This window comes from Nicotiana tomentosiformis, chromosome 12 (assembly GCF_000390325.3).
Source record: "Nicotiana tomentosiformis chromosome 12, ASM39032v3, whole genome shotgun sequence".
NCBI lineage: Eukaryota > Viridiplantae > Streptophyta > Magnoliopsida > Solanales > Solanaceae > Nicotiana > Nicotiana tomentosiformis.
In genome coordinates, this window is record NC_090823.1 from 41,087,282 (window position 1) to 41,159,370 (window position 72,089).

A 72,089-nucleotide genomic window follows, 5' to 3' on the forward strand; every position below is an offset into this window, starting at 1 on the left:
CCAATCCTCTCAAGAATCTTAAAAGGCTCGATATACCTAGGGCTCAACTTACCCTTCTTTCCGAACCTCATAACACCTTTCATAGGCGAAACCCAGAGTAAGACCCACTCCCCAACCATGAATGCAATGTCACGAACCTTCCGATCCATATAACTTTTCTGTCTTGATTGGGTTGTACGAAGTCGATCCTGAATCAATTTAACCCTTTCCAAAGCGTCCTGAACCAAATCTGTACCCAATAGCCTAGCCTTACCCGACTCGAACCAACCCACTGGAGACGGACATATTCTACCATACAAAGCCTCATACGGGGCCATCTGAATGCTCAACTAATAGCTGTTGTTATAGGCAAACTCCGCAAGAGGAAGAAACTGATCCCAAGAACCCCCAAAATCCATCACACACGCACAAAGCATATCCTCCAATATTTGAATAGTGCGCTCGGACAGTCCATCCATCTGAGGGTGAAATATTATACTCAACACCACCCACATGCCCAACTCATGTTGTATGGCTCTCTAGAACCGTGATGTAAAATGCATACCCCGGTCATAGATGATAGATACCGACATGCAATGAAACCTGACAGTCTCGCGAATGTAAACTTGAGCCAGCTGCTCCGAAGAGTAAATAGTAATCACATGAATGAAATAAGCTGACTTGGTCAATCTATCCACAATCATCCAAAACTGCATTGAACTTCCTCTGAGTTCGTAGGAGCCCTAAAACAAAATCCATAGTGATCCGCTCCCATTTCCACTCAGGAATCTCTAGCTTCTGAAGCAATTCCCCAGGCCACTGATGCTCATACTTCACCTGCTGACAGTTTAGGCACCGAGCTACATATTCCACTATGTCCTTCTTCATCCGCCTCCACCAATAGTGTTGCCTCAAGTCTTGATACATCTTCATGGCACCTGGATGAATGGAGTACCGCAAACTTTGAGCCTTCTAGATAATCAACTCACGCAAGCCATCTACATTGGGAACACATAACATGCCCTGCATCCATAATACACCATCCTCTCCAATAGTGACCTCCTTGGCATCGTCGTGCTGAACCGTGTCCTTAAGGACAAGTAGATGGGGGTCATAATATTGACGCTCTCTGATACAATCATAAATAGAAAACTGAGAAACCACACAAGCTAAAACTCGGCTCGGCTCGGAAACATCCAATCTAACATACTAGTTGGCCAAGGCCTGAACATCCAAGGCTAAAGGCTTCTCTTCTACCGATAGATATGCTAAGCTGCCAAACTCTCCGCCTTGCGACTCAAGGCATCAGCCACCACATTGGCCTTTTCGAGATGATATAAAATGGTGATATCAAAGTCCTTAAGCACTTCAACTATCTCCACTGCTGCAAGTTAAGATCCTTCTATTTAAACATATGTTGTAGACTCTGGTGATCGGTGTAGACCTCATAAGGAACACCATACTAATAGTGCCGCCAGATATTTAAGTCATGAACAATAGCTGCTAACTCAAGGTCGTGGATATGATACTTCTTCTCATGCACCTTCAGCTGTCTAGACATATAGGCAATCACCCTACCATCCTACATCAACACCGCACCGAGCACAATGCGCAACGCATGACAATAAACTATATTGGACCCTGAACCAGTAGGCAATACCAACACTGGGGCAGTAGTCAAAGCAGTCTTGAGCTTTTGGAAGCTCTCCTCACACTCCTTGGTCCACCTGAACGGAGCACCCTTCTGGGTCAGCCTAGTCATATGTGCTGCAATAGACGAGAAACCCTCTACAAATCGATGGTAATACCCCACCAAGCCAAGAAAACTCCGGATCTCCAAAGCTGAGGATGGTCTAGGCCAACTCTACACTGCTTCAATATTCTTCAGATCTACCTTGATCTCCTCACTCGATACTACGTGACCCAAAAATGCCACTGAATCTAGCAAGAATTCACACTTCGAAAATTTTGCATATAACTTCTTTTCTCTCAAGGTCTGAAGCAGAGTCCTCAGGTGCTGCTCATGATCCTCCCAGCTCTGGGAGTACACTAGAATGTCATCAATAAACACAATGACAAACGAGTCAAGATATGGTTGAAATACATTGTTCATCAAGTGCATGAAGGCTACCGGGGCATTAGTTATCCCAAAAGACATCACAAGGAACTCGTAATGACCATACCGAGTCCTAAAGGCAGTCTTCGGGATATCTTTGTTACACCCTATATTTTCGTACGTAAAAATGCATCGTAAGCAAACTAATGTGGGACCAAAAATGAGATAATATTTAAAAGTATATAAACTAATTTAATCATGTTACCTCTGAGGTTACAAATATTGAAGATCATGAACAACAAGTACAAAGAGGGTTGGACGGTTCAGAAGCTAAAGCAATTGAAGAAAATAATATTTCGTCGAAAGTCGACAAGTTGAGAATGTTATAACATGTACCTTTGGGGTGAGACTAGGGTGCTTAACATGATAAAGAGATTATGTTATGATTTATATTAGTCGTATGACATCCGTGTGTTATGTTTTGAAGTCAAGCGAGTTGTGGAACAAAAGTCGATGAAAGTCATCACAAGTTACATTCATAAGTTTTACTGAAACTTTGGGTCAAATTTAACTGCGATTTTCTCCCAATATACTTAGAGTTATGGGATGTTCCACCCATCAAATTAAAGATCTATAAGTTTATTTTCTAACGCATTAAACCGTTTGTCAATACGACATTGGAGTGGAAAGATATGGGCATTTGTGCGATACTGCGCAAGCTACTAGGTGACAAGTAGGTGTTTCACCTACTTGCTTAAATGAGAGCCCAAAAAATGGGCCATTTCGGGTCGTCCAAAGAGGCCTTTTAAAGGCCTATTTTCTTCATATATTAGACTTAAAATAGAGCATAATAACCAGACATAAGCTCTGCAAAGAATCCTCCCAAAAATTTCCCACAAACCCTAATTGATTTTCTCTCCCTTTCAAGTTCTAATTGGAGGTAAAACCTAGAGTTTGAAGAACCAAGATAAGAGCTGAGTTATCCAACAAATAAGGTGAGTTTACTGCTCTCTTTCATCCAATTTTTCTTCTGTAAATTCATGGTAAGTCGTTCTATACTTGTAAGAACTCACGGGACGGTGATCGGAAGCCGTGAGTTCGAGTTATTCACTTGTAGCGGACTGTTTTGTGGACTGTTTTGTGTTGTTGTTGGGCTGCGTGTTTTACTACTATTTTGTGGAGTTTTGGAGGAGGAAGGGGGTTTATAAACACCATATAAATGTAGGGTGGTTGGCTGGTCGTTCGTCATAACATTTCCGGGTCGTTTAACACTACTACGGTCGTTTTGTGTATGAATAGATTGGGGTATGTTGGGCTGTTTTGTAGTATTTGATGGTGTATATAGGGCTGGAAAATGATGTATATATGTTGTTATTGTTCTGTTCTTGTATTTTTGGTGTTATCTTGAATTTGGAGGAAGTAAGGATTATAGGGGAGATGCTGCCCGTTTTAATATAAAATAAGTTTGTCGTTCGTTGTGCGATAGTTGTACCTTTCGTAACTTAACGATAGTATTATTATCATTCTTGTAGATTAAGGTGAGAAGAGGTGAGTTCAACTTGGTGATTGGAAAGATTGTGATAAGGTATGTTAAGGCTAAGCCCTTCCTTCATTTTGGCATGATCTTGTAGCTACATGTGTTAATAATGAGACATAAAGAGAAGTTCATATTCATGAATTTATTCACATTAGTCTAGTCTCATAAGTTACAATATTATTCCTTATCGGGACTTCATATTCAGTTTAGTTTTGTCTTTATTCAGTCAAGAGAGCAGAGGGTCTATATATATATATATATATATATATATATATATATATATATATATATATATATATACAGTATTACACTATTTTCACCACCATCGAGCTATAATCGGTGGGCAGGCCCCTATTGGGCAACCTCTGATCAGATGGTAAGTTATATATACCGAGCCTACTGTGGCTGAGCGCCTATGAGCGAGCCCAGGATGGCCGAGATACAGAGCCCAGTATGGCCGAGTGCCTATGAGCGAGCCTACTACGGCCGAGCATTTACACGTACCGAGCCTTATAGGGCCGAACATTTATTTTACTTACTATATTGAAGGAGTTTAGTCACTATCAGCAGGTAAGTATATCTCCAGATCATCTTTGACTCCCTGTTACTTCCAGTTATTATATTATCAATTCAGTTTCGATTTTTAGTTATGTTATTGCCTTACATACTCGATACATTATTTCGTACTGACGTCCCTTTTCCGGGGACGCTGCATTTCATGCATGCAGGTTCAGATAGACAGACGAGTAGACCTCCTCAGTAGGTGTTTCTAGAGTTTAGCCTGATCGGTAAGCTCCACATCCTTCGGAGTTATCGGGTCTAGGTTTTTGTGTGCATCTTATATATGTATTTGTATATATAATATGGGTAGGTCGGGGCCCTGTTCCGATCACAATATATCTATCAGTAGAGGCTTGTAGATATATCATGTTGGTTAGTGCAGTATGTTGGGTTTGTAGGCCTGGTATGTATAATTTGGTGGTTTGTCAACTGTAGTAGCTATGACGGCCTTTTCGGCCTAGCTTTATATTGATGTTTAGTTAGTGCTAGTTTCCATTCAGTTTTATATTTTGCTTCGCAAATTGTCTTGCAAGGTGGCCCCATGGCCAAAGCATGACATTATATGTTCAGAGTCCCTTAGTCGCAATTTGGTACGCCAGGTTAGGCGAGGCACCGGGTGCTGGTCTCGCTCCTAGGTTCGGGGCGTGACAAACTTGGTATCAGAGCAGTTCTGTCCTAGGGAGTCTACAAGCCGTGTCTAGTATGGTCTTGTTTATAGATGTGTTGTGCACCACATTATATAGCAGGGAACTACAGGGCATTTAGGAGTTGGTTACCCTTCTTTGAAATCTAAATCGTGCCATAGAATTGAGTTATAGGAAATTTGAATTAAACTTATGTGTTGGTATTTGCATGCACAGATGACGGTGACTAGGAAGACTACGGCTAGTCAGAGGAGAGATACAGCAGCAGGTGAGGGGACCAGCAGGGTACCCCCAGTAGATGGGGCCCAGTCTGAGGCTCAAGCCGAGACCCCTACTCAGCCATTACCGACTCCTCCACCAACTACGGAGATTCCTAGAGAAATCGCACATCCAGTTCCCCCTCCACTTCCATCAAATCAGAACTTGAGAAGTGCGGTGCATTTATTGACACAGTTGGTAGCTACCCAGCAACAGGCTAGGGCATCAGCTAGTGAAAGAACTTCTGAGGGGTCTGGGAGTTCAAGGGTCCGAGAGTTTATTGCTTTGAGTCCCCCAGAGTTCACGGGGATAGATCAGAGGGAGGACCCGTAGGATTTCATAGATCAACTTCACAGGATCTTTTGTGTTATGCATGCCACGGAGAAAGAGGCAGTTGAGCTAGCAGCTTTTCGACTCCGAGATATAGCCATCCTTTGGTACGAGGGATGGGAGAGGTCCAGGGGACGTGATGCACCTCCAGCTATTTGGGAGAATTTTTCAGATGCCTTCCTTGACCAGTACTTACCACGGGAGATCCGACAGGCTCGAGTCGATCAGTTTCTAGCCCTCAAGCAGGGTAATATGAGTGTTCGAGAGTATAGTCTCCGTTTTGACTCATTGGCCAGATATGCACCATCCATAGTTGCTACTATGCGGGACAGGATTCACAGGTTTATAGCAGGGTTAGCCCCAGAGTTAACCGAGGCATGTGCCACCGCTGCATTGCAGGATAGTATGGATATCTCCCGGATTCAGGCATTCGCCCAGAATATAGAAAGGGGTAGGCGTCGGCAGCAGGGTACAGAGAGGGCTGAGCAAGGGCAACGTAAGAGGATGAGATTTCCCAGGTCTCAGGAGCAATCTCAGGGTAGTTATAGGACCCACTACTTCGGACGGCCACCTAGGCCTCCGCTACCTTAGTTACAGGGTTACAAGTATGAACGCTATACTCAGTCAGTACCAGGTGAGAGCTCACGGGCGTCGGGTTTGCAGCGACAGCGAGGTTCTGCGCAGACATGGTCATTTCCTCCACGGTGTGACATCTATAGTAGAGGACACTTGGGCCAATGCCGAGCAGGTTTTGATGCTTGTTATACATGTGGGCGCTCGGGGCATATGATGCGAGATTGCCCAAATAGAGATACTGGGGGAATGGCACAACCAGCGAGTTTAGCAACAGGATCATCTATGTTCGTGCATCCTTTAGGGCGCGAGTCTCAGTCTTCGGCTGGTAGAGGTCGAGGCAGAGCTAGAGGTTCCAGTTCAGGTGGTAATCAGAATCGTATCTATGCTTTAGCGGGTCGACAGGACCAGGAGTCTTCACCAGACGTTGTGACAGGTATATTAACCATTTGCTCTCACGATGCTTATGCTTTGATAGACCCAGGATCTACTTTATCGTATATTACCCCATTTGTCGTGAGGAAGTTTGGTATAGTGCCTGAAATACTAAGTGATCCTTTTGCGGTATCTACACCGGTCGGAGAATTGATTATTGCTAGACGGGTTTACCGAGGTTGTACGGTGACAATTTGTAGTCGTCAGACCTCAGCTGACCTAGTTGAGCTAGAGATGATGGATTTTGATGCTATCATGGGCATGGACTGGTTGGAAGCTTGCTATGCCATAGTTGATTGCCGAGCAAAGGCAGCCAAATTTCATTTTTCGGGTGAGCCAGTCCTTGAATGGGTAGGTAATACAGCAACACCCATAGGTAGGTTTATTTCCTATCTGAAGGCGAGGAAAATGATCGCAAAAGGGTGCATTTATCATATTGTGCGAGTTAGAGATGCAGATGCTGAGATACCTACACTTCAGTCTCTTCCCGTAGTCAAAGAGTATGCAGATGTGTTTCCAGATGAGCTTCCAGGTATTCCTCTAGAGCGAGAGATTGATTTTAGCATCGATTTGCTTCCAGGAACTCAACCAATATCCGTCCCTCCGTATAAAATGGCACCTGCCGAATTGAAGGAGTTGAAAGAGCAGTTAAAAGATTTGCTGGAGAAAGGTTACATCAGGCCCAGTACCTCACCTTGGGGTGCACCGGTACTATTTGTGCGAAAGAAAGACGGCTCGCTGAGGATGTGTATCGATTATAGACAGCTGAACAAGGTAACTATTAAGAATAAGTATCCACTTCCAAGGATCGATGACTTGTTTGATCAGTTGCAGGGGGCTAGATGCTTTTCAAAGATAGATTTGAGGTCGGGGTACCACCAGGTCAGAGTTCGGGAAAAAGATATTCCGAAGACAGCCTTCAGGACCCGATATGGCCACTTCGAGTTCCTTGTCATGTCCTTCGGGTTGACTAATGCACCCGCTGTATTTATGGACTTGATGAATAGCCTATTCCGGCCATTTTTAGATCTGTTCGTGATAGTATTTATTGATGATATTCTGGTTTATTCCCGTTCAGAGGATGAGCATGCGGACCACCTGCGAGCGGTACTCCAAACCCTCTGTGATCGTAAGTTGTATGCTAAGTTTTCTAAATGTGAGTTCTGGTTGAAGTCTGTAGCATTCTTGGGGCATATTATATCAGATAAAGGTATAAAGGTGGACACTCAAAAGATTGAGGCGGTGAAATCTTGGCCTAGACCTACCACTCCGACAGAGGTTCGTAGCTTTATAGGCTTAGCAGGATACTATCGGAGGTTCGTAGAGGGTTTTTCTTCCCTTTCGGCACCATTGACGAAGTTGACACAGAAAGAAACTAAGTTTCAATGGACAGAGGCTTGTGAGCGGAGTTTCCAAGAGCTTAAGAACAGGTTGACCTCAGCTCCAGTTCTAACACTTCCAGAGGGTCTAGAGGGTTATGCCGTGTATTGTGATGCATCAGGTGTCGGGTTAGGATGTGTCCTGATGCAACATGGGAAGGTAATTGCGTATGCTTCAAGGCAGTTGAGGAAGCACGAGAGGAATTATCCGACCCACGACCTCGAGTTAGCTGCGGTTGTCCATGCACTTAAGATATGGCGGCATTATTTATATGGTGTTCATGTTGATGTATTTACTGATCATAAAAGCCTACAATATATCTTCAAGCAGAAAGAGTTGAATTTGCGACAGAGGCGATGGCTTGAGTTATTGAAAGATTACGATGTTAACATTCTCTACCATCCAGGGAAAGCTAATGTTGTAGCAGATGCCTTAAGTCGCCGATCTATGGGTAGCTTAGCACATGTAGAGCCCGAGAAAAGACAATTAGCTAGAGAGATTCATCAATTGGCTTCGTTGGGGGTTCGGTTAGTAGATTCTGAGGATGGTGGAGTTGTAATCCAAAACACTGCAAAATCATCCCTCATAGCTGAAGTCAAGGAAAGGCAGTACGAGGACCCAGAGTTGGTCGAGTTGAGAGAGCGAGTTCCGCAGCAGAAGAAGCCATTGTTAGAGCTCAAGGGAGATGGGGTTCTCAGATACAAGGGTCGTTTGTGTGTTCCAGATGTAGCAGGGCTACGAGACAGGATTATGTCAGAGGCACATTATTCATGGTATTCCATCCATCCTGGATCGACGAAGATGTATCATGACATTAAGGATATGTACTGGTGGAATGATATGAAGAAGAACATTGCTGAGTTTGTTTCCCAATGTACTAGTTGCCAGCAAGTGAAGGTAGAGCACCAGAAGCCCGGAGGGCTAATGCAGACTATAGAGATCCCGACATGGAAATGGGAGGCGATAAACATGGACTTTATCACGGGTTTCCCTCGTTTTAATCATAAGTTCGATTCCATATGGGTGATAGTCGATAGGCTCACGAAATCAGCTTACTTCTTACCGGTCAGATCTACATATACAGTAGAAGATTATGCAAAGTTATAAATTAAGGAGATAGTGCGGCTACATGGAGTATCGATTTCTATTATATCTGACCGTAGGGCTCAGTTTACAGCACATTTTTGGAGGTCATTTCAGAGAGGTCTAGGGACTCAGGTGAATCTCAGCACAGCTTTTCATCCACAGACTGATGGACAAGCCAAGCGCACAATTCAGACGCTCGAGGATATGTTACGAGTATGTGTGTTGGATTTTAAAAGAAGTTGGGATGAACATCTACCTCTTATCACGTTTGCATATAATAACAGTTACCACTCCAGTATCCAGATGGCTCCGTACGAGGCTTTGTATGGGCGTAAGTGCAGATCTCCTATAGGGTGGTTTGATGTTGGAGAATCTAGGTTACATGGGCCAGACCTGGTTCAGCAGGCCATAGAGAAAGTAAAGCTTATCCGGGAGCGACTGTTGACAGCTCAGAGTCGTCAGAAGTCATATTCTGACGTGCGGCGACGAGACTTAGAGTTCAGGATTAATGACTGGGTATTCTTAAAGGTATCACCTATGAAGGGCGTGATGAGGTTTGGCAAGAAAGGCAAGCTTAGCCCACGGTATATTGGGCCTTATAGGATCATTCGGAGAGTGGGCCAAGTAGCTTATGAGTTAGAGTTGCCCTCAGAATTGGAGTCTGTCCATCCGGTTTTTCATGTATCTATGCTACGGAAGTGCATTGGTGATCCTACCCGAGTGGTGCCCACGGATGATGTACAGATTACAGAGGACTTATCATACGAGAAAATTCTAGTTGCCATCCTAGACCGACAAATCCGCAATCTACGAAATAAGGAGGTAGCTTCCGTAAAGGTTTTATGGAGGAGCAAGAATGTAGAAGAGATGACGTGGGAATCGGAGGAAGAAATGAAGTCTAAATACCCCCACCTATTTCAAACTGAAGATATGGCTCGAGATGGGATGCTACAACACAGCTTTATTCAGGCTAGCAGGTCATCAGGTAAGCTTTTATTTTTCACTTTTAGTATTTATGATTTACGGTCGGTGAGGCAAAGTGTTGCTATTTATAAACATTGGCCATGTGTGGCATGCATAGTATGTTTTCTGGCTACGTGCAGATTGGTTTTAACCTAGTGTACGAAGGATACTCTGGCAAAATTTTCCAAAGTCTCTAAGAGTAAACATTCGAGGACGAATGTTCCCAAGGGGGAATGATGTTACACCCTATATTTTCGTACGTAAAAATGCATCGTAAGCAAACTAATGTAGGACCAAAAATGAGATAATATTTAAAAGTATATAAAGTAATTTAATCATGTTACCTCTGAGGTTACAAATATTGAAGATCATGAACAACAAGTACAAAGAGGGTTGGACGGTTCAGAAGCTAAAGCAATTGAAGAAAATAATGTTTCGTCGAAAGTCGACAAGTTGGGAATGTTATAACATGTACCTTTGGGGTGAGACTAGGGTGCTTAACATAATAAGGAGATTATGTTATGATTTATATTAGTTGTATGACATCCGTGTGTTATGTTTTGAAGTCAAGCGAGTTGTGGAACAAAAGTCGATGAAAGTCATCACAAGTTATATTCATAAGTTTTACTGAAACTTTGGGTCAAACGTAACTGCGATTTTCTCCCAATATACTTAGAGTTATGGGGTGTTCTACCCATCAAATTAAAGATCTATGCGTCTATTTTCCAACGCATTAAACCATTTGTCAATACGACATTGGAGTAAAAAGATATGGGCATTTGTGCGATACTGCGCAAGCTGCTAGGTGACAAGTAGGTGTGTCACCTACTTGCTTAAATGAGAGCCCAAAAAATGGGCCATTTCGGGTCGTCCAGAAAGGCCTTTTAAAGGCCTATTTTCTTCATATATTAGACTTAAAATAGATTATAATAACCAGACATAAGCTCTGCAAAAAAAAATCCTCCCAAAAATTTCCCACAAACCCTAATTGATTTTCTCTCCCTTTCAGGTTCCAATTGGAGGTAAAACCTAGAGTTTGAAGAACCAAGATAAGGGCTGAGTTATACAACAAATAAGGTGAGTTTACTTCTCTCTTTCATCCAATTTTTCTTCTGTAAATTCATGGTAAGTCGTTCTATACTTGTAAGAACTCACGGGACGGTGATCGGAAGCCGTGAGTTCGAGTTATTCACTTGTAGCGGACTGTTTTGTGGACTGTTTTGTGTTGCTGTTGGGCTGCGTGTTTTACTACTATTTTGTGGAGTTTTGGAGGAGGAAGGGGGTTTATAAACACCATATAAATGTAGGGTGGTTGGCTGGTCGTTCGTCATAACATTTTCGGGTCGTTTGACACTACTACGGTGGTCGTTTTGTGTACGAAGAGATTGGGGTGTGTTGGGCTGTTTTGTAGTATTTGATGGTGTATATAGGGCTGGAAAATGATGTATATATGTTGTTATTGTTCTGTTCTTGTATTGTTGGTGTTATCTTGAATTTGGAGGAAGTAAGGATTATAGGGGAGATGCTGCCCATTTTAATACAAAATAAGTTTGTCGTTCGTTGTGCGATAGTTGTACCTTTCGTAACTTAACGATAGTATTATTATCATTCTTGTAGATTAAGGTGCGAAGAGGTGAGTTCAACATGGTGATTGGAAAGATTGTGATAAGGTATGTTAAGGCTAAGCCCTTCCTTCATTTTGGCATGATCTTGTAGCTACATGTGTTAATAATGAGACATAAAGATAAGTTCGTATTCATGAATTTATTCACATTAGTCTAGTCTCATAAGTTACAATATTATTCCTTATCGGGACTTCATATTCAGTTTAGTTTTGTCTTTATTCAGTCAAGAGAGCAGAGGGTCTATATATATATACAGTATTACACTATTTTCACCATCATCGAGCTATAATCGGTAGGCAAGCCCCTATTGGGCAACCTCTGATCAGATGGTAAGTTATATATACCGAGCCTACTGTGGCCGAGCGCCTATGAGCGAGCCCAGGATGGCCGAGATACAGAGCCCAGTATGGCCGAGCGCCTATGAGCGAGCCTACTACGACCGAGCATTTACACGTACCGAGCCTTATAGGGCCGGACATTTATTTTACTTACTATATTGAAGGAGTTTAGTCACTATCAGCAGGTAAGTATATCTCCAGATCATCTTTGACTCCCAGTTACTTCTAGTTATTATATTATCAGTTCAGTTTCAATTTTCAGTTATGTTATTGCCTTACATACTCGGTACATTATTTCGTACTGACGTCCCTTTTCCGGGGACGCTGCATTTCATGCATGCAGGTTCAGATAGACAGACGAGTAGACCTCCTCAGTAAGTGTTTCCAGAGTTTAGCCTGATCGGTAAGCTCCACATCCTTCGGAGTTATCGGGTCTAGGTTTTTGTGTGCATCTTATGTATGTATTTGTATATATAATATGGGTAGGTCGGGGCCCTGTTCCGATCACAATATATCTATCAGTAGAGGTTTGTAGACATATCCTGTTGGTTAGTGCAGTATGTTGGGTTTGTAGGCCTGGTATGTATAATTTGGTGGTTTGTCAGCTGTAGTAGCTATGACGGCCTTTTCGGCCTAGCTTTATATTGATGTTTAGTTAGCGCTAGTTTCCATTCAGATTTATATTTTGCTTCGCAAATTGTCTTGCAAGGTGGCCCCATGGCCAAAGTATGACATTATATGTTCAGAATCCCTTAGTCGCAATTTGGTACGCCAGGTTAGGTGAGGCACCGGGTGCTTGTCTCGCTCCTAGGTTCGGGGCATGAAAATCTTGCTCCCAAATCTTCAACTGATAATAGCCTGAACGCAAGTCGATCTTAGAGAACACTCTGGCACCCTGAAGCTGATCAAATAGGTCATCAATACATAACAATGGATACCTGTTCTTCACTATAACCTTGTTCAACTGGCAATAATCAATACATATCTGCATAGAACTATCCTTCTTCTTTACAAATAAGACTGGGGCACCCCAAGGCGACACACTGGGCCGAATGAAACCCTTATCAAGCAACTCTTGTAACAGTTCCTTTGACTGTTTCAACTCTGTTGGGGCCATATGATAGGGTGGAATAGAAATGGGCTGAATGCCCGGTAATAAATCAATACCAAAGTCGATATCCTTGTCGGGCGGCATGCCCGAAAGATCTGCCAGAAATACATCTAGATAATCCCTCATTACCGGAACTAACTCAATGGTAGGAGTATCAACACTAACATCCCTCACATATGCCTGATATGCATCACACCCATTCTCAACCATTCGTTGAACCTTTAGAAATGAAACAACCCTGCTAGGAACATAATCTAAAGTACCTCTCCACTCTAACCGCAGTAGACCTGGCATAGCCAATATCACCTTCTTGGTGTGACAATCAAGGATAGCATGATAGGGCGACAACCCGTCCATGCCCAAAATAACATCAAATTCCACTATACTAAGCAACAATAAATAGGCTCTGGTCTCAAAACCACTAAGAATAACCAAACACTATCGATATACATGGTCAACAATAATAGAATCTTCCACGGGTGTAGACACATAGACAAGAGAACTCAAAGAATCACAGGATACACCCAAATATGGAGCAAAATAAGATGACACATAGGAATAAGTGGAACCTGGGTCAAATAAGACAGATGCATCTATATGACAGATCGAAACAATACCTGTGATAATAGAGTCGAATGCAACTACCTCCGTCCTAGCAGGAATGGCATAATATCTGGCCTGGCCTCCCCCTCTAGAGTGACCTCTACCTCGAGCAGGTTGTGAATGTGGAGTGGTAGCTGGTGTTGTAACCATGGCCTGAGGACCCAGTGGAGCACACGATGCTTGAGTGGTCTGTGGAGGTGCACCCCTCCCGAGTCTGGGAAATCCCTCACCATATGATGAGTATCACCACACTAAAAATAAGCTCTCGGAGGACGTGACTATTGTGGTTGGCTCGAGCCTGATCGATGGACTGACTGTTGAAAGCACCCCATGTAGGAGGTGCACTAGACAATGGCGGTGCATAATAGGGAGCTTGGGGCCTAGGAGTGGCCGAAATACCGCTGGTAGCTGGAAGTGCTAAATGAACAGGGCGACTCACATAGCCCCTACCCTGATGACTTGTAGCTGGGGCACGAGTACCACTATAAGTGTCAGACTCTCGAGACCTCTTGGCCTCTCTCTCCCGAGTCAGCATACCCTCGAATCTCCTAGCAATCCCCACTACCTGCTGGTATGCGATATCTATCTCCAACTCTCGGGCCATGCTAAATTTGATACTGGGGTTGAGCCCCTCGATAAATTGATGAACCCGTTCTCGAACAGTAGCAACCAAGGCTAGTGCATGCCTAGCCAAATCACTAAACAAGACCACATAATCCGACATGGTCATAGAACCCTAGCGCAACTTCTCAAACTCTGTGCGCCATGCATCTTTGAGACTCTGGGGAACATAGTCCCTCAAGAACATATCTGAGAACTAAGTCCAAGTGAGTGAAGCTGCCTCAGTCAGACTACCCAACTCGTATGCTCGCCGCCACTGAAAAGCCGCCCCCTAAGCTGGAACGTAGTGAAAGCAACCCCACTAGACTCCGTAACACCCATAGTACGGAAGATACAGTGGCACTCCTCAAGAAAGCGCAACGCATCTCTGACGCCAAGCCACTGAAAGTAGGAGGGTGGTACTTCTTGTACATTTCGAGTTTGAGCTCCTCCTCCTCAGAAACTGCTGCCCTAACCTCGGGCTAAATTGGGGTTACCGGCTGCACTGGTATGACCTCTAGAACCTGGTCGACCTGGACCCACTGCTCTGGGGTATGGGCGGTGGGAGTCTGTGCTCCTCCCCCAGCCTGAGATATGGCAGGAGCAAGTGGTATCAACCCTGCCTAAGCCAAAGTGCTGAACATGCTCAGAAACTGGGCGAGAGTCTCCTGGAGTGATGTTGCAGAACAGGCATCTCAGGTGCCTGCCCTCCAACTGGAGCTACTGGTGTCTCCTCTATAGCAGCTCGTGCAGGTGCTTTAGCTGCACCATGTGGACGTCCTCGGCCTCTACCCCGGCCACGGCCTCTCGCAGCTCTAGCAGGGGGCGTGGGTGTCTTGTCATCCGATCCAGCTGTGTGTGTCCTCACCATCTATAAGAGAATAGAAAGACAGAAATATAGAATCCGAAGACAAATATTTCCCACGATAAGGAATCAAAGAAGTAAAGCTCCTCCTAACAGTTCCACAGCCTCCCGAAGATAAGTATAGATGTCTCCGTACCGATCCGTGATACTCTACTAAACCTGCTTGTCACGACCCCAATTTCTCTCCATAGGATATCGTGATGACACCTAGCCTCTAGGACTAGGTATGCCTAAGAAGCATGCAAAATAATTGAAATAATAATCTAAAAGCTCAAAATGTCAGTAACTGTATAAAGTAAAAACTGTAACTCAAAGTGTATACACTCCCAAAACCCGATAGATATAAGTCACAAGCTCTAGATACAATGTTACAAATATCCTAAACATCACACTCTATCAAAGCATAAAGAAACAAGGAAAAGACGGGATAGAAGGGGCTCCGAGGCCTACGGATGCGGGCAGGTGTACTTTGAAGTCTCCAAGCAGCAGCACAACACTCTAATATCGAGGCTGATGGGATGTACCTGGATCTGCACAAAAATATATGTAGAAGTATAGTATGAGTACACCACAACGGTACCCAATAAGTGCCAAACCTAACTTCGATAGCATGGTGACGAGATCAGGTCGAGGTCCTACTAGGAATAATAAGAAAACAAGGCAGAAGATATATTGATATAATAAAATGACAGGTAAGTGTAACAATATAAATTTACGGAAAATAACAACACGAAATCAAGAACGCAAATACAACATGTAAGGAAGCAAGAGGTTTACAATTTAAGGAACAACAACTATAACAAACAATACAACAAATAGAGGAAATCAACAGGGGCACTCCCGGTGTAACGACCCGACCGGTCGTTTTGAGTATTTGCACTTCGCTTGATAGTTTACGGGCATGAGTAGCTCCGTATGATATATTTTGACTTGTGTGAATCGTCAATTTTGGTTTTCAAGTTATCCGGGACTGATTTGGAAGAATAATTCTCAACTAGTAAGCTTTAAATTTGAAAGAGTTGACCAAGTTTGACTTTTTAGCATTTGACCTCGGATTGGAATTTTGATGGTTCCGTTAGGTCCGTTGTGTGATTTTGGACTTAGGAGCGCGTTCGGATTGTGATTAGGAGGTCCGTAGTAGAATTTGGCTTGAAATGGCGAAAGTTGGATTTTTAAAAAGTTTGACTGGGAGTGGACTTTTTGATATCGAATTCGGATTGTGATTCCAGGAATTGGAATAGCTTCGTTATGTCATTTGGGACTTGTGTGCAAAGTTTGACGTCAATCGGATGTGATTTGATAGGTTTCGGCATCGGTTGTGGAAGTTTGAAGTTCAAAGTTCATAGATTTAGATTTGAGGTGTGATTCATCGTTTTGATGTTGTTATGTGTGTTTTGAGGCCTCGAGTAGGTCCGTATTGTATTATGGAACTTGTTGGTATGTTTGGATAGGGTCCCGAGGGGCTCGGGTGTGTTTCGGATTGATTTCGGATCATTTTCTTCAATGTTGCTATTGCTGGTTCTGGTGTGACCGCACCTGCGGCTGGTTTGCGCAGGTGCGATGGTCGCAGAAGAGACGAAGGGGTCACAGGAGCAAAAATATTTCTGGGATCAGGGTTCCGCAGAAGCGGAGATTTCTTCGGTTAATGTGTCGCAAGTGCGAAAGTGCTGGGCAGAATGATAAATATAAGGGTTCGCGATTTTGGCATCATTTTAATATTTCCAAGCTCAAATTAAGGCGATTTTGAAGCAACTGTTACCATATGAATTGGGGTAAGTGTTCTCTACTCGATTTTGGTTATATTTTATGAATCTACCTTCATTTTGGTAATTGGATTGTGAATTTAAAGATGAAATTGGGGGTTTTGGCCTAAAGTTTCATAATATGAATTTTTGAGTTTTGAACATTGAATTAGAGTCGGATTTGAGTGAAACTAGAATGGTTGGACTCGTAATTGAATGGGTTGTTGGATTTGGTAAATTTTGTTGGGTTCTGAAGTGCGGTCCCGGGTTGGGCTTTTGGCCGGTTTTGGGCTTTTGATTCAAGATTTGATCTTTTTCGATCAAGATTGGTTCCTTTAGCATTGTTTGATGTACTTGAGTTGTTTTGGTTAGTTTCGGGACGTTCAGAGGTCGGAACGTGCGGGATGGCATATTAGAAGCATCGTTTGGCTTGTTCAGCATTGGTATTGGCTTGTTCGAGGTAAGTAACTCTTCTAAACTTAGTGCTGAGGGTACGAAACTCCAAATTACTTGTTATGTGATTGGTATTGAGGTGACACACATGCTAGGTGACGGGTGTCTGGGCGTGCACCCTGTGAATTGTGACTCCGTTGTTTCCATGGCACTGTATAGTGGCCCTATTTTTGTTGATATTTGTGTTATCACCATGTGATAAAGTAACTGAGCTGTCAATCAAACTAAATATCATGTTTAGGCTTTATGCTGACATTGTTAGGATCCATAGTGGTCGTTTCTTGCTGTCATCTCACTGATTTCATTGATATATCATACTCAGTCATATTCATGCGTTCATATCATATCTCAGTCTCAGTTGTTGTTTATTGATACATCATATCATTGTTGTCAGACTAGTTTCATGACATTATGAGCCCGTGAGTGAGACTGGAGAGATTGATGACTGAGTGAGGCCGGGGTCCTGTTTGTGAGGATATTGATACTGTAGCACGTGAGTTGTCCATGCAGCACGTGAGTTGTTCGTGCGGATCCAGATATTGATACAATAGCACGTGAGTTGTCTGTGCGGATCCAGATATTAATATTATGACACGTGAGTTGTCCGTGCAGCACGTGAGTTGTCCGTGCGGATTATAGCGCTTGTGCTGAAAGGAGCCCCTCCAGAGTCTGCACACGCCTAGTGAGCGCAATCGACTATAAATATATGGATCGGGCTGCACGCTGCAGTGGGTATTATACAGCACTAAGTGATTGAGTGTGCTGAGTATTGAGCATAGTGAGAGAGGATGTGAGACAGTGAGATTGAGTACTATGAGAGTGTGAGTATACGAGCTCATCATCGAGTTGCATTACATTTGATATGCGTACTTGAGATACATGCATAGAGAATTTCTTTCAGCTACCCAGTTTTGGGACATTTATGATTTTACTTGTATCTTGACATGTAGGCATAGAGACGTACTTTCCTCATGCTATCTGAAAATGAAACATCTTACTTATTGTTGAAAGGATTTTTGGTAAAAATTATAATTTTCAAACTTACTCGTATTTTGGTATATTCGGTAAAAGATTTGAGTTTCACTGAGATACCTCTTTTATTACCTGTGTTATGCTGTTATTAACTGTTGTGGAATATTGGTATTGTACCCGATCTTGTGTTAGCTCGTCACTACTTTCAACCTAAGGTTAGGTTTATTACTTACTGAGTACATGAGGTCAGTTGTACTCATACTACACTTCTGCACCTTGTGTGCAGATGTTGGCTGCTGATATTGCTGTATTCGATGGGAGCTGGATTGAAGATATACTTGCGTCCCGATTGTAGTTGCCTCTTGTTCGTGGTAGCCTTAGATCTATAATACCATGTTTATATACTTTTCAAATAGACTATGTATTTATTTTATTTCAGCTTTGTAAACTCTATTCTTAGAAGCTTATGATTTGTACTACCAGTCCTTGGGAAATGTATAAAATTCAGTAAATTACTATCGTTTATTTGTCCTGTTAATATCATTGGAATTGGATAGTTGCTAGTTGGCTTACCTAGCGGGTTGGGTTAGGTGCCATCACGAGTAGTGGATTTGGGATCGTGACACCCGGGGTATCGCCTCGTAGTCCCAAAAGTAAATATCTCACAATCTTTCCTCACAATAACAATCCATACGACAGAAACCTCGTGCCACAATAATAATGCGCACGACAAAAACCTCATGCCACAACCAAACAATCACCTCAACAATAATCACGAAAACCAAAGCATAACAATGAAACATTAATATTTCAAGCAAAGAACCCCACGGTTAAATAATGAATACGGAATCAAGGAAGCAGACAACTCAACTAAGCATGTTGTATAAATTGCAAATAAGAGATAAGACACATATACATATGAAATTAGGCTAAATATGATGACTACACATGTTAGAGTAATTCAATTAAGGATAAAAAGGAAACTACTTAGCAAAAACCAGATTTTCAATATTTAGCCCGAGTACGCACTCATCACCTCGCGTACACGACCTTCATATATTGTAAATTTTCATAAAAGTACCAAATTCTAAAGGGGATTTTCCCCGCATAAGGTTAGACAAGTCACTTACATCAAATCACGCTCAATCAATCAATTAGAAGACCTTTCCCTCGATTTTCCGACTCCAAACGACTCAAATATAGCCCAAAATAATTACATACTATAAATATAACTATAGGAAACTAATCTAAATAATGAATTATGATTTTAGCAAGAATTGAAAAAATCACCCCAAAAAGTCAACACAGGCCCGCGCCTCGAAACCTGACCAAAATTACAAAAACCGAACACCCATTCGATATCGAGTCCAACCATACAAGAATTATCCAAATCAGACCTCATTTAGCCTTTCAAAATCTAAAATTTTTGTCTAAGAACTTTTACAATTTTTTCCCAATTTGAACACCCCAAATCTCTAATTAGATGAAGAAATCGAAGATAGATTAGTGAAAATTAATCAAAAACGAGTTAGAAACTCTTACCCCAACAACCCCTCTGAAAATCTCCCAAAATATCGCATAAATCCGAGCTCTCAAGTCCAAATGGAGAAAAATGACATAAACCATACGGAGCTATTGGAACCGACGAAACTCCATTCCGGAGTCGTCTTCAGACAAGTCAAACTACGGATAACTCATACGACTTAGACTTCCAATTTAGGGACTATGTATCCCATTTCACTTCGAAACTCTCCCGAACCCAACACCAAGCACCCCGATAAGTCAAGTAACCACAAAATGAAACAATGGGAGCAATAAATAAGGGATCGGGTTTCATACTCTCAAAAGGACCCGTCGGGTCGTTACAAAACTGGTCGGCGACCCCCACTTCTTAGCAACTTTCTATGGAAACAATGGTGAAAAATTCAGATCTAAAAGATCTGACTTGAAAGGTTCATATTTGGTCGAACTCCGGCGACTTCTCCTCGTTCGACGCCACTGCCGCCTTGTTTATTCGAGCCGCTACTTTGGGGCTCATCACCGTGGAAGTAGTTGCATTTGTTCGATTTACTGAATTTTGTTGAAATTGCAGATCTTGCCGGATAATGTTATCGCCATCGACCTTCTATCCTTGGCTGATCAGTTATTAATGAATTGACTTTGTTGGCTCATTTCTATGTGTGGAACTTTTGTACCTGCTGTTTACCATTGGACTTCTTCTTGTGATTTGGGCTAACTAGTCATATATGGTCCCATATCGTTATATCTGGTTGTTCTTTTCCACTGATTTGCATTCTTTTCATGATAAATTTGGGGTTGTCCGATGACCTCGCTATAGCCCTGTTACTGCTGTCCCGCTACCTACTGTTTGTGCGGAAACGTTTCTAATCTCTAAGTTAATTGGACTTTTGATATTATGGTTTTGTGGTTAAACTATTGCTTTGTTTCCGAATTGCATTATTCCCTCGCTTAGTTTTGACTGCACATTTGATGATGTTTGTTGGATTCTTTCACTACAGGACGCTACAAATTTTGGATAATGTCACAATTGTTGGACAGTGCTACATTTGGACCTAGGCCGATGAGAAAATGTTTTTGAGGCCACCACACCTCGAATAACCCTCGGATTGGGCCCGCAGTAACAAGACGATGATGATAAACATCGTAAAGAAAAACAAAGATGAGAACGCGAACCAACCTAGGGAGGCGACACGGTTGGCCACCGGAGTTGCTACCGAGGCGGTTCGCATTCTCATGTCTAGATGGATATCGAATATTACATATATCTGAGCCTCCTATATTATTTTTAAATCATTTTTCAAAACTATATTACAAAACTATTTTTCAAAAATAATTTCCCAAAAAATATTTTTTAAACTATTATAAAACAATCTTTCAAAAAATAAAAAAACATTTTAAAATTGTTTTCAAGAATAATTTTCCAAAAATATATTTATAAACAAAAACCATTTCAAAAATATATCATTTAAATAATTTTTACTTTATGTTATTTTATTAATAATTTTACTTTTTTGTCTTGCGAGGTACTACCATACGGAGATACTTTCGGAAGATGACACTCGAAGATAGAAGACATATCCCGTCAAACTCCCCACTTCGCTCTTCCTATTTTAGGATGTATCCAAAATTGCGAGTATAGTGAAATCGTAGATAGATATCGTATTATTTGTTTACTATGACATTTATCTATTTGTTAAACGCTTAGGGTGTGTTGCATCTATCTAATAATCCGCCAACCTACAACATTGTGTGTTAATTGATTCTTGCAAGGTTGTCTATACAAAATTTAGAATGTCAAATACATATTTTACAACTTAGTCAATTAATTAGGATTAGTGTACACATAATTGAATTGGTTGCATACATAAATGAAAAGCATGTTGTCTCCTTTTCAATAATAGGAATTTACCTTTTTTACAACTACAGATAGCATCTTTTTTGAACCAATCTTTTTGTAAATTATTTTGACTATATTACTTCAAGTAGACATGACTTGTAAAAATCATAGTTAAAACTACCATATTAGGATTAATTCAATTGTTGCATACATATTGAATCTAACTTGATAAATGCCAAAATTCTTCATGAGCTTTTATGATTTCTTTTGTACAGGAATGGTAATAATCTTAGCCTCTTTATATATTTGACTGTCTACATATTCTTTATATTATTATTCATTCATTTATTTGAATCCTTTTGAACTAACCTCTAAGACCATTAGTATACGATTTTAATTTTCTTTTATCATAAAAAGTCAATATTCCTTTATACTCATACATTTTGAAGACACCCGCATCTCCATTTTCTCCAAACTCCCCAAGAAACTCTCTCTCACTTTGAGAGACCCATGGCTGCCGCTGCTTTCACGCCACCTATGCCGCTGCTTTCACGCCACCTCTGCCGCCGCCGGAGTTCATCACCGGCGATGACTGGGAATGATTCCTTCCCTCTCTCCCCTCTCCACGTTGCTGCCAAAACATCGACGAAATCTGGCGAGCCTTCAGCCACCACCAAACTGGCCGGCGACCCCCACTTCTTAGCAACTTTCTCTGGAAACCATGGTGAAAAACTCAGATCTGAAATATCTGACTTGAAAGGTCCATATTTGGTCGAACTCCAGCGACTTCTCCTCGTTCGACGCCACTGCTGTCTCGTTCATACGCGTCGCTGCTCCGGTGCTTGTCGTCATGGAAGTACTTACATGTGTTCGAATTACTGATTCTAGCCGGAATTTCAGATCTTGCCGGAAATTGCTATCGCCAGCGACCTTCTATCCTTGGCTGATCGGTTATTAATGAATTGACTTTGTTGGCTAATTTTTATGTGTGGAACTTTTGTACCTGCTGTTTACCATTGGACTTCTTCTTGTGATTTGGGCTAACTAGTCATATAGACCCCATATCGTTATATCTGGTTGTTCTTTTCCACTGATTTACATTCTTTTCCAGATAAATTTGGGACTGCCCGATGACCTCGCTATAGCCCTGTTATTGTTGCAGATTTGACAATGCTTGCTGGATTCTTTCACTACAGGACACTACAAATTTTGGATAATGTCACAATTGTTGGACAATGCTACATTTGGACCTAGGCCGATGAGAATAATTGTTTTGAAGCCATGACGCCCGGAATGACCCTCGAACTAGGCCCGAAATAACGAGGCGATGATAATAAACATCAGAGAATGGAAAAAAAAAAATGAGAACGCGAACCAATAACCTATGGGAGGCGACACAGTCGGCCATCAGAGTTGCTACCGAGGCAGTGCCCATTCTCATGTCTAGACGGATATAGGATATTACATATATCTGAGCCTCCTATATTATTTTAAATTATTTTTCAAAACTATATTCCAAAACTATTTTCCAAAAATATTTTTAAAACTATTATCAAAAAATCTTTCAAAAAACAAAAACATTTTAAAATTCTTTTCAAGAACAATTTTTCAAAATAATATTTATAAACAAAAATCATTTCAAAAACATGTCATTTAATACATTTTTACTTTATGTTATTTTATTAATAATTTTACCTTCTTGTCTTGCGAGATACTACCATACGGAGTTGTTTCGGAAAACGACAATAGAAGATAAAAAGACAAATCCCCGTCAAGCTCCCCGCTTCGCAGTTTCTATTCTAGGATGTATCCAAAATCGCAAGTATAGTGAAATCGTAGATATATATTATATTATTTATTTACAATGATATTTATCTGCTTGTTAAACGCTTAGGATGTGTTGCATCTAGCTAATAATTCGCCAACCTACAACATTGTGTGTTAAGTGATTCTTGCAAGGTTGTCTATATAAAATCTAGAATGTCAAATATATATTTTACAACTTAGTCAATTAATTAGGATTAGTGTACACATAATTGAATTGGTTGCATACATAAATGAAAGGCATGTTGTCTCCTTTTCAAAAATAGGAATTTTATCTTTTTTACAACTACATTAGCATCTATTTTGAACCAATCTCTTTGTAAATTATTTTGACTATATTACTTCAAATAGACATGACTTGTAAAGATTATAGTTGAGTCTACCATATTAGGATTAATTCAATTGTTGCATACATATTGGATCTAACTTGATAAATGCCAACATTCTTTATGAGCTTTTATGATTTTTTTTGTACAGAAATGGTAATACTCTTAGCCTCTTTATATATTTGATTGTCTATATATCCTTTTTATTATTATTCATTCGTTTATTTGAATCCTTTTGAAATAAACTCTAAGGCCATTCTTATATAATTTTAATTTTCTTTTATCATAAAAAGTCAGTATTCTTTTTTACTCATACACTCTTGAGAAACATTTTCATACTTTATTCTTTATACATTTTAGTCGATTGCAAAGCACTTATTCATTTTTAGGATAATTCTTTCTATTATTTATTCATCCTTTCCATATATTTTCTTGTACATTTAATACAATCCCTTTGTAGAAACCATTTGACTATAAACCTAAATTAACTTCTTCAAGATTATTCAAACGCTTTCAGAACATTTCTATTGTTGATATACATTCTTTGTTTGATTTAATTACTCAATTGTCACATGTAAGATTTATGTGGATAATTTATTTCATATGCTTCCCTATCTATGGCAACTCCTCCTACTTTATTTGGTCATTTCTTTTAAGTTGATTGATGATTATTCAAAGATAATTCTTTTTTCTCTGATTACTTGTATTCAATTAAGACTAACCTTATATAGTTAAATCGTTTCTTTAATTGTAAGTCAAAGTTTTCTTTATACTCTATGCTAAACCCAATTCTTTCAATCAAATCCCAAAAGATTTTGTTTATCACTTTGCTTTGCATATCTTGTTGTATATATTTTACCATAAATGAAATGGTCATGCTTTGAATATTTATTCACTACGTGACAATTGTATTGACTATTCTTTGATAGAAATCCTTTGTGACGTAGTTAATCATTCTTTTGAACCTTCCCTCCCTTATTTGATCAAGTCCACAGGAACCACATTTTGTGAATCTTAAGGGATGCCTAACACCTTCCCCTCGAGATAACTTGAATCCTTACCTAGAATCTCGACGGTTTCGCAGACCATAATCAAATGTGCATTACATAGTATAGTATAGGTGTCCTAGTATACCTTAAATACTAGGTGTGGACTCTAAACTTTCATTAACCTTGTAGAGTACTATAAGTTGTAGTTTGTTTTGTCTTGTGCAAAATAAGGTGCAACACCTAACAAAAGCAGAAAATCAATGTAGTAGTGTTTTAGAACTTCTTCGACTAAGGCTAAGGTCTTATTCGAATTCTGATTTTGCTCTGAGGTACTAATTGGTTGAAGTTCTTGAGTTCTTGGATCCTAAATGGCTAACAAACTCTTATTTGGTCTGCTGCCCTAGAGAAGGTCAGTACACCTTCACCCTCTTCTCTTTTGATCGTCCTACTTGAATATCATGAGCATGCTATTATCTTTTGTCAATTATGTTCGTTTATGATGTTTGTAATTAGTGTATAGATGTCATCTCCAATTCATGATAGTGTGTTGTTAACTTATGGTCATCTGTCATACTTTGAATGTCTCTAATCAGTGATGATTAAGCTGTTATGTGACCTTAATGACTCTCATTTCTAAATCTAAATAGTCTACATGATTAAGTTTCCTCAATGTGCCTTAATGACTTCTCATGTTTATATACACTTCATAGTTTCCATTTCTGTTGTGATCTCTATCCCTACATACTGCTTTCCTGCATTCTATTGCTTTGTAGTTGAGATTATTGTTGATAATCCTAATTAGGATAAACCTGAAAGTTTATAAGTTTATATCCTTCACCATTTAACTGAAGCATGAGAAATGTAAGTGTTTAAGTGCTCTCTTTCTCTATATATTTGTCTTTAACTCTGAGAGCCGCTTTCTGAGTTATTATTATGATAGTCTTATGTTCATGTCTAATTGTTAGTTACACATATATAAAACAATTTTACTAATCTAAACTCTTATGAATATAAATAACCCTTCTGTATATACTCTGTTAAGATTAAGTTATCCCTTTTTCGTAAAAATAGATCATAGTTATGTTTGTTATAGTTGAATAGTAATTATTGTTAAGCTAAACATAACTGCCTCATATTTAGATGGAACTCTCAGTTACATGGCTGAGTTAAACCTGTTTGGTATAACACTTTTCTTGTCTTTTGTAACGATTCGACCGGTCGTTTTGAGTATTTTTATCATGATTCCCTTTTTATTGCTTCCTCTATGCTAGATTGTGATTATGTGACTTGTCGGGGTGCTTGATTTTAGTTTCGGGTGAGTTTTGGAGTGAGATGAGACACATAGTCCCTAAGGTGGAGCTTTAAGTTGTTAGAGTTGACCGTAGTTTGACTTTTATGAAGACGACTCCAGAATGGAGTTTTGACGGTTTTAATAGCTCTATATGATGATTTTAGACTTAGGAGCACGAGCGGATGTGAATTTGCAGGTCCATAGGCCGTTTCAGCATGAATTGGCTGAAGTTAGAAATATTAAGGTTTGGAAGATTTGGGAAGTTTGAACGAGAGTGACTTTATTAATATCGGGGTCGGATCCCGATTCCGGAAGTTGGAATAGGTCTAAAATGTGAATTATTACTTGTGTGCGAAATTTGAAGTTGATCAGAGTTGTTTTGGTAGGAATCAGTATTAGTTTTGGAATTCGGAAGTTCATAAGTTCCTTAGGCTTGAATCAATGCGATTCATGATTCTAGCATTGTTTGATGTGATTTGACGTTTCGCGCGTGTCCATTTTATGTTTTAGGACTTGTTGGTATGTTTGGTTGAGGTCCCGGGGGCCTCGGGTGTAATTATGATCATGTTCGGCGCATTTCGAAACATTGAAAATTGCTGAATCTGGTGCTTCTGCTTCCCTTCTACTCGTTCGCGAAGGTGTTCCTGCGTTCGCGTAGAGTCTTCAGGGATTGCTGGATATTTAGCCTTCGCGTTCGCAAAGAAAGCCACGCGTTCGCGAAGGGTCAGGATTTTGTGCACTGCGACAGGGAGCCGCGTTCGCGAAGAGGAAAGGCAGGCTGGAGGGACCTCACACATTTGGTCTACGCGTTCGCGAGAGAGGCTTCACGATCACGATGCTTGGGAGCTTTTGTCATCCCGTTCGCGAGTGGGTTCTCGCATTCGTGTAAGAGGAAGCATTTGTGCTTCGCGAACGCGAGGCATTTTCCGCGTTCGCTAAGAAGAAACCACTGGGCAGCAGACTTAAATTTCAAAATGAGGGTTTTATCTCTTATTTCATAATTTGGACCTAGAGAGCTCGGTTTGAGGTGAATTTTCGGGAAATGTTCAGAGAAATTTTTGGGGTAAGAATTTCTAACTCGATTTTGATTAATTTACATGAATCTATTGATAATTTCATCATTTAATTAGTGGTTTGAGTTGGAAAATTGGGGAAAATGGTAGAAACTTCTAAGACTAAAATTTGAGGATTTGAAAGGCGATTTGAGGTCGGATTTAAGTAAATCTTGTATGGTTAGACTCGTTATCAAATGAGTGTTTGAATTTTGTAAATTTGCTCCGGTTACAAGGCGCGGGCTCGAGTTGAATTTTTGAGTTCACTTTTTATTTCTTCGCAAAGATCATAATTTTATTGGTCGAATTAGTTTTCTATAGTTTATATTTATGGTATGAAGTTGTTTTGGCTAGATTCGAGTTGTTCGGTGTTGGATAATCGACGAAAAGGCCTTCTAGTGGATTGATTTAGCGTGATTTGAGGTAAGTAACTTGCCTAACCTTGTGTGGGGGAATTTTCCCTTAGTATTCGTGTTGGTTGTGATAATTGTAATATGTGAAAGCCGTGTACGCGAGGTGACGAGTGTGTACACGGGCTAAATATGAAAATTACTGGTTTTAGCTATGTAGATTCATTTCATACCGTAATTGAGTTACCTTAACATGTTATAGTCATCATTTCTAGTCTATTTTCACATGTCTACTTATCTTATTCTCTTACATGCTAATTCCCCTACATGTTTAATTGAAGTTCTTGTTTCCTTTATTCCGTATTCATTATTTGATCATTGAACTCTTTATTTGAAGTTGTTAAATCGTGGAATATCTTGTTGTTGAAATTGGTATTGAGATATAAAGGTCGTGATTCGCATTGTGGCAAAGTGATAAGTTGTGAAATACCATTCTGTTGAGTTGTTCATTCCGTTTGTTATTGTTGAGACTCTTGTGTAAATTGTGGTTGAGCCATGAGCTCTTTACTGTGAAAATGCTGTATTTGTTTGGTTTCTGTAGCAAGTTGTAATATTGGGCACCAGATAATTGTAATATGTGAAAGTCGTGTACGCGAGGTGACAAGTGTGTACACGGGCTAAATATGAAAATTACTGGTTTTAGCTATGTAGATTCATTTCATACCGTAATTGAGTTACCTTAACATGTTATAGTCATCATTTCTAGTCTATTTTCACATGTCTACTTATCTTATTCTCTTACATGCTAATTCCCCTACATGTTTAATTGAAGTTCTTGTTTCCTTTATTCCGTATTCATTATTTGATCATTGAACTCTTTATTTGAAGTTGTTAAATCGTGGAATATCTTGTTGTTGAAATTGGTATTGAGATATAAAGGTCGTAATTCAAATTGAGGCAAAGTGATAAGTTGTGAAATACCATTCTGTTGAGTTGTTCATTCCGTTTGTTATTGTTGAGACTCTTGTGTACATTGTGGTTGAGCCATGGGCTCTTTACTGTGAAAATGCTGTATTTGTTTGGTTTCTCTAGCAAGTTGTAATATTGGGCACCAGATAATTGTAATATGTGAAAGCCGTGTACGCGAGGTGACGAGTGTGTACACGGACTAAATATGAAAATTACTGGTTTTAGCTATGTAGATTAATTTCATACCGTAATTGAGTTACCTTAACATGTTATAGTCATCATTTCTAGTCTATTTTCACATGTCTACTTATCTTATTCTCTTACATGCTAATTCCCCTACATGTTTAATTGAAGTTCTTGTTTCCTTTATTCCGTATTCATTATTTGATCATTGAACTCTTTATTTGAAGTTGTTAAATCGTGGAATATCTTGTTGTTGAAATTGGTATTGAGATATAAAGGTCGTAATTCAAATTGAGGCAAAGTGATAAGTTGTGAAATACCATTCTGTTGAGTTGTTCATTCCGTTTGTTATTGTTGAGACTCTTGTGTACATTGTGGTTGAGCCATGGGCTCTTTACTGTGAAAATATTGTATTTGTTTGGTTTCTCTAGCAAGTTGTAATATTGGGCACTAGAGGTGCGATCTGTGGTACATTGTGATATTGATACACATGCGGTGGTATAAGGTTTTGGGATTGAAATGCATGCGGTGAGATAAGGTGGGCTTGATACGCGTGGCTGCTAGGGGAACTACTAGAAGTAATGCGGTGTGATAAGGTGGCTAAAATGCGGGATGCTATTTCGGAAAAATAATTTTTAAAACTAATTGTAAAGGCTCCCGCGGTGATATAAGAAAAGATTGTGAGTTATTCCTGTGATATGGGACTGCGAGACTGTACCTCGGTAGTGACCCTTGTTGATCTTTCTCTATTTGTTGTACTTGTCTTTGGTTGTTTTGTTTCCTTCCGTGATGTACTATTTGTCTTGATTCTGTGTAGCTAACTCTTGGTTTACTCCTTGTTTCATTTCCTTGTCATTATTATTATATTGTTAAATCTTTCATCTTATTTCTTATTATTTCTAGTAGGGCCTTAACCTGACCTCGTCACTACTCTACCGAGGTTAGGCTTGGCACTTACTGGGTATCGTTATAGTGTACTCATGCTACGCTTCTTTACATCTTTTTGTGTAGATCCAGGTACTTCCTATTAGTCCCGGCATCAATGAGCTGAGTTCGCATTTGGAGACTTTAAGGTACACTTGCCCGCGTCCGCAGGCCTCAGAGTCACCTTCTATCCATTTCTATATTTTCCTTCTTTACTAGATACAGTTGTATAGGGATGACTTTGATATTGGCATAGAGCTTGTGACTTGTATTTTCGGATTTTGGGCAAATACGTATATACTGAGTTGTGGAGATATTCCTTATGCTAGTTGTTGGATTTGAGCTTTTAATTATTATTTCAGTTATCTCTGCATAAATGTTAGGCTTACATAGTCTTAGAGACTAGGTGCCGTCACGACATCCTATGGAGGGAAATTGGGGTCGTGACATCTTTAATCTCTTTTATGACATTGCTGACTTTGTGATGTTTACCATGTCTGTAAGATTATAATATCATGTAAAGTATCTATGAGTAGTTGATTTAAAATGTTGCATGTCCCTCTGTTTGTCTGCATGACTTCATGTTCCTATACTTTGTCTTGAAATTGCACTTGGTCCTTTCTTTCCCTGCTGATGAACTGAACTTAGTCTATAAACCCTAAGAGGATTTCTTATTGTTGTTGCTTAGACATAATACTTTACCTAAGTTTAATACTATGGAGATGTGATTCTTTCCTCAATCCCAAAAATGAAGTAAGATTGATTATCTGTGATCATGTTAAGCATTATAGGAATTCCATTATTTAAATCTGAAAATTTGTAGTCCTATTAAGAGTTTTGATCATGTTCTGGTATCTCTAATAACATCTGCAAAAGTTTCCAGTTATAACTGTTTGTCTGAACCTTTACTAATGCTTTTAAAAGTTCCAAGTAGTGTTATTAATCTATACATGTGCTGGTGATAAGATCCAAGCTAATCAATCTATAGTTAGTCTGTCGAGGCAGAATTATCTACATTTCTGGGCTACTGCATATCTGAGTTGTGTGTTCTTTTCCTACCCTTTAAATGTGATCCCAAGTGTGTAGATCTTTAACAGTAATGCCATAATGTCTCTGCCTCCTCCCCCCTCCACATATGTGTTTGAAATCTGACTTCCAGACTTGTTTAATATGTGCATCATTCATTTAGTTTGGGAAGTGCAGTTATAAAAATGAAACTGTTCGTATGTCCTTATGTTATTCTGTTAGATGAAAAGTATACTTTTGTGGTAGAGAGTATTATGGTAGTTAGTTTACATTGAAAAGGATCTCATTAGCACTTAAACCCATACGGAAAAATGAGTCTTTAGTGGTTAGGAGTATTTGGGAGTGGAGTTTAACTCTAGTTGGTTTGCTCTCCCCAGTACAAGTATTGCCCTCGGCCTTGAGACCCTTGGGAACTTTGAAGTGTCGGGGGATTCAAAGGGGCAATCTACCTCGAGTAGAACTCTCTCCTTAGCCCTTAGTTCATTGACACTTGTTGTTCTTCAGGGGTTTAGTGTTTAATGACAACGGAAGATTTTCAATGTAAATTATTTGTAACGTATAACTACCACATTAGTATAAGTTTCTCATAGTATTTGAGTTTTGATATTTTGTTATATTTTATCGACCATTTGTTTACATGTTTTATACATAATTGAACATGCATAATTTGTATCTAATGACCTTATTTTGTAACATGTACATATGTTTGGGCATGCTGAGTTCCTAAGGAACTCAGGCCCAAGCCCAGCACTGCTGCATTTTTCTGGAAGTCTGAAGTCAGTTGTAGCCGCATCCTTTACTGCTGGGCCTGCCTCTTTAAGGCCCAAATACTAGCGTCCGGTCCTTTTTCTCTAAACTCTTTATCGTTTACTGCTTCGTTACTATAATTTACTGCCTTGTTGCACTTTGTCACATGTTTTGTTGTTGTTTTTATCTCACATGTATACAATACATATATATTGGATTGCATGCTTTATTTTATACCTTAATTCATATAAAACTTAGGCAATCCCTAAATGACATAGGATTAAAAAGAATTAGTTTTGTAACTAATCTCCCATTCGCTAATTACAATTTATTTATATCATTACTATGTTTTTGCTCGCCTTCTCGTCTCAAAGATTTTGAAGCCCAAAACTTAGCAAAAACGGACGCCCCACTTTCAAAAGGAAAATCAGATAAAAAATGCAAGTTTTGTCTCAAAAAGGGGATCAAGTTATTTCGAAAATATGAAGTGTCGTCCCCCAAAAGGATTTTCAAAAAATAGTTTTTCTTCAAGTCTAAAAAGATCAAGGTACATTTAGGCATACTCATGCTTTAGGAACAAGTGCTTAATTTAGTCTCCCCTTTTACATACTTTCTTAAATACAAACATCCTATATATTTTTTTTTAAAAGCTCTTTTCATGTATACACGCACTAATGTTAATTTCCTCTATAAATTCATACCCTTTTTAAACTACACCCACCCTTTGTAAGAAGTGCGTCCTAATATATGGTAAGCCATATCTTTAGAACACTAGTTAAGGCATAATATAAATAATTGATTCTAAATCTAGTCTAAGTCCTATGAAGCTACCTCAGGTAGATTTTAAGGGGTATCTAATACCTTTCTCTTAGAAGAACAAGAAACCTTATCCATAATCTCATTGGTTAGCAGACTAATAACGAATATGACCTAGTAATTAAATAGGTACCCTAGTACACCTTTAAATATTAGGTGGCAACTTTGTTTTTATCAACAACAGAGGAACCACAAGTTGAATCTTGTTTTGACTAGTACAAAATAGGGTGCAACAACATGGCACTCTGCTTGGGATTCACACTTAGGTTCTGACCTTAGCAGACTTAGACTAATTTGGCATCTAGATTTATTTGTAGATTGCTTTAATTGTAGATAAAATTGCAATTACGTGCTTACCTGCCTTATTTGCTCTTCATGTTTATTATCATGCTTGTTGCTGCTACACTCTTGTCTGTTACTGCTTTTATATACACTATCATCACATTTCTTTCTATCGAGGCTTGGCCGTACACTATCACACACAATGGCACGCGAGGGTTGTCTTTTACACCCCTTCGAACCTTCTTTTCAAAACTCTCTAATTTCAGAGAATGGCTTTGTCGGGTCAACTGGCATAACTTCTCACAGCCTTCAGTCCAACTCAAAAGTAGGAAGCACTCTACTCTAGAAAAAATAGGGCATACTGCATAAACCTTAGGTAAGTCAGTCCTTGGTATCGATGCACAATTAGGAAATCCACCCTAATGTCAATGGGTCATGCACCCGACAATATGACTTCTGTGGAAAGACAAACAAAACCTGACAAGACACTTAAAAGTCCGAAGCAACACTTCCCAAACACCTTTCTTTTACCCACATCAGAAAATGGAAATCAACTAAAACATCCCTGAGATTAGCATGGTAATGGGAGCACCACACAAATTGAAGCAGTAGTGGAAAATATTCGCTGGGAACTCGAAGATGAGGTTCAGACAAACCTGGGGGCACTAATCACTTTGCTGAACATCCGAGCAGACATGGTGCTCACTTGCCCGTTGATAGAATTTTGGGATTCAGCTAAGGTGGTGTTCAAATTTGCCAACTGTGAGTTAGTACCAACATTGGAGGAACTCATGAGTTTCACGGAGCTGCCGTTCAACGGAAGGAAGCCGATATTGCCAGTTACTATACCCGATTACCGGTTATCGGTTCTTGGATGCTTTAGGCCTGGCCAAAAGTAGGATTCTTAGAAGTATCGAGGACGGATGGGTGAGCCTCGACCTGCTGTTCAATAGATTTGGGCACCGTGAATCTATGAGTGGTATTCGGGAGAGTTTAAATGTGACCAAGCGGTATGGGAAAGTCTCAGGCCCATCACTTTCTCAACGGCACTCTTGGGACTATTGGTCTTCCCGTAAAGAAGGGGTCGGATCAAGATCAACCTATTACCTGTGGTTCTGGCGACGTTCCGTGGAAATCTTCAAGCTACTTTGCTGCTGATGGTGTTAGGTGAGATGTTGAGGGCTTTGTCCGCATGTGCACGAGGGTATGATTTCTTTAAATGTTGTAACTTGCTGCTTCAGATCTGGGCTACTGAACATTTCTTCTAGCGAGAGGCCATCACTTCTTTGTGGGCGTCAGCAACATGATCCGCAGCCACAATGAAAGAATAAGACATTGGGTCTCCCCATATGGGCAAGAAGAGTAGAGGGAAATGCTGACCAATCTGAGTGGAGAATGGATCAGCTAGAAGCTATCATGTTTAGGTTGAAGAGCAATATTAATGACTCCTCAGAATTACTTCATTGAGTTGACCGGACTTGAAGGTATTCAACCATACGCACTCCTGCGGGTCTTCAGGCAATTCGGGATGACCCAAGATGTGCCTCTATGGACAAGGACAACATTATATGAGGATGAGTACAATAGACAGATTCAATTCCTAAGATAAAAAGGCTCCAAGAGGAGTGGAACGACCTAGTCACGACGCCAATGGGTCAAAACTAGTGGTGCACTCCTGAGTATTATATCTGGATCAATGGGGAAGACGAGATGGCCCAGCTAAGCAGAGAGGGTATAGCCTGGTTAGAGGATGGAGTGGCTGCCATGAGATCGTGCCATATTACCTTGTGACTACTTCAATGCAACATCAAGTGGTCCCAGGATCCGTCGATCATATGTTTCCACCTGCCAAATACAATGACCGGGTAGTGGAGTGCATCCAAATAGAGTCTAGCAAGAGCCAGAAGAAGATTCGGAGGAGGGGTCGAAGTTCAACGATGACGAGGAGGAGTTTGAAGAAGACCCGGAGGAGGATCCGGAAAAGGAGCCAAAATAAGAAGAGGAGGTGGGGAACAACTCAGGGGGTGGTTATTAGAGTTGGTTGATTTCCCTTTCTTTCCCACTTTGTACCCTTTTCCCCAATTTTCTCTTTTACTTTCCAAAAGGGGAAGTTGTCCAAGCCCATGCAGTTATGTGAAACAGTGATGTAATCTTTGTTCCCACTTATATCAGTCCAAATTATCAATAAAAACAAACTTGCTTCGGATCTAAATATGTCAAATCTAAGCGTTTGTCAAATATTTGCGATTTAGGCCTACCTCCGACAATGAGAGGTCCCACAAATACTAGGAAACGCACTAGCCCTTAATGCGTGAGTTAATTGCTCTGTGTGATTTCCTGCTTATATAAATAAAGAAACTGACTCCAGTTTCTTTTTATTTTTCTTCTTATTATTTTTTCTTTTGCTTTATTATTACTCCAAAAAGAAAAGAAAGTTGGTTTGTGTCGACTGAAACTGGCGGAACCACCGTAAAATCTAAGATCAAAGGGAAAGATGTCAATAATAGAAAACCCAACTGAACATGCTCTAGTCATAGTCGACAGCATGGGGCGATTGGGGGAGAAGGACAATACCAGGAATGATGAACACGTGGCCACTATGGCCCAGGAAATGGAGTCTCTAAGGGAGGAAGTGCAGCATATAAGGGAACTAGCACATCTGGTCGTGACAACGCATCCTCAACCACCTCGATTTCCTTCTTTGGACTCAATCCGTGATCACTTTCCTTCCACATCATGCCAAAACAACAACACCCCAACTTCAGCTCTTACACTCAAGTCATACCTCCATGCAAACCCATCAAATCCCCCTATCCACACTCCCTACTTACCACAGTATGTTCAGACCCCATAAAACCCGCCTATCACTACCAATGCAACTCACACCTCTCCTTGTGACATAGTGACTTTTATCACTAACCAGCACATACCTGTGGCACATGCTGCTGCACATTAGCGGTATGTTCCCTCTGTATATGCCATTTTTGAACTTACCTTTACAGCTCCTGTCACGGTCAGGGTGCCTTATGAGATTGACCAATATGCCGAGATGGAAAGGGAAGCCAGGCGTAAGGAAGATGATTGAGTATCCGAGCAGCTGCAAATCTTGAGAAAGCAAATGAAGAACCTCCAAGTTTCCCGAGGAAGTGAATGTTTGGTTTACGAGGATTTATATATTCATCCGCATGTGGATATGCCAGCAGGTCATAAACCTCCAAAGTTTGATATCTTCGATGGGACAGGTGATCCATTTTGCACATTTGAGGGCATATTGTGACAAGTTGGTCGGAGTGGGGAGGAATGAGAAGCTAAGGATGAAGTTATTTATAAGGAGCCTGACAGGAGAAGCACTCGCCTAGTATACTTGACAGGATCCGCGAAATTGGAAAACTTGACAAGACATGGTAGAGGACTTCATGAATCACTTTCGATTCAAAATAGAGATCACTCCAGATCGGTTCATACTGGTGAACCTGCAGAAAATACCATCAAAGTCAATCCAAGGATATGCACGTCAGTGGAGTTTAGAGACTGCCAGGGCACAAGCTCCTCTAAACGACGGTGAATTAACCAAGTATTTCATCAGAGCCCAAGAAGGGATATCCTTCGAAAAGATGATGGGAATAATAGGACAGCAATTCCCCGAGCTAGTCAAGATAGGATATTTCTTAGAAGAGGGCATAAAATCCGGTAAACTACAACGCATGGAAGCATTGCAAGCGGCCAACAAGGGCATCCAATCAGGATCAATCGGCAGCGGAAAGAAGAAGAAAGAGGATGTCTCAACAGTCGTCCCTTACTATCAACCAAACCCACATCATGGAAACACTTCCTATTCCCCAAACAACTATTAACCACCACCCACTTACGCTCCAATCTATAACACCCAGCCATATTATCATCCTAAACCACAATACAACCCTCCTCAAGCCAACAACAACCTGAACCCACAACGACCATATGCTCTTGTCTAAATGTTACTCACCAAAACTGACCCACTTATGCACCACGCCCTCGCCCCAACTTTGAAGAAAGGGGTCCTAGAAATTATACCCCGATTGCTGAGCCTCTGGCCCAATTATTTGAGAGATTGAGAAGAGCGGGATTGATACATCCAGTTAAAGGAAGGGTTCCTAGGTATCCCTCCAAGTATTTTGATGCAACTAAAAGATGCGTGTACCATTCCAATGTACCTGGTCATGATACTGAAGATTGCTTCAAGCTAAAAAAGAGATTGGAACATTGATCAAGAGCGGAGCCATTCAATGCACTCTGGCGCTGCCTAGTGTGAATCGCAATCCGCTGCGAAATCACCGAAACCATGGAGTTAACATGATCACATTGGACGAAGAGTATAACCTAAAGAGAATGATTGTCACTATAGGAAATGTAGAAGCGCTAGGATCCCTCCTCAAAGCGCTCCAATGATTACAGTACAAGTGAGACCTACGGTGACTGTTCAAACCTATCAGCGACAACTTATAGTTGCTATAGGAGATAAAGAAAGTCGGGAATACAAAACCATCCCATGGACATACTAGCAAAAGGGGAAGGCCAAAATGATAGACTCCGCCATAGCCCATGGTATGACTAGGTCTGGGAGATGCTACGCTCCTGAAGATGACAATCGAGGGAACTCGAAAAGAGAGAAAATTCAAAGAAGGAACATAACAGACCTAGAAGCTGCCGAGTTTTCGAAGGGAATGTCGACCAAAGAGTATTCTGTGGAGGAGCAGCTGAAGAAGACCCAAGCACAGATATCAATCATGGATTTGTTGATGAGTTCCGACAGTCATACAGACACCCTATTAAAAGTACTAAGTGGGGTAAGTGTACCAAGTAACACCACCAGTGAGGCACTGGCCTCAATAATTAGGAAAATAGTTGAAGCAAATATGATCACTTTCAGAAGAGACAAACTTCTGGCCGAAGGCGCAAGTCACAACAAAGCTCTTCATATCACTGTCAAAGGTGGGGACAAAGTGGTTTCCCAAGTGTTGGTTCATGGAGGGTCAGGAGTCAACGTATGTTCGCTCTCAACCCTATAGGAGTTAGGAATTCATTTGAGGGAAGTCAAGGAAAGCCACGTGAGGGTGAGGACCTTTGACGGTTCGTAAACGGATGTTATCGGAGAAATTTATTTGGCCTTGTAGATCGGGCCGGTCGAATTTCCCATATTATTTCAAGTAATGGACATCTCTTCTTCCTACAACTTGCTGTTGGGAAGACCCTGGATACATATGGCAGGGGCTGTCCCATCAACTTTACACCAATGCATGAAATTTAAGTGGGTGTGCCAGGAGATCGTGGTTCACGGCGAGTGGGGTCACTCCGCTTATTTTGAGTATGTTGTTCCGTTCATTAAAGGGCTAGACGGAGTTGCTTTCCGTGCAGTGGGAATCATGCAGACTACCAAAATGGAAAAGACTGAACAAAACATGGGAATGCAGTCGATGTATAGATCCAAGATGGCTATGAGGGAGATGATTAAATATGGATACATGCCAGGAATAGGATTGGGAGCCAGGTCAGACGAAATCACAGAGCCAATTGAACCGAACGGGCAAAAAGGAAGGGTCAGCATAGGATATCAGCCTCCAAAGGGGAAAGCTCATACCGTTAGTTCCGAGAAAAAGATTTTGTGCCAAAGCATGTTTGAAGTCCAGGTCAGAGTTCAATACCAGAAGATGATATCATCGACGGGATAGAAAAGCTATTTGTGAATATGATTTAAGATAGCTGTGAAGGGACTGACATCAAGACACCGACTATCAGGGATGGCGAACTAGGAGAAGAGCTGCGGAATTGGACCACCAGTCCATCTTTGGTTCGTCGGGAGTCTTGGTAGTATGGAACTGTAAAAGTTTTCTTTTAAAAAATGCACGGTCAATTAAGGCCTGCACCATGCCTGTACCTTTTTGTCATTTCCCTCTTTTGAACGCTTAAGACCTTCCTCTTTTGATAAAATAAAAAGAATCATTTTCTCAAATATTGCAACTTCATTTACCCTGCTTAAGACCTTCCTCTTTTGAACGCTTAACTTTTCTTTTCATTAATCAAAATGCTAAAACCCTGCATTCCGTGATTGTGACATATAATGAAACCGTCCAGCGCAACGACCTAGATTATGAGGAGTATGATGCCAGACAATCTCTAGGAGGAGATCGAACAACTGGAGAGCCAGAAAAAGCCCAACCTTGAAGAAACAGAAGTGGTCAATCTTGGAATCAAAGAAGACGTAAAGGAAACCAGAATCAACATTCGTCTAGAAGCTGAGCAGAAGGAAAACTTGGCCCACCAATCCTACTAGGCCACTAGTCAAGCAGAAACCCAAGAAATTCAAACCCGATTTAAGTCTGGGGATAAAGGAAGAAGTGGCCAAGAAGATAGAGGCAAATGTGGTAAAGGTCACCAATTATCCCAGCTGGTTGGCAAATATCGTCCCAGTACCCAAGAAATATGGAAAGATCAGAATATACGTGGATTAACGAGATCTCAATAAATCTAGTCCAAAGGACGATTTTCCTCCACCAAATATCCACATCCTCATCGACAATTGTGCGAAGCATGAACAACAGTTGTTTGTGGATTGTTTCGCTGGGTACCACCAAATCTTGCTGCACGAGAAAGATGCAGAGAAGACAGCCTTCACCATACCTTGGGGAGTTTACTGTTATGGAGTCATGTTGTTCGGTCTCTAGAACGCCGGTGCCACCTACATGAGGGCCATGTGGATGATGTCATTATAAAGTCTCAAAAGAGATCAGAACACTTAGACAATTTGAGGAAATTCATCGAGCGCCTGCGAAGGTACAATTTTTGAAATTGTACCCGACAAAGTGTGCGTTCGGAGTCCCCGCTAGAAATCTATTAGGATTCATTGCAAGTAGGAAGGGTATAAAATTGGACCCATAAAATATCAAGGCCATTCGGGAATTACCACCACCAAAGAGCAAGAAAAATATAATGTGTTTCTTGGGTAGATTGAATTGCATCAGTCGCTTCATAACCTAGTCAACGGTAATCTATGAGCCTATTTTCAAGCTGCTAAAAAAGGATGCTACCACAAAATGGACAGAAGAGTGCCAAAAAGCCTTCGACAGAATCAAAGAATATCTGTCAAATCAAACAATGCTGGTTCCCCCCGAACCTGGGAAGCCATTGTTACCATATTTGTCAGTCTTGGATAACGCCTTCGGCTGTGTGTTAGGACAGCATGACGAAACTGGGAGAAAGAAGCATGCCATCTACTACTTAAGTAAGAAGTTCATGCCATGCGAGGCCAAATATACTTTGATAGAACACACCTGTTGTGCTCTGACTTGGATCGCTCATAAACTAAGGCATTATATGTATGCATACACTACATATCTGATATCTCGGCTCGACTCGCTCAAGTACATCTTCCATAAGACGATGCCTACCAGAAATCTAGCTAAATGGAAAATTCTCCTTAGCGAATTTGACATTGGGTACATAACTCAGAAGGCTATCAGAGGACAAGTTTAACCGACCACCTCCCAGAGAATTCAGTGGATGGGGATTACTATCCACTTACTACGTATTTTCCCGATTAAGAAGTGTTATTTGTTGGAGAAGATATTGCAGAATCGTATCCTAGATGGAGAATATGTTTCGTTGGAGCAGCAAACTTCAAAGGAGTCAAAATTGGGGTAGTCCTGATTTCGGAATCTGGACAACACTATCCAGCATCGGCAAAGATAAGATTCCCTTGTACCAATAATATGCTTGAATATGAAGCGTGCATCCTTGGGATCAGAATGGCAGTCGACATAAATGACAAGGAACTTTTGGTCATAGGGGATTCCGATCTATTGATACACCAAGTGGGAGGGGAATGGTCCACCAAGAATGTCAAGATACTTTCGTACCTGCACTGCCTGAAGGAGCTATGCAAGAAGTTCACAAAGATTGAGTTCAAAAATGTCCCTAGGATTCAGAACGAGTTCGACGATGCCCTTACAACTCTGTCATCTATGATTCAACATCGAGACAAGAACTACATCGAACCTATCGAGGTAGAGATCAGGGATCAATATGCCTATTGCTTCCATGTAGATGAAGAACTAGATGGTAAACCATGGTATCACGACCTCAAGAAATTCCTTGATACTAGACAGTACCCGGAGAATGCTACTAATGGTCAAAAGCGAGCCCTCAGGACGCTGGCAGACCACGTTTTCCTCAACAGGGAAGTCCTGTACATGAGGATCCCGGATTTAGGTTTGTTGAGATGTGTAGACGCTGCCGAGGTAACCAGGCTATTGGAAGAAATACATGCAGGAACATGCGGATCCCACATGAATGGGTTCACATTAGCCAAGAAAATCTTGAGAGCTGGATATTTTTAGATGACTATGGAAAGCGACATTATCCACTACGTATAGAAGTGTCACCAGTGCCATATTCATGGGGATTTCATCGGGGTTCCGCCAAATGAGTTAAACATAATGGGTTCACCCTAGCTGTTTGCCGCTTGGGGCATGGACATGATTAGACCTATAGAGCATGCCGCCTCAAATGGACATCACTTCATCTTGGTAGCTATCGACTATTTCACTAAATGGGTCGAAGCGTCTACTTAAAAGGCCGTCACAAAGAAGGTAGTGGCAGATTTCATCCGAAACAACATCATCTACAGATTTGGAATACCGGAGTCTATCCTCAATGACAATGCCGCTAACCTCAACAATGACCTCATGAGAAAAATCTACGAGAAGTTCATAATCGTCCATCGTAATTCCACGGCCTATAGACCACAAATGAATGGGGCAGTTGAGGCAACCAACAAGAATATCAAGAGAATTCCACGGAAGATAATGGAAAATCACAGAAAATGGCGCGAGAAACCATCTTTCACTTTACTGGGTTACCGGACCACCATGAAAACATCCACAGGTACAACGCCGTACATGTTGGTATATGGCATTGAAGCTGTGATACCCGCAGAGGTCGAGATACCGTCTTTAAGGGTCATTCAAGAGGCAAAATTGGATGACGCAGAGTGGATATGGGTCAGACAAGAGCAACTCATGCTCATCGACGAGAAAAGAATGGATGCAGTATGGCATGGTCAGCTATATCAGAACAGGATGGCCAGCACATTTAATAAGAGAGTAAAACCTCGACCAGTTTGCACCGTGGCAGTTGGTTTTGAAGAAAAATTTCCCCACCAAGAAGAAGCCAAAGGAAAGTTCACCGAGCACTGTCGGGTGGAGCTCTAATCTTGGCAGAAATGGATGGAAGAATAAACACGAATCCTATCATCTCAGACGCAATCAAGAGATATTATGTTTGAAGACAAATAGAGTTAGGTTTTGTTGTAACAGAACTACGTTCAACCTGACTTCCTAGGAGGGATACGTAGGTAACCTACATAGGGTTTGGTTTCTATACCTCCTTTATTTTGTAATAGAAAAACCAAATTCACTTTTGTATGTTGCTCAAGAACTATGCCAACTTGATTTCCTTAGAATGGAATACGTAGGCATTCCTCATCGGATTCAGTCGTCTTTTGTAATTGAACTACATTCTGGCCTGATTCCATTTGGAGACTTGTCCACTTTCATTCTTAAATCCATCATTTTGCATATGTTGTAATTGAACTACGGTTTGACCTGATTCCATTTGGATACGTAGACTGCCTGAGTCAGGCTCGGTCATCTTCATCATATTTTATCATAATCCACGAACTACGTTCAGACCTGATTTCATTTTGGATACGTAGGCAACTTGAAAGGGTTCAGTCATTACCTTCGGAAAGCCTTGTAATGCATTAGTTTGAATTGGGATGCAGTCGCAACAACGAGTAGTCGCATTATCAGAAGCATCACGGAAGATCGACATCAACAGGATAAAGTTTCAAGAAGAAATGTTCGCGTGTGGAGAACCTTTCGTAACATGTCATAATCCGGAACGCCGACATTTTCCTTAAAAACAAAGTATTTTCAAAATGTTTTCTAAAAAATATATATATAGTAATTTGTTCCACCTACAGAAGTTCGCGACACAATCATACCAAAGGATGGGGTAAACCAACAATGTGGTCGACACAAACTAACTTTCCCGCCCCCACTAAGAATTTTTCTTTGAGTGCAGGGTAAACAAGGAGCAAGAAAGTACTAAGACCACATTAGGCCAAATGGCGGATCCGCCACTTGCCTAAGATTTTCTCTCTTTCCCCTTTACTTGAATTTTTTTGGTACAGCTAAGACCACACTGGGCCAATTGTCGGGCCAAATGCTCCGATAGTTGCAGAACGGTACATAGCCCTTGCTAACAAATTAAGTCAAGATCAAGTATCCCATCATACCGATCCCAAATAACGCCTCGCCGGCAGCCAAGCATCATCATTCCTGCATCAATTACATCGCATCATAATATATTCCGCATTGCAATATATTGGTATGCACATATTTCACTTGTTTTGTAGGAACAAACATTGCAGCGTGGAACTTTTCTAAGCAACAGACCAAATTACAATGCTATGAGGGACAACAAACAAATTAGCGGGCCAAGGATCCAAGTGCAAGCACAAAACAACCAGTGAAACTCAAAATTTTTAAATCCTTCAAATCAAGTCGCAAAATTCAAGCCATCACGAGTGCCCAATCCTCTGTCTCGCCGTATCATAATAATACGATACTGGGGCAATTCATGCGAGTATCGCCTCCTCAAAAATCTTTGCTCCAGAACTACATGAGTCCTGATACTCGTTAAGCCCGAGGTATGTAAGCAATTTGAAGCCAGAATTCTACCCCAATCTCTCCAAAATTCTTCCCAAAATCCACCCAGATTCTTCCTTAACTCAATCATGCAACTCATAATGCCACTCCTACAATGCATGCCTAAAGTCGGGAGAAAATTGGCTTTGGTTCAATTTCTTTGCCCGAAAACTCTTTTATCATTTCCGGTCAAAGAGGGGCAGCTGTTGACGGCCAATTTTGACCCTCCCTTATAAAATTAATTTACTTATACTTAATAATTTACAATAAATATTTTGAAAGTATTTTCTAGTAATAAATACCTATTTTTTACAAATCAATTAAGTATTAGTTTTATAATTAATCATGTAGTATTAGTATTATGTAATTACAAATATACTTACTATTTTAAGATTATTAAAATTACTTTAATATATACATCACGTATGTCTTATAATCAATTTGACAAATTACTCCTTAAATTCTAGTTAATTAGATTACTATGATAATAATTTGGAATAAATGCAAAAATAAAGTATTTATAAATAATTAATTACAATAGTTAGCAATGTATGTAATAATTATAATTTATCATATTTTGTTGAAAATTATTAAGCTTATTTAATTTAATTATAAAAGGGATCAAAAGAGGCTAAAGGCTATAATTACAATTTTTAACTAAATACAAAGTGGCTATTATTTAAAGCAATTTCAGCCTAAATGGCCAAGCCTAGTCCGAAAATACCCAACCCAAACAACCTCTTCAATCCCTGCTGGCAATCCTTGCCATCACTTTTTAACCATTCATGATCTGCCACGTCACTCGTATCCCATACTTATAAAACGAACACAAATCATCAAGGCCGTCCATTTCTTAAATCAACGGCCCACGATTATTAACTCTATTTTCTCTTTAATTTTTAAAGCACCTAGAGATTTAATCTCAACCGTTGGATCACAAGGATCCAACGACCATTAAAATTTCCCATAAAAATCATTTAAACCCAAAATGCCAGGACCATTGATCTCAAAGATCAACGGTTCAGATCCCATCTACCTAACTTAAACCTAGAGAAACCTCCCAAATCTCTCAAACCCTAATCATTTACCCTACTTCCCCTGCCGCCTCTCTTTCCCTTTCCTCTCTCTATTCTCTCAAGTCGTCAACCCATCAATCTCCAAAACCTTGCACAAATTTGTGTAAGGTCAATCGAAATCATTCAAAATCATCCCTTCTATCCCTGCTACACCGCCGCCTGAACATTTCTAATTCCATCATTACAATTCAAAATCCTAAATCTGAAACCCTAGCTAAAGAGTGAAACTTCAAATCATTCAAATCCTCTTATGCTCCGTCAAATCGGAGCATGTATGGAGCTTCTTCAGATATTCATTATGGGAATTCTATATCTAGAGGTCAAACGCAGTGACCTCTGGGTTTTAGAATTTGTCCGTTGGTTCTTTGCCTTCTATGGTCGATTCCCTCTCAGGTAAATCTTCTCACGATTCCCCTCCCTAATTTCTTCAATTTTCACTCGTTTGCTTGCATCATCTGAGCTTCATCACTTTCCACTCTCATTTTGAATCTGTTGAAACCCTAGAGCCCTAAATGGAACTATAAATAAGGCCTTTAATGTTCTCACAAAACATACCAAGAACACCTAACAAAAGCAGAAAACCAATATAGTTGTGTTTTAGAACTTCTTCGGCTAAGGCTAAGGTCTTACTTGAATTTTGATTTTTCTCTAAGATACTTATTGGTTGATGTTCTTGAGTTCTTGGAGCTTAAACGGCTAAACAAACTCTTATTTGGTCTGCTACCCTAGAGAAGGTCAGTACACCTTCACCCTCTTCTCTTTTGATCGTCTTACTTGAATATCATGAGCATGCTGTTACCTTTTGTCAATTATGTTCGTTTATGATGTTTGTAATTAGTGTATAGATGTCATCTCCAATTCATGATAGTGTGTTTTTAACTTATGGTCATTTGTTATACTTTGAATGTCTCTAATCAGTGTTGATTAAGCTGTTATGTGACCTTAATGACTCTTATTTCTGAATCCAAATAGTCTACATGATTAAGTTTCCTCAATGTGCCTTAATGACTTCTCATGTTTACATAGACTTCATAGTTTTCATTTCTGTTATGATCTCTATCCCTACACACTGTTTTCTTTTCTATTACTTTGTAGTTGAGATTATTGTTGATAATCCTAGTTAGGATAAACCTGAAAGTTCATAAGTTTATATCTTTCACCATTTAACTAAAGCATGAGAAATGTAAGTGTTTAAGTGCTCTCTTTCTCTATATCCGTGTCTGCTAACTCTCTCAGAGAGCAGCTTTCCGAGTTATTATTATGATAGTCTTAAGTTCATATCTAATAGTTAGTTGCATATATATGAAATAGTTTTACTAATCTGAACTCTTATAAATATAAATAACCCTTCTGTTTATACTCTGTTAAGATTAAGTTATCCCTTTTTCATAAAAATAGATCATAGTTATGTTTGTTATAGTTGAATGGTAATTGTTGTTAAGCTAAACATAACTGCCGCATGTTTAGATGGAACTCTCAGTTACATGGTTGAGTTAAACCTGTTTGGTATAGCATTTTTTTTGTCTTTAATCTCTTTTATGACATTGCTGACTTTGTAAAGTTTACCCTTTCTTTTGTAAGATTATAATATCATGTAAAGTATCTATTAATAGTTGATTTAAAATGTTGCATGTCCCTCTATTTGTCTGCATGACCTCATCTTCCTATACTTTATCTTGAAATTGCACTTGGTCCTTTCTTTCCCTACTAATGAACTGAACTTAGTCTATAAACCCTAAGAGGATTTTCAATTGTTGTTTCTTGGACATAGTAGTTTACCGAAGGTTAATACTATGGAGATGTGATTTTGTCCTCAATTCCAAAAATGAAGTAAGATTGGTAATCTTTGATCCTGTTAAGCATTCTAGGAATTGCATTGTTTAAATCTGAAAATATGTAGTCCTATTAAGAGTTTTGATCATGTTCTGGTATCTCTAATAACATCTGTAAAAGTTGCCAGTTATAACTGTTTGTCTGAACCACCACTAATGCTTTTAAAAGTTCCTAGTAGTGGTTTTAATCTTTATATGTGCTGGTGATAAGATCCAAGCTAATCAATCTATAGTTAGTGTGCTGAGGAAGAAGCATCTACATTTTTGGGATGATGCATATCTGAATTGTGCGTTCTTTACCTACCCTTTAAATGTGATCCTAAGTGTGTAGATCTTTAACAGTAATGCCATAATGTCTCTGCCTCCCCCCTCCATATATGTGTTTGAAATCTGACTTCTAGACTTGGTTAATATGCACATCATTCATTTAGTATGGGAAGTGCAGTTATAAAAATGAAATTATTCTTATGTCCTTATGTTATTCTGTCAGAGGAAAAGTATACTTCTGTGGTAGGGAGTATTATGGTAGTTAGTTTACATTGAAAGGGCCTCATTGGCCCCTAAACCCATACGAAAAACAGAGTCGTTAGTGGTTAAGGGCATTTGGGAGTGGAGTTTAACTCTAGGTTGGGCTGCTCTCCCCGGCACAAGCATTTCCCTGGGCCTTGCGACCCATGGGAACTTTAAAGTGTCAGGGGATTCAAAGGGGGCATCGTCCTTGAGTAAAATTCTCTCCTTAGCCCTTAGTTCATTGATATTTGTTATTCTTTAGGGGTTTAGTGTTTAATGATAACGAAATATTATCAATGTAAATTATTTACCATGTATAACCACCATATTAGTATAAGTTTCTCATAGTATTTGAGTTTTGATATTTTGTTATATTTTACTCCAATCATTTGTTTACGTGTTTCATACATAATTGAACATGCATAATCTGTATCTAATGACCTTCTTTTTTAACATGTACATCTGTTTGGGAACTCGGGCCCAAGCCCAACATTGGTGCATTTTTCTGGAAGTCTGATGTCAGCTGTAGCCGCATCCTTTACTGCTGGGCTTGCCTCTTTGAAGGCCTAAATACCAGAGTCCAGTCCTCTTTCTCAAAACTCTTTATGTTTTACTGCTTCGTTACTGTAATGTACTGCCTTGTTGCACTTTGTCGCATCTTTTGTTGTTGTTCTTATCTTACATGTATACAACACTTACATAATGGATTGCACTTTATTTTATACCTTAAGTCATATAAAGCTTAGGCAAACCCAAAATGACATAGGATTAAAATGAATTAGTTAGTAACTAATCTTGCATTCGCTAATTATAATTTGTTTATATCATTACTATATTTTCGCTCACCTCCCCGTCTCTAAGATTTTGAAGCCCAAAACTTAGCAAAAACGACAACCCCACTTTCTAAAGGAAAATCATATCAGAAATGCAAGTTTTGTCACATAAAAAGGGATCAAATTATTTCAAAAATATGAAATGTTGTCCCCCAAAAGGATTTTCAAAAAATGGTTTTTCTTTACGTCTAAAAAGATCAAGGTACATTTAGGCCTACTCATGCTTTAGGAACAAGTGTTTAATTTAGTCCCCCTTTTCACATACTTTCTTAAATACAAACATCCTATATCTCATTTTTTCAAAAGTTCTTTTCAAGTATACACGCACTAATGATATTTTCCTCTATAAATTCATTCCCCTTTTAAACTACATCCACCCTTTGTAAGAATTACGTCCTAATATACGGTAAGCCACATCTTTAGAATACTAGTTAAGGCGTAGTATAAATAATTGATTCTAAATCTAGTCTAAGTCCGATCGAGCTATCTCAAGTACATTTTAAGGGGTGCCTAACACCTTCCCCTTAGAAGAGCAAGAACCCTTACCCATAATCTCACCGGTTATCAAACTAATAAAGAATATGACTTAGTAATTAAATAGGTACCCTAGTATACCTTTAAATATTAGGTGGAGACTCTCTTTTATCAACAACAGAGGAACCACAAGTTGAATTTTGCTTTGACTAGTGCAAAATAGGGTACAACAGTTACCATTAAGAATAAGTACCCGTTGGCATTGATGATTTGTTTGATCAGTTATATGGTGTTAGGGTGTTCTCTAAAATTGACTTGAGGTCTGGGTATCATCAGCTGAAGATTCGTGTTTCGGATGTTCCGAAGACGGCTTTTCAAACTAGATATGGGCACTATGAGTTTCTAGTGATGTTCTTCGGCTTGACTAACACCCCGACGATGTTTATGGATTTGATGAATCGGGTGTTCAAGCCATATCTTGACTCATTTATCATTGTCTTCACTGACGATATATTAATCTACTCCCATAGTATGGAGGAGCACGAGCATCATTTGAGATGTGCTTCAGACCTTGCGGGAATAGAAGTTATATGCTAAGTTCTCCAAGTGCGAGTTCTGGTTAGATTTCGTTGCTTTCTTCGGGCATGTTGTATAATGTGAGGGTATTAAGATAGATCCCAGGGAGATCGAGGCAATTCAGAGTTGGCCTCGTCCTACCACAATGACTGAGATCAGGAGTTTCTTGGGGTTAGCAGGTTATTATTGTCGGTTCGTGGAGGACTTCTCGTCTATTGCAGCTCATTTGACTAGATTGACCCAGAAGGATGCTCCATTCAAATTGTCCGATGATTGCAAGGTAATCTTTCAGAAGCTCAAGACCGCATTGACTACAACACCAGTGTTAGTTTTGTCGTCCGGTTCGGGGATGTATACTGCGTATTGTGATGCTTCATGCGTTGGCCTGGGTTGCGTATTGATGCAAGAGGTGCGAGTTATTGCATATGCTTCATGTCAGCTGAAGCCCCACGAGAAGAATTACCCCGTACATGATTTGGAGTTGTCCGCGATAGTTCATGCTCTCAAGATTTGGAGTCATTATCTTTATGGGGTGTCGTGCGAGGTCTACACCGATCACCACAGTTTACAGCATTTTTTAAGTAAAGAGATCTTAATCTAAGGTAGCGTATGTGGCTTGAGTTATTAAAGGATTATGATATTACCATCCTTTACCATCCGGGCAAGGCGAATATAGTTGCGGATGCCTTGAGCAAAAAGGATGAGAGTATGGGTAGTTTGGCATTCATTTCGCAGAAGAGAGGCCATTGGCATTGGACATTCAACCCTTAGATAACAGACTTGTGAGGTTGGATATTTCAGAGCCTAGTCGAGTTCTTGCATGTGTTGTGACTCAATCTTCTTTATTTGAGCGGATCAAGGCTTGTCAATATGATGATCCGCACTTTCTTGTTCTTAGAGAGTCGGTGCTATAGGGTGGTGCCAAAGAGGTTACTATTGGTGATGGTGGTGTTCTGCGACTCTAGGGTCGCCTTTGTGTTCCTAATGTTGATGTATTGAGGCAAACAATTCTAGATAAAGCACACAGTTTGCAGAATTCTATTCATCTAGGCGCTATGAAGATGTATCGTGACCTGAGCCAGCATTACTGGTGGTGGCAGATGAAGAGGACATAGTAGAGTATATGGTGAGATGTCTGAATTGCCAACAGGTAAGTATGAGCACCAGAGGCCAGGTGGCCTGCTTAAGAAGATGGTTATACGAGAATGGAAGTGGGAGCGCATCACTATGGACTTCGTAGTTGGGTTGCCATAGATGTTAAGGAAATTTGATGATGTTTGGATTATTGTCGACTGACTGCCCAAGTCGGCACACTTTATTCTGGTTATGACTACATACTCTTCAGAGAGATTGGCCCAGATTAATATTCAGGAGATCGTCCGGTTGCATGTGTGCCTATTTCCATCATTTCAGATAGAGGCCCTCAGTTCACTTCGCCTTTCTGGAAAGCGGTACAGAGTGAATTAAGTACCCAGGTAGAGCTCAACACAACCTTTCATCCGTAGACCGATAGGCAGTCGGAGCGGACAGTTCAGATTCTATAGGACATGCTCGGAGCATGTGTGAGTGACTTTGGAGGGCAGTGGGATCGATTCTTACCTTTGGCCGAGTTTGCTTATAACAACGGTTATCAGCCTAGTATTGAGATGCCTTCATTTGAGGCTTTATATGGTCAACAGTGTCATTCACCAATCGGTTGGTTCAAGCACGGCAAGGCTAGGTTATATGGTACCGATTTGGTAAAGAATGCCCTGGATAAGGTAAAGTTGATTCGTGAGCGGCTTCGCACAGCACAGTCCAGATAGAAGAGTTACATGTATCAGAAAGTACGTGATTTATCATTTATGGTGGGCGAGAAAGTTCTCTTGAAAGTCTCACCGATGAAGGGTACCATGAGGCTCAGAAAGAAGGGAAAGCTTAGTCCGGGGTTTATTGGCTCATTCGAGGTGTTAAAGTGAGTTCGGAAGGTTACACGTGAGCTTGCTTTGTCTCCAAGTCTATCGGGAGTTCATCCAATTTTCCACGTGTCTATGCCCTAGAAGTACCATTCTGACAGGTAGCATGTGTTAGATTACAACACAGTTCAGCTAGATGAGAGTTTGGGTTACAAGGAGGAGCCAGTTGCTATTGTTGACAGGCATGTTCGCCAGTTGAGGTGTAAGAAGATTTTGGGGTAAAGGTCCAGTGGAGGGGTCAACCAGTCAAAGAGGCAACTTGGCAGACTGAGAAGGACATGTGGAGCAGATATCCACACTTATTCAGCATTCCAGGTATGATTCTAGACCCGTTTGAGGACGAACGTTTGTTTAAGAGGTGGAGAATGTAACGACCCAACCATTTGTTTTGCTTTCTAGATCATAGTTCCCCTATTTAAGACTCCCCGTATGTGTTTTTACTATTTTATGACTTGTTGGGATGGTTGGTTTGGTTTTGGAAGGGTTCGGGTTGAAATTGGAACACCTAATTCCTTAATAGTGGCCTAAGGTGGTCAAATTTGACTTGAGTAAACGATCTAGGAATAGGAATTTAATGGTTCCAATAGGTTCGTATGATAATCTTGGACTTGGGATTGTATTCGGATCGAGCTTTGGGTAATCCGGGAGCGTTTCGGCGCTTAATGTTAAAAGTTGGCGCCTTGAATGTTTTAGAGTTTTTTAAATTTGGTTTGAAGTAGACTTTAGTGATATCGATGTCCATTTGAGATTCTGAGACTGGGAATAGGTTTGTATGGTTATTTATGACTTGTACACAAAATTTGACATCATTATGAGTTGTCTAAGTATGATTCACCGCATTTGGAGCTAGTTGAAGAAGTTTGAAGTTCATAAGTTGATTAATTTGGTTTTAGGGTGAGATTCTTAGTTTCAATGTTGTTTTATATGTTTCGAGACCTCGAGAAGGTCCGTATTATTTTTATGAACTTGTTGGTGCAGTTGGACGGGGTCCCAGGTGGCTCGGGTGTGTTTCGGACCACCCGGAGTTAAGTCCAAGTTGCATAAATTTCTAGGTCTGGTTTTTTTCTTCGGGAACATGGAAGGACCCTCGCGTTCGTGATGAAGGATTTGGGGGTTGGGTAATCTTGTTCTTCACTTTCGTGAAGTAAGGGTCACGTTCACGAAGGTTGGGGACCTGTGGTCTTCACGTTTGCGATGACCGTCCCGCGTTCGTGAATAAGGGACTGGGTCTGGGGGGTTAGAAGGCCTTTGCACTTCGCGTTTGCGAAGGGTCGGTCACGTCCGCATATTTATGGATGGGCTAGCCTTCGTGATCACGAGGCTCTGACTATGTTCGCGTTGAAGGACTTTCGGGCGAGGAGCAGTTTTGCCTTCACGATCGTGAGGCTTCTTCCACGATCGCGAAGAAGGAACCACTAGGCAGAAACATGTTTTAAATTGGGACTTAGGCTCATTTTCTCTCATTTCACTTTGGGTTGGCCGATTTTGGAGCTCTTGGAGAGGGATTTTTCACCTGGCATTATAAAGTAATTGATTTCTACTTAATGTGAGTTTAATATATAGATTATGAGTAGATTTTAACATGTAAATTATGGAAATTATTGGACTTTGTTGAAAAATCTTTGTTTTGGTAAAAATGGGATTAGACCACAAAAATAATTATGGAATTGAGTAGAAATTATATATTTGAATTCGTAAGGTTATGGGTAACATTTATCAACAAAAATTTCAGAAATCGGGCCGGGGTGACTTTTTAGAATTTTCCAAATTGGGTTGGGTAATTACTCTAATAGTGTCACGACCCAAACTTCCACCACAGGTGTCGTGATGGCACTTAGTCTCTTAGACTAGATAAGCGAATTACAAGAGTTGTTGATCATTAGCTAGCTGATCGGGCATTGCTGTGGAGACTCAAGGTATACATGTTGTCACGTTTGCAAGCCTCGGAGTCACCTTCTTAATTTTACTTTGTACTGTTTATTTCTATTCCGGAATAGTTGTACTTAAAGATTTTTCTAGTAAACTCAGTAGAGCTTATGACTTGTGCTACCGGTTTTGGGATTGATGGCCTATATAGAAATTTTTGTTTCATATCTAATAGTTGTTGGTTGAGTTTTTCCTTAATTCAGTAAGTAGTAGGCTTACCTAGTCCCTAAGATAGGTTCCATCACGACATTCTACGGAGGAAAATTGGGGTCGTGACAGGAATTGTCATAACACCGATCCGAGTTCTTTTACCAAAAATATTGATCGTTGTCAACTGTAGCCTTATTTTAAGTTAAAATCACATTTTCTTTTAAATTTCAAATAAAAGCTTTTAGAAAAGTGACACGGACCACGCACACAAATCAATAAATATCAAATGAAGCTATGAGAGAAATCGAAACACAGAAATTAAGACTAGTACTCAAAAAGACCTATCGGGTCGTCACACGTCTCTTCAATTACTTTTATTTTTGAATTCTAAAACTGCTGCACATTTTAAGTATAATATATTGCACTGCTGGTAAGAGTTGTTGATTTGGCCGTCTTAGTTATTAAGGAATTCATAATGAACTACTTAGTTAAATAAACTAACTGAATCTGCACCATCTTTATTGATACTTCATCAAATTATTTTCCTTGAACAAGCTGAATATGCACCACATTCTTACACATTTTGCAGGGTTGTTGTCTTACAGGCTCATTCTACTAATTAGAAGTGCATTAACAAAAAGATTGAAATATTTGAAGAAATTTGCCTTGTGTGGGAATGATCGATCTAGGGGTGAATAAGCCAAAATATTTAACGCTATTGGCTTGGATTGTAGTTCGGGGAAAGGTAATGATAATAACATTGAAGGACCATCTAAGGGAAAAATGTGCATGATATAGTTAGAGAAACATATCAAGTCAAGGTAAGTCACAAACGAAGTCCTTGTACTTATGTACAAGATGTGGTTAGTGATAGATAAACAACGCTTGGAGAACTTGGAGCGGTAATCAGTAAAATAGCTGATAGTCGACTAGATGTGACAAGGTTGTACGAAGAAATTATAGGAATTGAAGGTTATGAAGAATTTTTAGGTGAAACTTTTGATTATCCGGTGCAAAGTGACATGTTAGCTAAGGCATTCATGGCAAAATATTAGAATCCCCACAAGGTTTGGCTAAAAAGATTAAGCAACAACACTAAAATACACAAATGGGGTTGGAAAAACATAGCCAGAATAGGAAGCAATTGTCATAGAAAAATATTTTGTTGCTTGCCTAGTGTGGTCTGTGATGGGTTTTCTCATGTCTACTTGCTTCTTGAGTACTCCTAGATTGAGAATGGTTATTATGGGGTTGCTCGTATTTCTTCTATTTTATCGGCGTATATGAAATATTTATTATTGTTAGCCTGAATCTTATATGTTGCAAGAGGTTATATAATAAAAATATTATTTAGTACTTTCTTTTCATGTTATAAATAGAGTACTTCCTTTTTTATTTTAACAAATTAAGTATTTTTTTTCATGATGTATAAAAAGTATTTTCTTTTATTTGAACAAAATAAGTACTTTCTTTTTATATTATGAAAGAGTACTTTTGTTTTATTTCAACAAGAAAAAGAGTATTTTCTTTTCACTTATGGAGCTCAAAGTTTAATGTTGTTCTTATATTTAAAAGTAAATCAGCACATTAGTTCCTTTGGGTTTGTATGAATTTTTAAAAAGAATAATTGAATTTTTGAAGAAAATAGAATCTTGGAAACATTGGGTATTGGGGGGGGGAGGGGGAGGTGCGAGGAGGACAAGAAACGCAGAGATTTGAGGGAAGAGGGGGTGAGGAGAGTAGCATAGAAAATTATTTTTCAAAAACTATTTTCTATGAAATATATTTTTTTCATACCAAACACACACTTAATGGGCAACAATAGCTTCAGATTTATGTTTCAACAAATAAATCCAAGTATATCTATTGAAATCATCTACAATTGTCAGAAAATAGTATTTATGATCCAAAGTAAAAATTTTATAAGGACCCAAAAGATCCCTATGTATAAGATGAAATTGTAATTCACTTCTAGATTCACCGGTAGGAAATTTCAACCTACATTGGTTTTCCAATGGACAAACTCGATACTTATTCAACAATGAAATATCTACAATGAAATTTCCTACTACAACCATTATTCGGTGTCTAGTGTTGTGACTATTAATAAGTGCATTTCTAAAGATTTATAGACATCCTCTCTGCCTACCAATACCCTTCATCTTACCATTCTAAAGATCCTGAAACACACAAAAGTCAAGAAAACAGTTGACTGAGCATGAGAATTTTGTAATGATCCGGCCGATCATTTTGATTGTTGTGGCCATGTTCCACCATTTACTGCTTATTCTTTGCTCAATTACTATTATGTGACTTGTTGGGGTAGTTGGTTTGGTTTCAGGGATGATTCGTAATGAGTTGGGACACTTGGTCACAAGGTTGGAAGTTTAAGTTGAAAAGGTTGACTGGATGTTAACTTATGTGTAAACGACTCCGAAATGAAGTTTTGATGGTTCTGATATCTCCGCAGGATACTTTTTGACTTAGGAATGTGTCCGTATAGTTATTTGGAGGTTCGTAGGTGATTTTGGCTGGAAATGACGAAAGTTGAAAAATTGAAAATTGGAGAGTTGAGAGGTTTGACCGAGAGTTAACATTATGGTTATCAAGATCGGATTGTGGTTCCGAAAGTTAAAATATGTCCGTTATGTTATTTATGACTTTTGTGCAAAATTTGAGGTCAATCGGAGTTGATTTGATAAGTTTTGGCATCGATTGTAGAAATTGAAATTTCCTAGTTTTCGTTAAGCTTGAATTGGGTGCGATTCATGTTTTTGATATTGTTTGATGTGATTTGAGGCCTCGACTAAGTTCGTATCATATTTTTCGACTTATTGGTATATTTGGTTGAGGTCCCGGGGGCCTCGGGTTTGTTTCGGATGGTTAACAGACCAAATTTGAAACTTAAAGCATGGTTGGGCAGAATTGGACTGGTGTGATCGCACCTGCGAAGGTCACGGTCTCAGGTGCGTGAATGGCATCACAGAATCGGATTTGGGTGAGCTAGGGGAGTTATGCATGTACGATGGTATATCCGTACCTGCGAGAGCGCATATGCGAAGAAGGGCGCACAAGAGTGAAGTAGGCGTGTGGCTGCAAACTCCGCAGAAGTGGAGAGGGGGTCGCTGGTGCGGCTCTGCAGATGCGAAACCTTGTCCGCAGGTGCTAGCGCAGGAGGTCGCCAGGAGAATCATAGAAGTGGAGGATTTGTTGCTTCTGTGACACCACAAATGCGGGTAAGTTGGTCGTAGGTGCGAAAAGCAGTGGACATAATATAAACGTAGGGTTCCGAGGTTTTTATCATTTTTGGACTTTGCAAACTCGGATTAAGGCGATTTATGAGAGGGATTTCAAGGGGTCTCTTGAGGTAAGTCACCCTTGATCATTTTTATGCAATAATATTGATTACCCACTGAACTTTTCACCTACTTTATGTGTTTTTGAGGTGAAATTTTGGGAGTTTTAGGCTAGGGACTGGAAAAGGAAATCTGGGGATTTGAGTGACGATTTGGTGTCGGAATTTGGTAAATTTGGTATGGTTGGACTCATGGTTGAATGGGTGTTCCGGTTTTGTAACTTTTGTCAGATTCTGAGATGTAGCCCGAGGGTTGACTTTGATTAAGAACTTAGCATTTTCATATGGAATTGATTCTAATAGATTGAGTTGATTGTATCCAATTATTTTTGGCTAGATTCGAGGCGTTCGGAGGCCGATTCCTGAGGCAAGGACTTATTAGAGTTGAGATTTGCACGGTTTGAGGTAAATAACACTTCTAAATATGGTTCTGAGGGTATGAATCCCTGAACTTCATATTATGTGATCAGTGTTGAGGTAACGCACATGCCGGGTGATGGGCATGTGGGCGTGCACCGTAGTAATTATGGCTTAGTCGATTCTGTGGTACTGTATAGTCACCTTATCTGTATATCATTACTGTAGTCTATGTGTTAGAGCATTTGGGTTGTGATTTATGGTAGAAATTATTTTTAAGCTATGCGCTGGTGCTATTGGGACCCGCAGTGGTCGTTCTTTGCTATTGAGTTATTTGCTTAATTACAGTTATGTACTCGGTCACATTCATTGTTGCATATCATATCTCAGTCTCTGTTATTATGCATTGTCACATCATGAATCATTGATTTGGGATGCTTAGCATGAGTGTTGTGAGCCCAAGAGAATGGAGAGATTGATGACTGAGTGAGGCCGATGGCCTATTTATGAGTGATATTGAAGGGATTGTGCTGCACGCCGCAACGAGTACTATTGACTCATGATAGGATCGGGCTGCATGCTGCAATAGGTATTATTGATTCACAATGGGATCGGGCTACGTACCATAACATGATTTATTAGCGCTTGGGCTGGATCTGCCCCTCCGGAGTCTGCACACCCATAGTGAGCGCAGTTGCTATTGATTCATGATGGGATCGGGCTGCACGCCGCAGCAGGTACTGTACAGTGTTGAGTGATTGAGTGTGATGAGTGAGAATTGAGATAGTCAGGTAGAGTACTCTGAGAGTGTGAGTACGCGAGACTTCTATTGTGTTGCATCACATACGATATGCATATTGGCATGTAGATATAGAGATGTCACATTCCTCATATCATTGAAACTTGACATATTTTATTTGTTTTGAGTTTAACTGTTAAACCTTGAAGCATGTCTATATTAATGTACTGGTACTTGCAGATTTTGAGTTTCTCTGAGATATTATTGTCACATGTTCTGTAAATTTGCGTACTGTTTAATTCTGTATTTGGATCGTATTGTTCGGACTCGTCACTTCATTCAGTCCAAAGGTTGGACTTTATTTTATTTAGTTGGTTGTACTCACACTACCCCCCTGCACTTCGTGTGCAGATCCAGGTGTTTCCTGGCATGGTGATTGTTGATCTTGGAGTTCAGTCGTTCAGAGATGTTCGAGGTAGCAGCCTTGGCGTTCGTAGACCTTGACTCTCCTCCCCTATCTCTCAGCTTTTACTTATTCTGTTCTACTTTCTTAGATAGTGTATCAAACTATGTAATTGTATTGATGCTCATGTACTCAGTGACACCTAAGTTTTGGAAAATTCTGTATTGAATTGTGGCATTTTCCTCCAGTTTTTATGAGATTTTTACTTACATAAACTATTTCAGTATATTTTGAATTTAAAAATATTGGTATGTGTGAGTTGTCAGCTTGCCTAGTATCATGGTAGGCGCCATCACGACATGTTGAGTTTTGGGTCGTGACAAGTTGGTATCAGAGCCTAGGTTATATAGGTCTCACGAGTCATGATCAAGTTTAGTAGACTCTTGTGGATCGATACGGAGACGTCTGTACTTATCTTTGAGAGGCTGCCGAACCCTTAGGAAAACTTCACATTCTTGTATCCTTTTCGTGCGAATTTGTTTATTCTGGGAACTAAAATTCTGTTAATGTATTCTCTCATAGATGGTGAGGACACGTGCTACCAGATCAGGTGGACGACCACCAGTACCACTAGCTAGGTCCACGAGAGGCCGAGGCCACGGTCGAGGTCGATATGCAGCTCGTACAACAACAAGAGCAGCACCTACAGACCCTACCAGTTGCTCCAGCTCAGTAACAGGTTCCAGATGTGGTTTAGCCGGTGGTACCAGCTCAGGCACCAGCTGTGCCTATTGTGATTCTAGGCCTTCAGGAGGCTTTGGCCTAGATATTGACTATTTGCACTAGCCTTGCTTAGGCGGTCTCTAATTAGGCCGCACCAGCCACTTCTCATGCCGGGGGAGGTACTCAGACTCTTGTTGCCTGCACTCAGAGCAGGTGGTGCAGGGACTTCAGACATCGGGGGTACTACCAACCCAGCCTGTTATAGTTGCATAGGCCCATGTGGGTCCCATTATGAGTGATGAGGAGCAGAAGAGACTAGAGAGATTTGGAGGCTCAAGCCTCCATCATTCAGTGAGGCTGAGTTAGAAGATGCTCAAGACTTCTTGGATAGGTGCCAGCGGATTCTTCGCTAGGTGGGTATTCTAAAGACTAGTGGAGTCTCCTTTATTACTTTTCAGCTATCGGGGACTGCCTTCAGATGGTGGGAGGCCTATGAGAGGAGCAGGACAGTCGGTGCTGCACCACTTTCATGGCATGGGGTATTCGTTCTTGTTTTGGAGAAGTTTTTGCCACCGACCTGTAGAGAGGAGTTGTTTAGGCAGTTTGAGAAGCTACATCAGGAGGACATATCTATGACCCAGTACGACATGAGATTTTTAGAGTTGGCTCATCACGTAGTTTGGTTGGTTCCCATTGAGAGAGAGAAGATTAGGAGGTTCCCTGATGGCTTCAACTATCAATTACGTTTTGTTATGACACGTGTCAATGTATCCGATGCTAGGTTCGACGAGGTGGTTGATATTCCTCGACGACTAGAGTTGGTACGAAGTCAGGAGCATAAAGAGAGGGATGCCTAGAGGCCTCGTGGTTCGGGTGGGTTCAACGGTGTTTCTTCTGGGGGTCAGTCCCACCACAACAGGGGTCGTCCTTATAGGACCATGAAGATGGATCATGCAGCTCATCGTGGCACATCAGCTAGCCATGGTTCATACAGTTCTCGCCCGGGGCAGTCATCCCTCAGTGCACTCCCAGCTCAAAGTTCATCCCGTGTTCCTTCAGTTCAGGGTTCATCTGCACCAGGTTCCTCTGGTAGTTATTCCACTTCTAGGGGTCCGCTTCAGTACTTGTCACAATTATCAGAGCTGGGTTGTTTTTAGTGCGGAGAGTTTGGGCATGTGAAGAGGCATTGTCCCTGCTTTTTGGGAGGTTCAGTTCAGTATAGGATTCAGGCTGCGACTTCCGCACCAGTTACTTTCCACCCACTCAGCCAGCTCGGGGTAGGGTTTAGGCAGCCAGAGGTCGCCATAGAGGGGAGTCCGATCAGGTGGCAGGCAAGCTCGATTCTATACTTTTCCTACCAGGCTAGAGGCCATTTCTTCAGACACAAGTATTGTCTCAGTATGTCACAGGGATGCTTCTATATTATTTTACCCTGGTTCTACGTATTCCTATGTATCATTGTATTTTACTCGTTATTTGGATATGCCCTGTGAGTCCTTAGTTTCACCTGTTCATGTATCTATGCTGGCGGGCGATACTATTATTGTGGACCATGTATATCGATCATGTGTAGTGAGTATTGGGGGATTGGATACTAGATTTGATATCTTATTTCTTAGTATAATCGATTTCAACATGATTTTGGGTATGGATTGGTTGTCTCCATGTCAAGCTATTCTGGATTGTCATACTAAGACTGTGATGTTGGCAATGTCGCAATTGCCAATGATCGAGTGGAGACATTTTCTAGATTATGTTCCCAGCAAAGTGATTTCTTATTTGAAGGCCCAACGGATGGTTGGGAAGGGGGTGTCTGTCATGTTTGGCCTTTGTGAGGGATGTTGGAGCTGATACTCCAACTATTGATTATGTTCTGGTGGTACGAGACTTTCTGGATGTGTTTTATGCAGACCTGCCGGGTATGCCGCCCGACAAGTATATTGATTTTGGTATTGACTTGGTGCCGGGCACTTGGCCCATTTCCATCCCTCTGTATCATATGGCACCAGCAGAGTTGAAGGAATTGAACGAGCAGGTTTAGGAGCTTCTTGATAAGGGATTTATTAGGCCTAGTGTTTCGCCTTGGGGTGCACCGGTTCTGTTTGTGAAGAAGAAGGATGGTACTATACGGATGTGCATAGACTATAGACAGTTGAACAAAGTTACAATCAAGAACAAGTACCCTTTCCCGCGCATTGATGATTTATTTGACCAGCTTCAGAGAGCGAGGGTGTTCTCTAAGATTGATTTGAGGTGTGGGTATCACCAGTTGAAGATTCAGGACTCAGATATTCTGAAGACGGCATTCAAGATCCGCTATGGTCACTATGAGCTCCTTATGATGTCTTTTGGGCTGACTAACGCCCCAACAACATTCATTTATCTGATGAACAGTGTATTTCATCCATATCTTGATTCGTTTGTAATAGTATTCATTGATGATATCCTGGTGTACTCACGTAGCTAGGAGGAGCATGACTAGCATTTGAGGATTGTACTACATCGGCTCAGGGAGGAGAAACTTTATGCCAAGCTCTCCAAGTGTGAGTTTTGGCTTAGTTCAGTGGAGTTATTAGGGCATGTGGTGTCCAGTGATGGGATTAATGTGGATCCAAAGAAGATAGAGGCGGTTCAGAGTTGGCCCAGACAGTCTTCAGGTACTGAGATTCAGAGTTTTCTTGCGTTGGCCGGATATTATCGTCACTTTGTGGAGGGTTTCTCATCCGTTGCAGCACCTTTGACCAAATTGACCCAGAAGGGTGCTCCATTCAGGTGGTCGGATGAGTGTGAGGAGAGCTTTCAAAAGATCAAGAATGCCTTGACCACAACTCCAATTCTAGTCTTCAGCTTCTGGTGCTTATACAGTGTATTGTGATGCTTCTCGGATTGGTATTGGGTGTGTCTTGATGTAGAAGGGTAGAGTGATTGCTTATGCTTCACGCCAGTTGAAGCCCCATAAGAGGAACTACCCTGTTCATGATTTGGAGTTGGAAACCATCGTTCATACATTGAAGATTTGGAGGCATTATCTCTATGGTGTGTCTTGTGAGTTATTTAGGAATAATCGGAGTCTCCAACACTTGTTCAAACAAAAGGATCCAAATTTGAGATAGCGGAGATGGTTGGAGCTGCTAAAGGACTAAGATATTAACATTTTGTATCATCCCAGGAAGGCCAATGTGGTGGTCGATGCCTTGAGTAGAAAGGCGGTGAGTATGGGTAGCCTTCTATTTATTCCTTTTTGTGAGAGACCGCTTATAGCATATGTTCAAGCCTTGGCCAACCAGTTCATGAGATTAGATGTTTCGGAGCCTAGCTGAGTTCTAGCTTATGTGGTTTCCGGGTCTTTCTTATATGATCGCATCATAGAGCATCAGTATAATGATCCCCATTTGCTTGTCCTTAAGGACATAGTTTAGCACGGTGATGCCAGGGATGTTACTATTGGGGATGATGGGTTATTGAGGATGTAGGTTCGGATTTGTGTACCCAATGTACATGGGCTGCGTGAGTTGATTCTTGAGAAGGCCCACAGTTCGCGGTACTCCATTCATCTGGGTGGTGCAAAGATGTATCAAGACTTGAGAAAACTCTATTGGTGGAGGAGGATGGAGAAGGATATATTGGGGTTTGCAACTCGGGGCCTAAATTTTCAGCAAGTGAAGTATGAGCATCAGAGGTTGGGTGGATTGCTTCAGAGGCTTGAGATTTCGGAGTGGAAATGGGAGCATATCACCATGGATTTTGTAGTTGGGCTCCCACAGACTTTGAGGAAGTTTGATGCTATTTGGGTGATTGTGGATCGGTTGACCAAGTCTGTGTATTTCATTCCAGTTGGGACTACTTATTCTTTGAAGCGGTTGCCTGAGATCTACATTCGCGAGATTGTTCGCCTTCACGGTGTGCTGGTGCCCATCATTTCAATTCGAGGCCCGCAGTTTACATTGCCGTTTTGGAGAGTAGTGCAGCGAGAGTTAGGAAGGATATGGAGAATATGCTACGCGCTTGTGTCATAGATTTCGGGGGTTCATGGGATCAGTTTCTCCCGCTTGTAGAGTTTGCCTACCACAACAGCTACCAATTGAGCATTCACATTGCTCAGTATGAGGCTATGTATGGGAGACGATGTCGGTCTCCGATGGGTAGGTTTGAGTGGGGTGAGGCTAAGCTATTGGGTACTAACTTAGTTCAGGATGCTTTGGACAAGGTTAAATTAATTTAGGATCGGCTTTTCATGGCGCAGTCTAGACAAACGAGTTATGCCGATCGAAAGGTTTGCGACGTTGCTTACATGGTGGGGGAGAAGGTAGTACTCAAGGTTTCACCCATGAAGGGTCTTGTGAGGTTCGGGAAGAAGGTCAACTTGAGCTCTTAGTATATTGGGCCTTTTGAGATGCTTCAGAGGATTGGAGAGGTGGCTTACAAGCTTGCCTTGCCGCCTAGTCTGTCGAGTGTTCATCCAGTGTTTCATGTTTCTATGCTCCAGAAGTATGTCGGCGATCCGTCTCATGTTTTGGATTTCAGCACGGTTCAGTTGGATGGTTATTTGACTTATGATGTAGAGCTGGTGGCCATTCTAGATCGGCAAGTTTGAAAGTTGCGGTCAAAGGAGATAGCTTCAGTGAAGGTGCGGTGAAGAGGTCATCTGGTCGAGGAGGCTACTTGGGAGACCGAGCAGGAGATGCGGAGCATATATCCATACCTATGACTCTAGGTATGTTTCTAGACCCGTTCGAGGATGAATATTTGTTTAAGAGAGGGAGGGTGTAATAACCCGGCCGGTCATTTTGAGTGTTGTAGTCTCGTTCCCCCATTTACTGCTTATTCTTTGTTCAATTGATGTTATGTGACTTGCCGGGGCAGTTGTTTTGGTTTCGGAGATGATTCGTAATGAGTTGGGACACTTAGTCCCAAGGTTGGAAGCTTAAGGTGAAAAGGTTGACCGTATGTTAGCTTATGTATAAACGACTCCAAAAGGAGTTTTGATTGTTCCAATAGCTCCGTAGGGTGATTTTAGACTTAGGAGTGTGTTCGGATAGTGATTTGGAGGTCCCTAGGTGATTTTGGCTTGAAATGGCGAAAGTTGGAAACTTGGAAGTTTGGAGAGTTAAGAGGTTTGACCGAGAGTTGACTTTGTGGTTACTGGACTCGGATTTTGGTTTCGGAAGTTTGAATAGGTCTGTTATGTCATTTATGACTTGTGTGCAAAATTCGAGGTCAATCGAAGTTGATTTGATAGGTTTCAGCATCGATTGTAGAAGTTGGAATTTCCTAGTTTTCGTTAGGCTTGGAATTTGGGGTGAAATTCATGTTTTTGATGTTGTTGGATGTGATTTGAAGCCTTGACTAAGTTCGTATAGTGGTTTTGTACTTATTGGTATATTTGGTTGAGGTCCCGGGTGTGTTTTGGATGGTTAACAGATCAAATTTGGAACTTAAGGCATGGCAGGGCAGTCCTGGACTAGTGTGATCGCACGTGTGAAGGTCATGGTCGCAGGTGCGTGCATGGCGTCACAGAATCAGATTTGGGTGAGCTGGGGGAGTTGCACAGGTGTGAGGGTATTTCTGCACCTGCGAGAGCGCATATGCGAAGAAGGGCGCGCAAGTGTGAAGTAGGCGCGTAGCTGCAAACTCCGCAGAAACGGAGAAGGGGTCGCTGGTGCGGCTCAACAGATGTGCAACCTTGTCCGCAGCTGTGAGTGCAAGAGGTTGCCAGGAGAACCGCAGAAGCAGAAGATTTGTTGCTTCTGCGACACCGCAGATGCGGGTAAGTTGTTCGCACGTGCGAAAAGCACTGGATAGAATATAAACGTAGGGTTTAGAGGTTTTTATCATTTTTGGACTTTGCAAACTCGGATTAAGGCGATTTTTGAGAGGGATTTTGGGGGGTTTATTGAAGTAAGTCACCCTTGATAATTTTTATGCAATAATATTGATTACCCATTGAATTTCCCACTTAGTTTATGTGTTTTTGAGGTGGAATTTTGGGAGTTTTAGGCTAAGGATTGGAAAATGAAATTTGGGGGTTTGAGTGATGATTTGGTATCAGAATTTGGTAAATTTGGTATGGTTGGGCTCGTGGTTGAATGGGTATTCGGGTTTTGTATATTCTATCAGATTCAGAGACGTAGGCTCGGGGGTTAACCTTTGAGTTGACTTTTTGACTTTTGATTAAGAACTTTACATTTTCATGTGAAATTGATTCAAATAGCTTGAGTTGATTGTATCCAATTGTATTTTGCTAAATTATTCATGGCATTCAGAGGCTGATTCGCAAGGCAAGGGCTTATTGGATTAAAGATTTGCACAGTTTGAGGTAAGTTATAATTCTAAACTTGGTTTTGTGGGGGTGAATCCCTGAACATCGTGTTATGTAATCAGTGTTGAGGTGACGCACATGACGGGTGACAGGCGTGTGGGTGTGCACCGTAGTAATTATGACTTAGGCAATTTCGTGGGACTGTGTAGTCACCTTATCTAAATATTGTAACTGTAGTCTATGTGTTAGAGCATTTGAGATGTGATTTATGTTAGAAATCATGTTTAGGCTATGTGCCGGTGCTATTGGGACCCACATTGGTCATTCTTTGATGTTAAGTTATTTGTTTAATTGCAGTTATGTACTTAGCCACATTCATTGTTGCATATCATATCTCAGTCTCCGTAATCATACATTGTCACATCATGTATCATTGATTTGGGCAGCTTAGCATGAGTGTTGTGAGCCCGAGAGACTGTAGAGATTAATGACTGAGTGAGGCTGAGGGCCTGTTTATAAGTGATATTGAAGGGATTGTGCTGCACGCCGTAACGAGTACTATTGACTTATGATGGGATCGGGATACACGCCGCAACAGGTATTATTGAATCACAATGGGATCGGGCAGCGCGCCGCAGCAGGATTTATTAGCGCTTGGGCTGGATCTCCCCGTCCAGAGTCTGCACACCCACAGTGAGCGCAGTTACTATTAATTCATGATGGGATAGGGTTGCACGCCGCAACGGGTACTGTACAATGCTGAGTGATTGAGTGTGATGCGTGAGAATTGAGACAGTCACGTGGAGTAATCTGAGAGTGTGAGTATGTGAGGCTTCCAATGTGTTGCATCTCATGCAATATGTATAATGGCATGTAAATATAGAGATGTCACATTCCTCATATCATTGAGACTTGACATATTTTATATGTTTTGTGTTTAACTATTAAACCTGGAAGCATGTCTACATTCCTGTACTGATACCTATAGATTTTGAGTTTCTCTGAGATATTATTGTCATATGTTCTGTAAATTTCCGTACTATTTAATTCTATATTTGGACCGTACTATTCAGACTCGTCACTGCTTTCAGTCCAAAGGTTAGACTTGTTACTTATTAAGGTTATTGTACTCACGCTACACCCTACACTTTGTGTGCAGATCCAGGTATTTTCGGGCACGGTGGTTATTGATCTTGGAGTTCAGCTATTCGGAGATTTTCGAGGTGGCTGCCTTGACGTTCGCAGACCTTGACTTTCCTCCCCTTTCTCTTAGTTTTTACCTATTCTGTTCTACTTTCTTAGATAGTGTATCATACTATGTAATTGTATAGATACTCATGTAATCAGTGACACCCAGGTTTTAGGAAATTCTGTATTGAATTCTGGCATTTTCCTCTAGTTTTTATGAGATTTTTACTTACTTAAACATATTTCAATATATTTTGAATTTAAAAATGTTGGTATGTGTGAGTTGTCAGCCTGCCTAGTATCATGATAGGCGTCATCACGACATGTTTGAGTTTTGAGTCGTGACAAATTCCTTGATCAATTTCGATAACAAAAAGTTGAACATGAAATCACGAACAAGCAACACATTGCTCACATCATCATTATTAAACAAAGTTGCATGACCAGTGTGAGTGATATCTGTCTTATCTCTAGTAGGTAAATGGACTTTATCACTAACAGATGTCTTTTGACTACGGCCCAACTTTAACATCTCCTCATTTGTTGCTATATAGTAGTAGCTCGTGAATCTACAATCCACTCACTACGGTCTAACATTTTGGACAGTTAGAGTACCTGCTATATTAGTCTGATTTCCTCTAGCAGCTTGACTGCCTCCATCAGCCTGATTTCCACTAGCATCTCTATTTACCAGATCCAGTATTTGTTTATGTTGATATTCAGTGAAATACTAAGCCTTCACCACAACAATATCTCTCCTCTCATAATATGATTGAGCATGTGGTGACATACCAATATGGACAATTTTTGGCAGCATTAAGAGGTTGTTTACCATACCCAAATTGTCTTCCATAACCACCTTGATCCCCATTTTCTTCATAACTATCCTTAAAGTTCCTTTTTTTCTTAAAATTATATGATTCATATTGCAATTTTCACACTTCATAAAAGGTTTTTTTACCCATATGAGATGTGTTCTCAGCTATCACATTCAAACCTACCGAGTGTGGCTTTCATCCTCAATTATTGTGGCATAAGCTTGGTTAAGTGTAGGAACAATTGATTTTGACAGGATTTGTCTCCTAGCTTGATTATATGATTTATTCAAACCAACAAGAAATTATAATAGTCTTGATGAAATGCTCAATATAATCCTTTGAATTAACACAATCACAACCAGGAGGAGGAACCATTGCATCATATTCATCTCAAAAGCTCCTTCAACTTGGTGAAATAGATAAAGACTGAGTTAGTATCTCGTAATAGAGTGGCAATTTGACGATAAACTTGAAAAATACTCATATGATTGACTTTATCAAAGTGCTTTTTGAGATCCTTCTACATAATGTGAGAATCAGAGGCATATACGATACTAATAAGGAGATCGTTTGATATTGCATTTATTATCCATGAGAAAATTGTGACATTGCATGTGTCCCGTTACTCATGAAATTCCTACTCAATGTAATCTTTCTTACAAGTGCATAATACAAACCCTAGCTTTCTTTTCGCTTGCAAAACAATGTACATTGGCATGCTACACAAGCTATAGTTTTCAGATTTGCTAAGTTTGACTGGAATAAACGTCGATCCAGGAGTATCGGAGGGATAATTGAACATGGGATCAGTTTAAGTAAGTTTGTCTTCCGCCATAGCTAGAAATCAGAGAAAAATAACAGAATTTATTTGCACATCATATTGAAATTGAATTTTCAGACAGAAATTGTGCTCTCTCACAGCATATTGAAAACGAAAGACAAGAAATTATTAATGTATCCAGAATCTAGCTCTCTAATACTATGCTAAAATATGGAGGAAGACATGAGAGGATTGAGCTTTAGTGCTCGAGAAACTTCTAAAAGAGAAGAAGATGGTTTGGAAAAACGATCTTTTACTATTTCATTGATAAGCAAACGTACATGTACATAATCAACTGTCATGACCCAAAATCCCACCAAGTCATGATATAACCTAACCCAATCTGCTAAGTAAGCCAAACAATATAAATTGCTACTACAATGAGAAATAATTAATATATCAATAAAACTGCAACAAATTTAATACAACTATCACAAGGACTGGTAGTACAAGTTACGAGCCACTAAGATTTAGATTTACAAAGGTGGTAAGAAAATAAATACAGTATCTATTTGAAATATACATGAACAGAGGTACGAATCCAAAGCTACCAAGTATAAGTGGTAACTATATCCGGAAAACATATATATCTTCAATGATAGCTTTTGTCCTCCACAGCAGCTCAACTCTAAGATCTGCACATAAGGTGAAAAAGTGTACTATGAATACACCACGATCGTTACCTTGTAAGTATCAAGACTAACATCAGTAAATTAGTGACAAGGTTCAAGTCATGTGATAATCACTAGTAAATTAACCTATGCAATATATCAAAGACCGGCAATAGAAAGTATAGCAGCAAAACAATAGTTGTAATTTCCTCAGAACCCGTGATAACAATTCAATGCGACTAAAGGCTAAACTTTAACAACAAGTCATCAACAAGAAACACACACAAACGGCACCTCGTGCCCACAATATCAATTACACTCGCACTGCAAAGACCTCGTGCCACAATACTAATCACACTCACATGGCAAATACCTCGTGTCAATATCAATCACAGTCGCTTGGCAAAGACCTTGTGCCAATATCAATCACACTCGCACGGCAAAGACCTCATGCTAATACAAATCACACTCGCACGGCAAAGACCCAGTTCTCGCACGCAAATACTTCGTTCTCGCACGGCTAAGACCCTGTACGAATATCAATCACACTCGTACGGCAAAATTATCATGCTCGCACGGCAAAAATCTCGTTCCAATATCAATCACACTCGCACGGCAAAGACCTCATGCCAATATCCAAACAATTTGCTCAACATGTCCATATATGCCATAATAAACATATAATGTCACGACCAAAAAATCACAAGTCGTGATGGCACCTAACTCGACCCGCTAGGTAAGCCAACTAACAAAACAATACAAGCCAAATGAAAATATAGAAAAATAGTGAAGGATTGTCCGAACTTTTACAAATTAATCCAAGATCTGGTAGTATAAATCATGAGCTTCTAAGACTTAGAATTTACAAAGCTAGTACAAAAAAACATTACACGATCTGTCTGAAGGCTACATAAACAGATTAACAAAATCTAATGCTACCAAGGATAAGTGGCAACTACATCCGGAATGCACGAATATCTTCAGGCTCCGCTCCCGACATCACCAGTATCTCCGCTCCAAAAGTCTGCACGCAAGGTGTAGAAGTGCAGTATGAGTACAACCGACCCTATGTACTCAGTAAGTATTTTGTCTAACCTTGTCGAAGTAGTGACAAGGCTTTTTAGTTAAAAGATGCTCACTGATAAAATTTGTAATGTAACTAACAATAGAACTATACTACAATATAACAGAATAGAGCACACAAACGAATGTACAAAGCAATAATAGAGTACTAGAAGAGATCACAATCCAACAGTTTCTAATACCTCGACCAATCCTTTCCTTAGAGCGAAACCCAATGAACTACAATAATCACCTCAAAACTTTCATAGTGTGAGAGAAACACTCAAGACATCAAATTCAATGGCACGATAACACCCTTCGTGTATTTATCTCATCCTCACCAAATATGCATAAAACAGTACCAACCGAAGGGCAGAAATACCGATAACAGAAATGACAAAGTAAGAAATATGCAAGTAGTAATAATGAACGAGAATGTAAATAAGGACATCAGTAACAGACTAGGCGAAAAGCATAAAGGTAATGGCAACAATTAGGAAAAGTAATGTAACTTCAACTAACTAGCATAGTGGAGGCATGAAGATAGATATAACAAATAAGAAAGGGGACACATGATCTTTATAAGTTAACAAGTAGAGACATGTATGACTAACATGGAAGAAGACCTGTACCTAAGTGCAACAAAACAGATATGACATGGATGCAATTATAACAGAAGGAAGTAGGCATGACATTTACAAGTTAAGCAAGTAGAAGGCATGGGCAACACAACAACAATTCAGATAGAGAATAAAGACATAACAGTGACGATAAGTCACATAAGAACCGTAAGTACGACAGTAACAATTCAAGGTAAAGACATGAAGATATCTGCAAGAAAAGGATATCACAACATAATGCATGTCCCTCGTCCTCACTTGAACGGAAATACCCTTCGTGCCATGAACTCGCAATAACACAAAAGCATGATAATATAAATGAAATGGCATGGCATCACCCTTCGTGCTTTTACTCACATAACATGGCACGATATCACCCTTCGTGCTTTTACTCACATAACATGGCACGACATCACCCTTCGTGCTTTTACTCCCAAATTATATGGCACGACATTACCCTTCATGCTTTTACTCTCAATAATATTGCACGGCATCACCCTTCGTGCTTTTACCCTCAGATAATATGGCACGGCATCACCCTTCGTGCTTTACACTCTCCCTTACATGATAATGTATAAATAATGGCACGACATAACCCTTCGTGCTTTACACTCTTCCTTACCAGGCATATGTATATCAATGACAAACAAGGCAAGAAGCATCAATGACGTCAAGGAGAGTGTTTAAACGAATATTCAAAATGAATCCCAATCACAACATTCCAAGCCAACAATAGTTCAATAAACCCGCAAGAACTTTATTATTCAAGTATTCCAACAAATCTCACAAATGATCCACTACACAAGTATATAATCTAGTATCTCAAGAATATCGGCCGTAGCAATGTATTAATGATTATGCATAGTGATGACCGAATTAGACACATCAATGTGTTCTCAAAATTCCATCAAATTTGATCAAGTTATAACAAGCTAAGTCTTAGTTCCTAAGATTTAATACTATGATCTTAGTATCTAGGAGTCAAGTAAGGCATAAAACAAGAAAGTTACATGATTCTACAAAACACAATTTATAACATAATTTATCCCCGAGCATGGTAAGCCCTGGCACAAGCATATATGCTCGTCACCTCATATATGTATCACCCCCGCACGTAACAAACAATGTCAAATAGTAGGAAATATTCCCTCAACAAAGTTAGGCAAGACACTTACCTCAATTCGGCTAACTCAATACTCAATTTGGCTTTTTTCCTTTACAAATTCACCTCCGCTCGACTCAATCTAGCCAAAGAAGACTTAAATACATCACACACTGCAAGGAAAAACAATTTTAATTAATAAAGCTGTGATTTTTATTCAATTTCTAAAAAGTCAACAAAAGTCAAACCCCAGGCCCGCCCGGTCAAAACCCGAGTCCAAGGGTAGGTCTTGACGACATATAGCCTCACTGGTCCAAATACGTGTTTTTTTTTCAAATCCGAGTCCTATTCGACTCTCAAATCCCAAATTTTTATTTTTCAAAGTTTTGACAAAATCCCCAAAATTTTCCCTAGATTCTCAGGAATTTGATGTTAAATCTCATGTAAAACCATGAAATGTAGTTGAGAATTGATTAGAGGTACTTATCCAATGATTTGGTATGAAAATTACTTCACACAATCACCTCCCATCGAAGCTAGGATTTAAAAAATAACAAAAATAAATCTAAGACTCGAAATTCTCAGCATTTTGCGACAGGGGGTTCGCAAATGCGACCCCCGCAAATGCGCACAACTTATCGCAAATACGAACCAGAAGGTTTCCTGTCAAGGTCGCATTTGCGACCATATACTTCGCAAATGCGAAGACCAACATTTCGCAAAAGCGGCAGGGTCCATCGCAAATGCGAATAACCCCGCATCGCAAATGCAGAGGGTTTCTTCGCAAATGCGAATCTTCCCCAATAGCCCAATTTTCTCAAATGCGATGGCTGCTTCGCAATTGCAACTGTTGCATTTGTGACAAAAACATCGCAAATGCGATGACACTAGTACCAGCACTCAAATATTATGGAAAATCATTCCGAAACCAAGCCGAAACTCACCCGAGCCCATGAGGCTCCAAACCAAACACCCACACAAGTCTAAAAACATAACACGAACTCTTGGAGCGATCAAAACATCAAAATAACCTCTAGAATCACGAATCGGATGCCAAAATGCATGAAGATCAAAGGAAACTTCAAGAACTTCTAGAATCGCAACCAATCGTCTGAACCATATCAAATCGACTCCAAATGGCGCCAAATTTGTGCATACAAGTTCCATATGACGAAACGAACCTACTCGAAGCTTCCAATCACACATAGAAACCTCGAAACAATGAATCGCACCTCAAGTCAAAACCAATAAACTTCGAAACTTCAACTTCTACAACCGATGCCGAAACCTATCAAATCACGTCCAATTGACCTCGAATTTTGCACACAAGTTACACTTGGCATTACAGACCTACTCCAATTTTTGGAATTAAATACGACCCCGATATCAAAAAGTTCACTCCCGGTCAAACTTTTCAAAAATCCAACTTTTGTCATTTCAAGGCTAATTCGACTACGGACCTCCAAATTACAACTCGGACGCGCTTCTAAGGCCAAAATCACCCAATGGAGCTAACGGAACCCCATTCTGGGGCCTCAAACTACCGAGCGAAGTGCAGATGCTCAAAACGACCGGTCGGGTCATTACATAAAATAATAATACCAAAGTTGTATCATGGATGTGAGTTCATAATTTATCAACAAAGTGCACAATGACATGAAAATAGTAAATTTTGGATGGGTATTTAATAAATAAAGATTATTATGG

The 72,089-nt window shown here is 40.3% G+C and overlaps 1 long non-coding RNA gene across 1 annotated transcript; it reads left to right on the forward strand.

Annotated features, from left to right (window-relative positions):
- The first annotated feature begins 21,645 nt into the window (after positions 1-21,645).
- On the forward strand, positions 21,646-29,700 carry LOC138903526 (uncharacterized). Its single transcript, XR_011412719.1, has 2 exons — positions 21,646-26,962; positions 27,306-29,700. It is a non-coding gene; the product is annotated as an uncharacterized lncRNA (long non-coding RNA).
- Positions 29,701-72,089: the final 42,389 nt, after the last annotated feature.